At 42.2% G+C, this 72,089-nt stretch overlaps 1 protein-coding gene and 1 long non-coding RNA gene across 7 annotated transcripts; both read right to left on the bottom strand.

Moving 5' to 3' along the window:
- Nucleotides 1-39,021: 39,021 nt before the first annotated feature.
- SOCS2 (suppressor of cytokine signaling 2) lies at nt 39,022-44,173 on the bottom strand. Of its 6 annotated transcripts, none has more exons than XR_012420488.1 (3): nt 42,931-43,488; nt 42,167-42,518; nt 39,022-40,494 (listed from the first exon to the last, which is right to left on the bottom strand). XR_012420488.1 is itself a non-coding variant. In XM_074007516.1 (3 exons), exons 2-3 carry the CDS (start codon nt 42,303-42,305, stop codon nt 40,037-40,039), a joined length of 597 nt encoding a protein of 198 aa, XP_073863617.1. In that variant the 5' UTR covers nt 42,306-42,518; nt 43,291-44,173; the 3' UTR covers nt 39,022-40,036. The 6 variants fall into 6 exon arrangements, 5 of the variants coding, with proteins under 5 accessions (XP_073863617.1, XP_005571922.1, XP_005571920.1 ...); XM_074007516.1 differs by having other exon boundaries at nt 43,291-44,173; XM_005571865.5 differs by lacking the exon at nt 42,931-43,488 and adding an exon at nt 43,981-44,173.
- An 18,148-nt stretch (nt 44,174-62,321) lies between these two features.
- LOC135966305 (uncharacterized) lies at nt 62,322-70,453 on the bottom strand. Its single transcript, XR_010579532.2, has 3 exons — nt 70,018-70,453; nt 63,865-63,987; nt 62,322-62,927 (listed from the first exon to the last, which is right to left on the bottom strand). It is a non-coding gene; the product is annotated as an uncharacterized lncRNA (long non-coding RNA).
- Between the last annotated feature and the right edge of the window lie 1,636 nt (nt 70,454-72,089).

Raw genomic sequence — 72,089 nt, 5'->3', positions numbered from 1 at the left:
GGCCTGTAAAATTAAGTGGCAATGAAATTTCTCCCTAGGATCCTTTGCTGGCTGCTCAATGACGCTCGTCAGTCTGTCTTTTTTTTTTTTTTTTAAATAGAAAATTGCTATATACAAGGCGCTGGGCGCAGTGGCTCACGCCTGTAATCCCAGCTCTTTGGGAGGCTGAGGCGGGTAGACCACCTGAGGTCAGGAGTTCAAGATCAACCTAGCTAACGTGGTGAAACCCCGTGTCTACTAAAATACAAAAATTAGCCAGGCGTGGTGGCAGGCGCCTGTAATCCCAGCTACTCTGGGGCTGAGGCAGGAGAATCACTTGAACCCAGGAGGCAAATGTAGCAGTGGACTGATATCACACCACTGCACTCCAGCCTGGGCATCAGAGTCAGACTCCGTCACCAAAAAAAAAAAAAAAAAAAAAAAAAAAGACAGACAGAAAGAAAGAAAGAAGAAAGGAAAAGAAAAGAAAAAAGAAAAGAAAAGAAAATGCTATATGCAAAGGAAATCTCGAATCCCTATACACCCAGAGTTAAGGGTAGGAGATTATTCCTAATGGTGTAAATCCTCAGGGCATTGCGTGTTTGGAGGAAAAACAAGGATGCATTTGAACACCAGGGCTGCCTTAGGCAAACGAGAAATAAGAAGTATTCATTGAGCTGTGACCATAACATCTACTTGATCAACCCAAAACCCTGGTTGAGAGAGTGAGTGGCTTCCAGTCTGTCATGTATCAATGAATAAATGAAAAAAAAAAAAAAAAAAAAGGCTGCTTAACCTAAACATTTGACATTCTCAGTCCATTCCAAGTATAGTGGATTCCTAATCATGTGGGCTAACAAGGACCTTTGCCAAACATCATGCAAAATGAGGAATGAAAAAAAAAACTTTTACACTTGGCTTTGACGTGTGTTCTATTCTTTTTTGGGAGGGTACCAGCTTCAACTTTCTTTTTTTTTTTTATTGCATATTAACATGCTATAGTAGTATATGTTGATGGGGTACAAAGTGGTGTTATGATTTTTGAATACAGTGTGGAGTGATTAAATTAAGCTAATTAATATATCTATTGCCACAAATATTTAACATTTTTGTGATGAGAACATTAGAAAGTTACTTTCTTACCAATATTGAAAGTCAGAGTACTCAATTGTTAACTATATTCAGCATGCTGTTCCATTTCACTAAAATTTAAGTGGCAATGACAATTTCTCTTTAGAGCGTCACAATTCTCAAAGCTTGTTCACATCCACTGTTTCATTTGAGCTTCTCAGTAGCCCACCTCTGTGAGTTAGTTAACAAATGCCCATCTTCAGATAAAGAACTAAGGCTCAGAGACACTATGCAGCTACTAAAGTGGTAGAACTAGGTCTCAAACTCGTCTTCCAGTTTGAATCTGTTTTTTGTTTGTTTGTTTGTTTTTGTTTTTGTTTTCTGGGAGGGGCAGAAGGAGCAAAAAGAAAAAGAAAACAAAAGGACCGTAAAAACAAAAAACAGGGCTGCGGAAATAAAGCACTGACTGCAGTAGACTGTACCCGAGGATGAGAAATTAATAACAAAGAGGCCATTTTTCATATGGACTCAAAAATGTGAGTTCTCCCTTTTTTCTATTTATACAGAAGCTTTGTTATTTTAAAAGACTTTTTATTCTCATTCAAAAGGAGAAAATACCTCCTGACAGCCATGCAATTAGCAGAGCCTTTGGATATTGGCTTCCTCTGTTCCTTGGTATTGCCCTTTCTTGCAGGGCTCCACACAGGCTGTGATAGAAAGAAGTGCCAGAGTTCCTGAATTGGTCTCTAAACTAATTTAGCTGTTTTCCGTCTTTGTCTCTCAGCCACTTTCCTTGGGCTTCCTCCTCACTCCTTGGCTACAGCTAAGAGCTATTGCTAGGCAGAGATTTTAGAAAAGGGAGGGGTAGGAGAAAAAGGGGCTGGAAAAGGGAAAAGGGAAGGAAATGAAGAGGAATAAAATAGATACCTGGGAAGAAACCTAAGAAATTCCTGTGTAGGGGTTATATTCCCTTAAAAGAAAGGAGAAGGGTGGGGCATGAAACAAATTACCCAGATACTACCACCATCGATTCATTAATTCATTTGTTCATTCATTTCACAAGTATCTGCTGACATCCTCCTTGTGCCAGGGACTATGATAAACTGAGAATATACACAATTTGAGAAAAATGATACCATTCCTCCCTATATTGGGGGTACGATGGCAAGTTAGGTTCCCTAGGAAGACGATTCTGAGAGATTAGAACGCATAGCTTGCGTTAGGGAGCACACTTAGGATTAACACCATGAAAAGAACTGAAGGTAGCAGGATTGAGCAGGGGACAATGTCAAAACATGCAACAGGTTCAAAGAAAGCCTGGGCCAGCCTCACAAGGGGTTGTAAAGATGGGATGACCTTTCAGTATTGTCCCCAGTGTAGAGAAGGAAGACAGGCATGAAATAATCACAGAGAAAAATAAAAAAAGTACAGTGGCACTGTGATCGGTGCTCCAAAGAACAGGTGCATGATACCATGGAAAAGTACCATGGAGGAATGAACCTGGGCTGCAGGAGAGGTTGAATTTCAGTCAAGGGGAGTATTCATGGAAAGGCTCTGGGTTGGGAGGGAGTGTCAAGGGAAATGGACAGATCGGAGAGCTTTTTTTAGTGCAAAATGGGCAGATCTCATGTTTAGCAGTTTAGATACATCCCCTTATTATTATTATTATTATTTTTGAGACGGAGTCTGTCTCTGTCACCCAGGCTGGAGTGCAGTGGCCGGATCTCAGCTCACTGCAAGCTCTGCCTCCCGGGTTTACGCCATTCTCCTGCCTCAGCCTCCCAAGTAGCTGGGACTACAGGCGCCCGCCACCTCGCTCGGCTAGTTTTTTGTATTTTTTAGTAGAGACGGGGTTTCACCGTGTTAGCCAGGATGGTCTCGATCTCCTGACCTCGGGATCCGCCCGTCTCAGCCTCCCAAAGTGCTGGGATTACAGGCTTGAGCCACCGCGCCCGGCCGGGGGATACATCCTCTTATTTTGCTTCACAACCCCAAGAAGTAGGTGTTACTCACAGGGTCTTTCTAGCATCCCCTGGAATCAAAGAAAAACATTCCCTGGAGCTACTTGGAAAAGCTCCAATCCCAGAAATGACAAAGCCTGACTGCGCGTTGAGTCAAAAGCATAACCAGTAGACAGGGGCTGGTCAAACCAAATAAGCAGTTCTCTGAGCAGAGCGAGGAGCTGTAAAGAAAACAGAGAAGCAACCCAATGGAGGCCTCCTTTGTGATAGATGAAAAAAAAAATCAATACAAACTGAGTATCAAAGGAAGTCTTACCAAATTTACACATAGTAGTACTGATTATTGAAATAGAATACAATAAAATATGAGATTTGGTTTATTTCTACATTCATTTAGCAATTCTGCATTTTGGGGACTGCAGAAATTGGATAAATTGTGCTGAAGCATAAAATCAGAATAAAATATGACTCTTGGAGCCACCAATAATTACAGTGTAATGAAAGAGAATTTTTTAAAATACATTTTTGGTAAGCAATTAAGTGCTTTGGTTGCTATAGCTGATGGTGTGAAATTTGTTGCAATAATGCCGTCTGCAAAGTAAACATTGCTTCTTGGCCAGGCAAGGTGGCTCATGCACGTAATTCCAGCACTTTGGGAGGCCGAGGCAGGTGGATCACTTAAGGTCAGGAGTTAGAGACCAGCCTGGCTAACACGGTGAAACCCCGTCTCTACAAAAATACAAAAATTAGCTAGGCGTGGTGGCACACACCTGCAATCCCAGCTACTCAGGAGGCCAAGGCAGGAGAATTGCTTGAACCAAGGAGGTCGAGGTTGCAGTGAGTTGAGATCATACCACTGCACTCCAGCCTGGGTGACAAAGTGAGACTCTGTCTCCCATCTCAAAAAGAAAAAAAAAAAAAAACACTTTTGACAGTTCCTAATTAGAAAAGGGATATGTAAGCAAAATGCGCTCAGCAGAGGTCCGCACTTGAGTCTCTATGTGTCCACTGCAGATCTATGGTAATGACTGGCCAGAAGTTCATCTCCTGGCCAGTCTAGGCCAGGATACTAGGGAGACTGGGGGGGACTAGGGCACCTCCTGGAATATTTATAAAATGAGAGTTAAAACACCAGTCTCATAGGGATGTAAGGAACCCTGTGGAGTTCTAAAAATTGAGCAATTCTCAACTTTTAGAAATGAAACACCAAGTATGGGCATTAGTATGATATTGCGAAAGTGTGTCTTAGTCCATTCCTATTGCTATTTTTTAAAAAAACACCTTAGACTGGGTAATTTAGAAACAACAGAAATTCATTGCTCGTAGTTTCAGAGGCTGAGAAGTCCAAGATTAAGTCTCTAGGAAATTCAGTGTCTGGTGAGGGTCCGTTCTCTGCTTCAAAGATGGCACCTTATGGCCATGTTCTTACATGGTAGAAGGGCAGAAAAGGGATGAACACTGTGTCCTCACGTGGCAAAAGAGATGGCAGGGCAAAAACGGACTAGGGCACTCCCTTCTACCTCTTCTACAAGAGTACTGATCCCATTCATGAAGCAGAGTGCTCATGACTCAATCACTTTCCAAAAGGCCCTACTTCTTAATATTATCACATTGGGTATTAGGTTTCAACATACGGATTTTGGAGGAACACATGGATTCAAGTCATAGCACAATGTTACTCAAACTGTGGTCTCAGACACCCCTGCAGCACTTGAGAGCTTTGTCAGAAATACAAATTCCCAGGCTCCCCTCCAGATCAGACCTGATGAATCAGAATCTCTAAAGGTGGGGGTCCAGGAAGTTGTGTTTGAACAAATCCTCCAGGCAGAGTGACCAACCATCCAGGTTAGCCCAGGACTGAGGGGTGTCCCAGGATGAGGGGCTTTTAGTGTTAAAACTGGAAAGTCCAGGGCAATCTGAGATGACTTGGTTGCCCTAACTCCAGATGATTCTTGCGTGTGCTAAAGTCTGAGAACCACTGCTGTAACATATGTGTGGATATTTTTAAATTAATATAATATAGCAGGTGCTATAGTCTGAATGTGTCCCCTGAAGTTCATATGTTGAAAACTTAATCCTCAGTGCAACTGTATTGGGAGGTGGGACCTTTAAAAGGTGATTAGGTCACGAGGGCTCTGCTCTCTTGTATGAATCAATGTCATTATCATGTGAATAGACTTCTTCTAAAAGTAACTTCAGCCCCTTCTTGCTCTCTTGTTCTCTCTTGCCCTTCCACCTTCCACCACGGGATGACACAGCAAGAAGGCGCTCTCCAGATACCAGCACCTTGATATTGGACTTTCCAGCCTTCTAAACTGTGCGAAATAAATTTCTTTTCTTTATAAATTACCCTAATTTGTGGTATTCTGTTATAGCAACACAAAACAAACTAAGACAGTAGGCAACATGTTTGAAGATTCCACTAGAGATTTCCACAGATCCCTAGGGAACAGTCATAAATTACTGCTTTTAAGTAAACCAATATTTATTGAACATCCTTTATAGCTCAAGTGTTTGAATAGATGCTATTTTATCTCTGATCTTATTTATTCTCATAGTTATAAATTATTATTACCAAATAATAAAGGTAATAAAGTAAGCAACAAGGCAGTAAATTAAGATAAATAATTATTATTAAGGTAATATTTAGGTAAATCAATGTAATTAATTTATTATTAAGGTAATAAAAAATTAATAAGTTAATAAATAAAATACTTTAAATAAATCCTACAGTCTTTATTTATTTATTTACTTATTTATTTATTTTTGAGACAGAGTTTCACTCTTGTTGCCCAGGCTGGAGTGTAATGGCACAGTCTCGGCTCACCACAACCTCTGTCTCCCGGGTTCAAGCAATTCTCCTGCCTCAGCCTCCCGAGTAGCTGGGATTACAGGCACATGCCACCATGCCCACATAATGTTTGTATTTTTAGTAGAGACAGAGTTTCACCATGTTGGTCAGGCAAGTCTTGAACTCCTGACCTCGAGTGATCAGGCTGCCTCGGCCTCCCAAAGTGCTGGGATTACAGGCATGAGCCACCATACCTGGCCTATTTATTTTTAAATAGAGACAGGGTGTCACCATGTTGCCCAGGCTGTTCTTGAACTTCTGAGCTCAAGTTATCTGCCCGCCTCAGCCTCCCAAAGTGCTGAAATTACAGGCATGAGCCACCATGCTCAGTCTCTTACAGTGTTTGTTAAGGTAAATACTTACCTCTCGAAAGTAAGTGTTTTTATCCTCATCTAGAAAACTCAAATTTAGAGAACTTAGTGACCTGCTTAAAGGAACACCAATTAAGCTGAGTATTTTCGGGTTCAGGGATATAACTTTCCAGAGCCTGTGGTGGTTCCATTAAACTGATGTTGTATTGAGTGGGATGCATCCCACCCAGAAATGGGAGATGATTTAATGTGATACAGGAAGTGATCTTTAGAAGGTAGAAAGCACAGCGATAAATAAGACATCACATTGTGAGAAATAATACCGAAAATTGCTAATACTTACATAGTTCAGCATTGCTTATGTCATGTTTATATAGTGCTTATGTCATGTTCTATAGTGTTTCATGTATATGAAGTATATGTATATGAATTATGTAATATCATCCTCGGTTTTATAGATGAGGAAACTGAGGCCCCAAGGTCACACAGTTAGTAAGTGATGTTATCCTGAAATTAGAACCTAGATGAACCATGACTCATCTAGCATGAAGAACAGGCTTCATAGAGGTCCAGAACAGCACTCTATAGAGCCTCATTAGAACCAGGAGCAAAAGAAAAACGTGCCCTTCTATATACATTCATCACAATATCCTTCTGTATTTTCGGCCAAGTGAGAAAAATTAATAAAAGCTTAACATTGCCAAGCATGGTGGTTCATGCCTGTAATCCCAACAGTTTGAGGGGCCAAGGTGGGGGAATCACTTGAGGACAGGAGTTTGAGACCAGCCTGGCCAATATAACAAGACCCTGTCATTGCAAAAAACAAAAACAAAAAAACTCCAGGCTTGTACCGTGCCTGTAGTCCTAGCTACTCAGGAGTTTGAGGCAGGAGGATCACTTGCGCTCAGGAGTTCAAGGCTGCAGCGAGTTACAATTGCACCACTGCATTCTAGCCTGGGTGATAAAGTGACACCCTGTCTCCAAAAAAAAAAAAAAAAAAAAAAAAGATTTACAGTCAAAAGCCATAACTACTAAAAACAAAATTTAGTTGACAGACTATACTAATTTTCTTCCATAAACTTGAGAATAAATTTTTTTAGAAGCCATAACTATAATAAAGCCCCACATCATCCAGTCTGTTCTCTCAATTGTCAATCCTCATAAATCCACACAATGAGGGGTATTCCAGGGGGCCAGGAACCTCAGGCTGATTGGAAATGACTGTTCCCATCACACAACGATGCAGAATGGTAAAACGAACAAACGGCAGCCTATTTTCATTTAAAATGTTGATGTGTGTTCGTCATGAAGTTTCAACTATTGCATTAAAATAGTATTGATTTTTATTACAAAGGGCTTGGCGCCCCTATGAATTTTGCTTGGCACCCCTGTGAATTTTGCTGCCAGAAGTGAATGCCTCATTTGTCTCACCCTAATCCTTACTCCAGTATTGCACCATTCAAAGACTTCAATTTTAATGTTTCCAAAGGCAGAGGTCCACAGCAGGTATGCCTGTGTTCTTCCTCCTGGGGTGTATCCTTTTGATCTGGCATGACCTTGAAAAATGTCAAATGTGAACTCTTGGGAACCAGGTTCCCTCTTTAAGTTTTGTTTTCAGCACATGCCATCTCTTGGAGATTGTACCCTGGGTGGAAAAAAGGGATCACTCCCTTATCAAATTGTGTTTCATGGAAGATGCCAGTGGTTGGATGATGTAGAAAAGCAACAGCTGGTTTCAATGCTACTTTTTTCTCCTTCAAATAAAACGATTCCTAGAAAATCTGCCATCTTTTATTTAATATGTAGGAGACAGTCTACAGTCTCAAGATAGGGCTCAGAAAAAGGTGTTACAGAAAAAGAACACATATTTTATTAAAAGATTTCCTTATTGAAAAAAATTGGGGAGCACATATTCTAGCCTAACCAGAAGCCAGGTATAATCTGAATCAAACTACAGAATGACATTTTCCTGCTAGATCCCCAGTTCTGATTAGGCAGCACCCAAATGTACTACCCATTGCTAAATAAGTGTCACAGAATTCCTTGAACAAAATTAAATGGGTCGGTTGTAGTGGCTCACGCCTGTAATCTCAGCATTTTGGGAGGCCAAGGCATGTGGGTTACTTGGGGCCAGGAGTTGAAGACCAGCCTGGCTAACATGGCAAAGCCCCATCTCTACTAAAAATACAAAAATTAGCTGGGCCTCATGGTGGGAGCCTGTAGTCCCAACAGCTCAGGAGGCTGAGGCCAGAGGATCGCTTGAACCTGGGAGGCAGAGGTTGCAGTGAGCCAAGATTGCACCATTGCACTCCAGTCTGGATGACAGTGTGAGACCCTGTCTCAAAAACAAAAACAAAAAAAATTTAATGTGTGCTTGTTTTCAACTCTAAAGAACACACCACAAAGTGCCTTGCTGGATAACTGTTTTAAAAGGTGTGATGAAATCAAGCAAACAGTGATGAGGTGTGGCAATCCCAAGGAGGCCAAGAACTCTCAGCCCTGATTCTAGTATTAGAGCTTCTCAGCAAACTAGATGCAAAAGCAAAAAGGAACAAAAATAAAGTCACACCTCAGCAGTTCCACAAAGTACTAACTGTGTGACCTGAAGCATTCAACCTAGTCTTTTGCTCATGTGTTGAATGGGATAAGTTGGGCTTGACTCCTAGTGTCAGAAGGATTAACAGAAACTCTCCCCTTGTAGCACTTTTAGTGGCCCTCAGTATCCATCTCTTCTTCTACAAGAATAGAACCCCAATTTTTATGGCTGCCATCCATAGCTGTGCAGAACAAAGACGAAATTTCCCAGTTTTCCTTGCAGCCAAATGCACTCACATGATTAAATTCTGGCCAATGAAATATAAGTAACAACTAGATGTTGTAGCAGAGAGTCAACAGGCATTTTAGGTCGTGAGTAAAAGGGCAATACTCTAGGAAGAGCAAAACAACAAGATAGGAGGAGCTTGGATCCTTGACGCATGTGGAACCATCATATCAGTCGTGGACTACATATGTCCAGACTGTCATGTGAGTAAGAAATAAAATTCTCTCTTGTTTAAGCTGTTTACTTTGGGTCTCTGTTCAGGCAGATGAAACTATACCCTATCTAATACCTCAAGTAAAGTCCTTGGCAAGTGACAGACATATTAGAAAGCACTCAGTAAATATCTATGATGGTGATGGTGGGGGGTATGAATTCTGCCTCTACTGCCGTTCAGAAGAGTGTCAGACAGAATAAAATTAGGAAGGACACAATTTGAAGTACATTTCCTTTCCCCGCTCCCATTCTTTTACGTTTGCTTTTTCCCCATTACCTGACTCAAGTGATATTCATACCATAGAAATGCATGCAGGAGGCATCCACCTGTGGTCATTTCACATAATTCCTTTTTATTAATTACAAATGTGCCTGATTGGCGGAGGAGGTGCATTTCTAAGGGACCAGTTTCTGCCTGAAGAGCCAAACTGTCTTATCATATGCTCTACACTGAAAATCTCCAGGGATCAACAACTACTAACATTTCCCATATTCACCTCAGATGATTTTTTTAAAAAATAAGGCTTCACAGATATGGTTGAAGCCCCTGGCCTCATCCACCCAATTTCTGACAGGTAATGACCCTTCAGAAGTGGTTAAGTATTTTCCCCATTGTGTATTTATGTCTTAAGAAGCATAAGTATCCATAAGCAATACATAGCGGAGTTTGGGGTAATTTCTTATCCTATATACATTGGCTATATAGTGTATGTGACACTCAGCAACTTGCTCGTTTAAGAGAGTGAGAAAGACAAGCCGCAACAATTATCCTTGTTATATGTGGGCAGTGGTGGCACTGGTAATTACTGTGCTCTGTGCTTTTTGTATATTTGAAATACATTATAAACACAATTTTAAATTAAAAGTAAGAAAATGGAAAAGTACTGAGAGCTGCTTTGACATATTTACAAGACTACTGGGGCTGGAGTGGGGAATGGGCATGGCTATTTATTTCCTAAAAATTTTACCCTATACATGTAAGCAATCAACTTAAAAAAACAAACCCAGGCTGGAACAGTGGCTGACACCTGTAATCCCAGCACTTTGCAGGGCCAAGGCTGGAGGATTGCTTGAAACCAGGAGTTTGACCCCAGTCTGGGCAACATAATGGACCCTGTCTCTACAAAAATTAAAAAAATTAGCCAGGTGTGGTGCCGTGCACCTGTATCCCAGCTACTATGGGGGCTGAGGTGGGAGGATCAGTAGAGCCCAGGAGGCCAAGGCTACAGTGAGCTGTGATCGCAGCACTACACTCCTGCCTGGGCAACAAAACGAAACCCTGTCTCAAAAAAACATAAATAAAAGCAAAGAAAAAGAAAAAAATCCAACATGCAAAAATTCTGAACTTGCTCGTATGTTAATAGGTGACTAAACACTTTACAAATGTAAATCTAACTTTCTAAAATACCCACCACAGGTTTTTTTCATAAAACATTGAGTTTAGGTATATTTGGTAGGCATAAATGTGCCTATAATATAATTTGTCTGACAAAACTACATTTTTATTGCTGTTTTTGTTATTAATTTGAACAATAAAACTCTTTCAAGCATAAAAATATGAGATTAGGATAAAATGCATCATTTCTGCTTGGTCTAGGGAATAAAAGTACAGTTTATTGGGGTGTTAATTTTTTAAAATATGCATTGCCCAATATTTAATTTATATATGGCTTATTCATGTAAGAATGTCATCTGCTTTTCACATTCTTTTCACACATCAGAGGATTCATACTGAGAAAAACTCTTTTTTTTTTTTTGGAGAATCTATGAGTGCAGAAGAATAGGAACTAAGAATGCTTCAAAGCTTTTTTACACCCATATACCCAATGAGGACTCACCAGGAAGAAGCCAACACCACAACGTTTTCCCTCTGAGAGCTGTCAAATTAGAAACAAGCATGTTGCCTCCATGTGGGTGTTTCACGTACTTTTATTTGGCAACCAAACTATCATTTGTTGTTTTCCATATGCCATTTACATCAAGTCAATAGATTTAAGTCGGAAATTTTCCAGGTGCAGCTACTCTGATAATGTGTGCCAATCATCTCAGTAAACACGGGATCCTGAACTTGATTTTTCTGCTAAAGCAATCAGCCCAAGGAGCAGGCGGCCACATTTCTGGTTCCGCCCTGAAGCTTGCTCATACTCTGATGGTTTTATTGGTCATTTTCAGACTACATTCCACATAACTGCTGCGTGCCCTTTAAATTGTCAGGCATTACCCCAAATAATACTGCATTGGAAAAATATCGGGTTTCTCTGTAAAAAGGGAACATGATGAGGAAGACAAGGTAACTTGTAAACCCAATGACTTTTTAAAAAATAATAAAATAATCAGAAAGGTAATAATCTCTTGATTATTTAACTTGATTGAATCCAGTTTACCAACAAAAGTGCTTTGAGGAAACTGGACCAGATCCATGTAATAAACATCCCACCACGGATGGCATTATGGGATGTGGAAAGGTGGGAAAGAGAAGTGGTCAAAACCATGGGCTCTGGCCTTAGGCTGTACTAACTTGGACTCGGGCTTGGCTCTGCTTCTGAAGGGCTGTGTGACTTGAGGCAGAGGGCCTAACCTTTTTGAGTCTTCTTTATCCCATCTGAAAAAAATAGGGATAATAACAATGACCACCCAGCATGAGGATTAAACAAAACAATGCGTGTAGCACAACGCTCTGCACACAGTGACCCCAGGTAAGTGTTAATGGTTTTTTTTATTGTTGTTGTTAAGATTGTTGTTGCCGCAGGATGGTCTGTGAAGCTAAAGGCTGCTGAGACTTAAAGGTCTGGATTTCGAGCTATTTTTTGCAAGCAATTAACTACTAAAAATAGGAGGCAGTGTTTACTCTCATAGCTTCGGGGAACAGCTATGACTTGGTCTCGGACCAAGGTTAGGCAGTGGACTAAAAAGTCTGGTAACAGCCTCTTAGTTGAGCCCACATCTTGAATGGACCTCACTCCAGGAAAGTTTGGAGAACCCAATAAAGCAGCAGCGCTCTCCAGGTCAGGCCCTTTGTCAGCTACTTCATCTAGAAAACTACAAAGATGGAAAGGACCCAGATGACAACATGGCTGTGAGTTGTATGAGTTCACTGACTTCTGTGTTTTCCCTGTCACCACCCTCTCCTTCTCACAGTGTCAAGGTGAGTACCTTAGTGGATTACAGAATGCAGGGCTCTGAGGCAAAAAAGAGCCTCCTTCTTTCCTGGGAGCTGAGTAGTGAAGGGGAGATTTGTTACAAAGCACCCTGTGAACTGCCCTGACCATAATCCTAAGTGGTGAGTACTACTCAAATTTGAGCCACTCCTGGTCTGAAAGGCCTGTTGAAGAGGAGAGACTCAACCCTGAAATAATATCTCCCAAAGTCTCTTGTAGACCTGTCATATACCTTTGAATCTTAATTGGAAACTGGTTCCATTTCCTGGAGATTATTCATTCACAGGAAGCACGTTCACATGTTCTCATGTCAATATGTTGTACAGGTCACATGACTTTATACATACACATACATATGTGTGGTGTGCATGTGTATGTATATGCTACAAATACCGAGGACTGACAAGTGACAGTGGCTTATGCTTGTAATCCCAGTACCCTGAAAGGCCAAGGCAGGAGGATTGTTTGACCTTAGGAGTTCAACAACAGCCTGAGCAACATAGGGAGACTTCGTCTCTACTAAAAATAAAAATTAAAAAAAGAAATTAGCCAGGTAGAGTGGCACACGCCTGTAGTCTAGGATAAACTGAGGCAGAAGGATTGCTTGAGCCCTGGAGATGGAGGCTTCAGGGAGCTGTGATCGCACCACTGCACTCCAGCCTGGCCAACACAGCAAGCCCTTGTATTAAAACAAACAAACAAACAAATACTAAGGATTGACATAATTTTCTTTTTCTTGTTTTCTCTTGGCCACATCTTGCAATCTGTAATATGTCTAGTATGTGTCTGAGTCTATAATCACACTCTGTCAGTAACTGTACATGCTGATGGTCATCAGAAAGTGATAAAAGGTTGTTGAATCTCTTAAAGATTTTTATTTTTGCTATATATTTTTAAAATCTTAATCTAAATTTACGTGAAAATTTTCTAGTAAATTCAATAGAGATGGGAATAGGAGGCAGGAATAAAAAAAAAACAGTTGTATAATGCATCAAGATATTGTACAATGTATCAAGAATGAGTGCTGATGCTTAATTTTTACCCATACATAGATACAAAAGCACGGAATAGCATCATATATTCTAGAGTTTGGAAGAGAGACAAAGAGATCATCTAAATGCTGGTTCTTTGAGAAAACTAATAGCTACTTAAAAGCAATATGAACAACTATGTTTTAAAAATCCAGACTTGGGCCAGGCACTGTGGCTCTCATCTGTAATCCCAGCACTTGGGAGGCCAAGGCAGGCAGATCACTTGAATTCAGGAGTTCAAGACCAGCCTGGCCAACATGGTGAAATCCAGTCTCTACTAAAAATATAATAGCCTGGCCAACATGGTGAAACCTGGTCTCTACTAAAAGCCGGGCATGGTGGTGGGCACCTGTAATCCCAGCACTCGAGAGGCTGAGGATGGAAAATCCCTTGAACCCAGGAGGCGGAGGTTGCAGTGAGCCGAGATCACGCCACTGAACTCCAGCTTGGGTGATAGACCAAGACTCAGTCTTAAAAAAGTAATAATAATAAATAAATAAATATAAAAATTTTTTTTAAATCCAGACTCTTCAGACAAACTATTAGAATTAGTAAGAGTTCAGAAAGGTTGCTGGATATAAATGAATATCCAAAAATCAATAGTGATCCCAAATACCAGCACAAAACTAATAGAAGCTATATTTAAAAAAAAAAAAAAAAGAGAGAGAGAGAGAGATTCCAGCCAGGCAAGGTGGCTCACACCCATAATCTCAACACTTTTGGGGGTTCGAGACGAGAGAATAACTTGAGCTCAAGAATTCAAGAGCAGCTTGGGCAATTTAGCAAAACCCTGTCTCTACAAAAAAATTTTAAAAATTAGGTGTGGTGATGCACAATCGTAGTCCCAGCTACTTGGGAGGCTGAAGCAAAAGGACCCCTTGGACCCAGGAGGTTAAGTCTTCAGTGAGCCATGATCACATCACTGCACTCCCACCTGGGTGACAGATCAAGACCTCATCTCTAAAAAAAAAAAAATGAAAATAATAAATAATAAAAATTTTAAAAGATTCCATTAACAATAGTAAAAAAAAAATTTATGTAACTTATAAACAGATTTGACAAAGGAAATACAAGATCATTATGAAGTGAAGCTTGATTGAGGTACATAAAAAATCTCAATAAATGAAAGGATATTCATGTTCATGTATGGGATGGAAAAGCTCAAAGATGACAGTTGTTTTCAGATTAATCTATAAATTCATTGCAATTACAATTAAAATCTATACAATTTCCCATCAGAGCATTTGACAAGTTGATCCTTAAGTTAATATCAAAGAGTAAAGAATCAAAAATGGCCAAGATAACACAGAAGAATAAAGAAAATCACCCACCACACTAGATAGCAAGGTTATTATAAAGCTATAGTAATTACAAAAGAGTGGCATTGGTGTGGAGACAGACAAATAGAAGAGCAGAACAGAATAGTGAGCTCGTAAACAGACCCATGCTTATGGAAAACTTGATATATTACAAAGATAACATTAAAAATCAGTAAGGAAAGGAAAAGACTATCCAATAAATAGTACTGGGTTAGTCCATTTTCCATAAAGAAAAGAAAAGAAAAATACTTTTTAATCTATACCTTCATCTCCGTTCATGAAATTGTTTTTCAGGTGAATTCAACAACTAAAGTGAAAAGCACAACTTGAATATATTTATGACCTCAGGGTAGGAAAACACAAAACATAAAGAATAAGGTTGATAAATCTGACTACAGTAAAATTTTAAATGTAAAGCATTACTCTAAACAGTGAAAAGACAAGCTAAAAACTGGAAGAAAAAAATTCAGTGCATGTCTTAGTCCATTTTGCATTGCTATAATACAGTACCTGAGGCAGGGTAGCATATGAAGAATTTTATTTCTCACAGCTCTAGAGGCTGGGAAATCTAATATCTAGGTGCCAGCATCTGGCAAGGGCCTTCTTGCTGTGTCATCTTATGGTAGAAGACAAAAGAGCAAGACAGCATGCATGTGCAAGACAGCAAGAGAAAGCCAAACTTGCTTTTATAACAAACCCACTCTTGAAATAATAAACTCACTCTCATGATAACTACATTAATCCATTTGAGAAGGCAGAGCCCTCATGACCTAATCATCTATTAAAGGTCCCACCTCTCCTCAACACTGTTGCACTAGGGATTAACTCTGGGGGATACGTTCAAACCACAGCAGTGCATAAAAGCCAACAAAGGTTTTTTTCAATGCATATCTCAATGCTTAAAATCCAACAAAGCATTGTTTACCTGGAATATGTAAAGAAGTCCTATAAATCAAAAAGAAAAAACAGCCTGGGCACAGTGGCTCATGCCCATAATCCCAGCACTTTGGGAGGCCAAAGTGGGAGGATCACTTGAGGCCAGGAATTCAAGACCAACCTAGGCAACATAGCAAGACCCCATCTATACAAATAAAAATTAAAATTGAAAACTAGCCAGGAGTGGTAGTGCACGCCTGTAGTTCCAGCTACTTGAAAGGCTGAGGCAGGAGGATAGCTTGACCCTGAATTTGAAGTTACAGTGAGCACTTCACCCTGGGCCACAAAGTGAGACCCGGTCTCAAAAAAAAAAAAAAAAAGACAAACAGCACAACAGAAATCTGGACATAGGATAGGAATAGGAATTAGAAAAGAAATCTAAATCTAAAGGGTCAAAAAGCATACTGACTAGTAAGCGGGAAATGCAAATTATAACAATGACATATGATTTTAAATCCATCAGATTAGCAATGGTTAAAAGCCTAACACTAACTGTTGAGGATGTGAGGAAATGGAAATTCTCATATACAGCTAGGGACTAGGGACAATAATTGGTATAACCTCTTTGGAGAGCAATTTTGAACTATCTGACAAAGTTGACAATGAGTATATCAAAAAGACCCCAGCAATTCTGTTGCTAGATATACACTCCAGAGAAACTCTAGTATCCTATCCACAAACCTCTCTCTATAAGGATGCTTTGGCAGAATTGTATCCAGGAGTAAAAAAGTTAGATATTTCTTTAACATCTACTAATAAGTAAATTAATAGATAAAGAAAATTTGTTATACTGTACTCATAGATTGGAATATACATAGCAATGAAAATGAGTTAACTTTATCTAAAAGTATCAACATAAGTAAATTTTGAAACACAACGTTGAATCTTTCAGGTAAATCCAGAAAGATAAATCAGTATCAAGCATTTCCATCTTAATAGAAGACATCACCATCCCTCTGGTTGAGTTCTTCCCTGGAAAACGGAAATGGCGTCCTAACTCTTCCCACTTGAACGCCTTTTATGCCATCCCCTACATGATAACTATGTCATGACCCTGCTTATATCTTTCAATGGCTTCCCATTGCAGCCTTAATAAAACCCAGACTTCTCAGTGCCATCTCTTTGGCCCTGCCTAATCTCCCCCTCTCCTCCCACCTTCACCTTCTACCCCTCTGAGCTCATCTCCTACTTCCTCCCTGGCGTCTGCGCTGTTCCAGCCACATTGTGCTTGTGGCCCTTCCTTGTACAAACCAAACTCATTCCTACATTAGGGCATCAACACTTGCTCTTCCTTCTCATCATTCAGGTTTTAATCTAAAACACAGTATCGTCACCAACACCTTTCCTCAGTGCCCTGCCAATCCCATCACTTCCCCACCTCCCCTGCCAGTCTGAACCACAGTATCATTTTCTTAAAATTGTATTAAAATACAGTATATTATCATTTTCACACAGTTACAGATGCCTGCAATTATCTCATGTATTCAAATATTTACATATTTAGAACAAAAGGTTTGCCTTGTTCACTACCATATTCCTGAGGTCTAGCACACAGTTGGCACTCAATATATATTTGTTGACTTATGTGAATTTTTAAAACCTACAAAGCTAAACTACGTAGTGTTTGTAGACACCTAGTTATGCAGTAAAAGAGAAAAAACATGGACAGGAAGGATATACAATAACTTTTGGGTAGAGTTTATCTCTAGGGAGGGTAGGAGGTCAGTAGGGTCAAAAAGTAGGACAAAGATGCCTTAAAATAAATCAGCAAAGGAAGTACAACAATATTTATTAAATCTGGCTATCTGTTATGGCTAAGTGGTGATTACATAAGTATTGTTACAATATTCCCTGTACTTTTCTGATTGAGCTATTTCATAATACAAAAAAATTATTTTTTAAAAGAGAGATTTGAGTTTGGGCATGGCAGCTCACGCCTGGAATCTCAGCACTTTGGGAGTCTGAGGTGGGTAGATCGCTTGAGGTCACGAGTTCGAGACTAGCCTGGCCAAAATGGCAAAGCCCCATCTTTACTGAAAATACAAAAATGAGGCGGGTGTGGTGGTGCACAACTGTAGTCCAAGCTACTCAGGAGGCTGAGGCAGGAGAATTGCTTGAACCCGGGAGACGGAGGTTTTGCAGTAAGCCAAGATCATGCCTGGGCAACAGAGCAAGACTCTGTCTTAAAAAAAAAAAAAAAAAAAAAAAAAAAAAAAAAAGAAGGCATTTGAAATGATAAAAATTATAGCGATAGGTAACAAATCAGCAGCTGCAAAGGATTAGGAATGTGGGGGTCACTATAAATGGGTAGCATAAAGGAGATCTTTGTGATGATAGTTCTGTATCCTGATTTCAGTGGTGGTTACGCCAATCTACAGGCAATAAAATGGCACAGAACTACACAGACCCTTTATAGCAAGATCAGTTTTCTGGTTTACTTGTGCTATAGTTACAAAAGATGTAACCAACCACTGGGGGGAAAACTGGGTGACAGGTACACAGGCCTTCTCTGTACTATCCCCACAACTTCCTTTGAGATCTATAATTATTTAAAAATTTTTAAAAATATGTTCTTTTTAAAGGAGAGATATAGTCCACATGAAATAATACTTCTATTTTACAGACGAGACAAGTGAGGCCCCCAAGAAGAAAGGTAATTTGTAGTAGGTGGTGGAGGGTGGAGGGAAGAAAGGCCTGCAGAACCTGCAGCTGTTGTTGTTGTTGTTGTTGTTTTTTGTTTGAGACAGGGTCTCACTCTGTCTCCCAGGCTAGAGTGCAGTGGTGTAATCTCAGCTCACTGCAACCTCCGGCTCCCAGATTCAAGCAATTCTCATGCCTCAGCCTCTCAAGTAGCTGGGGTTACAGGCGCAGGCCAACATGCCCAGCTAATTTTTGTATTTTTAGTAGAGATGGAGTTTGGCCATACTAGCCAGGCTGGTCTTGAACTCCTGGCCTCATGTGATCTGCCCGCCTCAGCCTCCCAAAGTGCTGGGATTACAAGTGTGTGTCACTGTGCCCAGCCCCTGCAGTTTTCTTTGAACATTCAAGAGATCAAATGCCTGGGCCTGGGTGTCTTGGTAGTCTTATCTTAGGAATCTGATATAACAATGACTTCCCAGTTAGTAACTCAGGCTGCATGGCGTAACTTAAGATCCCAAATATTAACTATTGAATCAGGTATTAAAATCAGATAAGCTGGGTTTAAATCCCAGCTCTGCCACTTAGTAAAGGGATGCCTTTCTACTTTAACCTCATTTGAGCCTCAGTTTCTTCATCTGCAAAATGTAAAGAGACTATGTGGTTTCATACCAAGCATGGTGTTACGGGAATTAAGTCAAATAATGTATGTAAAGTGCATGGAATAAAATTTGGCAAGAGTAAGCGCTCAACTAAAAGTCAAGAAACACAGCCTAATACCTGTGAAATAAATCCAAATATGTCATTATTGATCCCAAGGACTCTCCTTCACACAGTACTATCCAACCATTTAACAATCAGGTTTCCGTGCTAGGTGAAATGTGAAAGTTCTGAGAAGTATTAAATTGTGAGTAAATAGAAGCAGGGGCAAATACAGGGGTGAGGCAAATTCAATAAAATTATGACTGTTTCTGCCCTCTATTTGCTACTGGAAAGTAGCTGGAAGAATCACATCCCTACTAAAAAATAAATTAAAAAACAAAAAGACCAGAAAAGGAAGTAAAGTAAAATAAAATAAAATTGCTTATTTTGTTGATGTGACTCTGTAGACTGCAATAAGGGATAATCACAAATTAAATGCCCCCTAAAAATGTAGACTCTATTAGATTAACCAAACACAGAGTCAAACATAGTTATATAACTCGAAGCTCTCAAAGACTACAGGAAGACTGTAGATGGTGGTTGTTTAAAATTAAAAAGAAAAAGGAGAGCACTTCTTTTCTTTTGGTCATGAACTAACTGAATTTAACACGAATGAAAGCAGATTTAATCTGTGAGAGGAGAAGGAGCAGGCTCTACTTTCAGTTGGCCGAAGAAAAGCATTCCAGCTCTAGGGGCACAAACACATGCAAGAAATGAGAGACTCAATTTATTTCTCAAAAGGTACATTAAAGTTGACAACAAACCGGCCTGGAGTTCTGAAATCAGAACAACAAAGAAGGGTAGAACGATCGGTCTTTCAACTGAATTTATAGTGACTGGATCTGCAATTTATCTTCAGAAACACGTAAGTCAGGTATATAAAAGGGGGAAAAAAATTCTAAAATGTACCTCCTTTTTAAAAATTAAATCATAAAATTAGTTAAAATATGTGAAGCATTTCCTAAAGTTAACTATCAGCTTGGAACTCAGTAAAATAAATGTCTACTGGAAAAAGAAAAAGCTGAGCATATTTTATTTTCAGTAACGAGTAAGATTCCAAAAGCAAAATCACCCCCCATCCCTTCACAAATGCTTTTAAATCAGCAATACTGATGACAAAAAGAGCTTGTTTCATTTTGGCAAGATGTTAAGTACCCTAATAAATCTAAGTGTAATGCACATCACATAGTTTACAAACCTAAGGAAGTCAAGGCAATAAAAGAACTCTCAATAAATCCCTACTTTCAAAGTATTGCTGACAAGAGGAATTGGTACCCTATGTTTTGGATTGGATTATTCAATTCGATGTATTAACAAAATGCAGTAAAACCTAATTCATGTACTGATTACATAATCATAAAATTCTTGGTTAATTCTTATTTAAAACATAAAGATCAGTGACCTACAAATTCATTTCTTTCCCTGAACTCCCAGTGTTCGAGAGCTGCTATTCCCCAACAAACTCCCTTACATAACATTCTTTCTAGTAATGTGGGTCAAACATATATTTATATTATCAGCTGTCAGAACAGAGTTCTCGACAATAAATAAATTCTATACTAATTATCCAGGAGAAAAAAGAATTATATTTAAAGAAATAAAATGAGAATAGTAAAAGGAACCTGGAGATTTCTTGATTTGGAAAATAAAAATGGAAAAATCCTATCAATGCCATTAGCAAATTGTTAATTAAATGACAGATTTGAGAAAGAATATCTTCTAAAGTCTTAATGGACTCCAAAAATTAAAAGAGTTAGGCAATAGAAATTTTAATAGTTAAGAAACATCTTCATTTCACTTTTTAAAAGCTTTTTTACAGAATATGTAAAGAGCTGTAAAAATGAAAGTACTATAATATTGAAGGTCAACTTGAGTCAAAATACGAAAAGGAGACTCAGAGTTCGGCTCAACTGTTCTATTGCAGTTTCCTATTTTGGCATTCCCTGCATTATCCTTAAATTTAAATCCATGATTAACTTGAATTCATTGTCTTCTAAATTGGGATTATAAAAATTGATGTATGTGAAATGTTAAAAACAACCTGAACTGAGAAACCAATTTGTTTTTCCCTTCTTATTTCAAAAAACAATTTATTTTTGAATTTCTAAAGCAAATAATCATAATCCCCCAGGTGCTTCCTGTCAGTTGTGAACATTCTATTTGGGGACATCATGGAACTGTACATTTCGCCTCCCCTCTCTTCCTGCTGGCTTGTAATGTGTTATGGAAACACTGATTTGAAATTAAGAGTTTTGATTAAACAGGTTTTCTATGCTCTTGGTTTATTTCCTTTATTTTAAGGCAGAAGCCTCTGTATGGTAACAGTAGCTTACAAAGCCAAAGAGATTCAGACCTTAAATGGGAAATTTATTTTATTTTATTTTAGTGTGGTTTGGTTTGATTTTTTGTTTGTTTTCCTTTTTGCTGACACCCAGATCCTATTCTGACTTGACTTGGCTTTGTTTAAGATGAGTTTTCAGGATGAGTGGGCTTGGTCTTACTAGGGTTATTTTCCAGATAAGCAGGTAATTTAAAAAATAAAATACTTGTAAAAGTCCTGTAATTCCCAAAAAGTTGGCTATAATCTAAAAGGTAATTGGGATGCTACTACGATCACTTATAAAACAATTTAATATCAATGTGAAACACATGTTTTTTGAAACATATTTAGTATCTGGTTTCATCTGTAATAGGTCTTACCTATACAAATCTAAATTAAAATTTGATTTTAATTTAATTTTGACATCTAATTTATTTCTGTTCCTTGTATATGTAAATCAAGGTCGAGTCACTTCTAGTATCTCGGGCTGAGCCCTGTTTGTTTTTTTAAAACCTCCTTCTCTAACCATAAAAGCTCTCTCTTCTGGTGCTTTAAAGAAGATGCAGTGTTTCTGTGTAGGTGGAGTGCTTTCGGCATTTTGGAGTCATAGCAGATCAAGTATCCCTTGGGAAGCAGGATCTAGATATAGAGTCGGGTCAGCGTGATAATAACCTTAGGCAAAGCTAATTCCCTCTCCAGAACCACCTTCCAGTTGTAGGAAATCAGTTTTACTATTCCTAGAACTGGCCACTCAATCTGGTATCAGGAGTGGGTGCAGAGGATAACTGCTATGAAAAGAAACAAACACAAAAGGGGAGAGAGAAGATGAGAAACAAGGATAAGGGGACAGAGAGTAGGGAACTGGAGAAATTTTTACCATAGTTGTGCTTAATCAATGTCTTCTGAACAGAACTAATTGAAGATATTATTACACATACCGAAAAAAAAAAAAAGCTTTCTCAATCCTACCCTAGGGTTTTTAAAGACAGCTGTCTTTGAAGCCACAGTCAAGGAATACAGCCATGTGCCTGTCCGATAGCTGTGAATGTCTCTGATCAAGGCTGGGACGAAGTTGTTGAGGCCTTTCCATTAGGTTTCTGAGACATCTTTTCTAGAATAGAGATTTAACTTCAAGGGCAATTAATTAGCAAATAAACAAGTTTATTTGATCTCAATGGAAAATATGCTGTTTAAAAATGAACAGTATTTTAAGGAAAACCCTCAGCTATGTGTACAACTTGAAAGACAGAATTTATTTCCATCTGAAATATGCATGGGTACAACCTTTTGGGAATGTGATTTGGAAATAAATATCTATTAAAATGTTTAGTGCCATGTATCCTTGGACCCCAAAGTTCCACTGCTAAGAATGTACTCATCATATATGTTCCCATAAGCACACAGCAACATTAGTACACAGATTTGTACCACACCATTGTTTGTAACAGCAGGAAACTGGGAACAACCTGAATATCCACTAGTAGGAGATTGATTCAATCAGCAATGGTACATTCATATCATGGAATATTGTGCAGCTGTTGAAAAGAATGAGGCAAAGTCTTATGTTGCCATGAAGATATGAATAGATATAGATATAGGTAGATATAGAGAGTCCAAATATTAAATTTTAAAGCAAATTGCAAAGCAGAAAATATAGTACAATAATATTTGTGTGTGCTTTTAAAAAATGATTTAAATAGAGGCTTCGATTGCATTAAAAAAATTCTGGAACAATAAAAAGGAAACTTTTAATAAAAGTTACCTCTGGGGAGTGGGACGGGAGTTGGGCAATTTTTTCATTTTGTGCACTTCTGAACTGACTAGATTTTGAAACATGAGCATGTTATCACTTTTAGAATAATTGAAAAACTAGCTCCTAAGAAGAGGTTGTATTTACCCTGCATTAACACAAACAAAAGGGATGCTCTTATCTGGGACAATCTATGGAAGCCACATCCCTGGCCACATTCTCATATACTATCGAGTGAGACTCTTAAGGCTACGTGAAAAGACAAAATAACCCATGAGATATGCTGCAAAAACGTTGCACCCAGCCGTCTGCTCTCAATACCACACTCAACTGGTGCGCTTCCAAAGTGAAACGCCTTGACGTGGGTCAGCCTGTGACCGGCTCCTTGCTGCCGACGCTGGGTTACATAAGGTCCTGGGAGACCCTAGCGGCGCCCCGGACGCGTCTGGGAGGAACTGCCACGCCACAGCTCCATGGGGCTCCGCACTCGAGCCTGGCCACAGACAAAAAGAACTTTTGCTGCATCACCCCGTGGCGCCAGGATCACTTCCCTCTCGAGAGACAGTGTATGCACATCGTAGACGCTAGAGCCAGCCCTGCAGGAACTCCGTTTGAAAATTCTTCAAGAAGAAATAACCGAAACTCTCAGATTCCTCTTTCCGCAGACAGACAGACAGACAGACAGCCACACACGAACGCACACACGCTTTCTTCTCGCTCCCATCTTGTTCATTCTCCCTTAACTAGTTCCTAGAAATATCTAGCAGGGCTAATTCATTTCTTTTCCTTGTATATGTAAATCAAGGTCAAGTCGCTTCCAGTATCTCAGGCTGAGACTTTTTTTTTTTTTTTTTTTTTTTTTTTTTTAAAAAACCTCCTTTTCTAACCATAAAAGCTCTCTCTTTTGGCGCTTCATTAACCTGGTGATTAAATGTCAAGTCTCAGGGAAAAAAGCTGGATTTGAAGGTCTGTAACCTAAATACTTCTTCCAAATCGAAAATGTTTACTCTCCTAAAGTTTATATTTCAATAAAGCGTTAAAAAAAATTAGTCATTTTGTTCCAAGAGTATTCGGAGGCTACACTGCACTGCCAACAAGTAAAAACTTGTTATCCAGCGCATTAGTGTTTAGGGAAACGCCAGTAAGTTTAAAGAAAAAGTAACTCATCATATTACCAGGTAATCACTCTCATTTCTTCACTAACAATATCTAATTTGCTCTTCAAATAATTATAATATAAATGAAGAAAAGGAATGTAATTTTCATGTGTACCTTGGGAAGCTAACTTTTTTTTTTTTTTTTTTTTAGGTGGAGTCTTCCTCTGTTGCCCAGGCTGGAGTGCAGTGGCGCGATCTCGGCTCACTGCAGCCTCTGCCTCCTGGGTTCAAGCGATTCTTCTGCCTCAGCCTCCCGAGTAGCTGGGACGTGCCACCACGCCCAGCTAATTTTTGTATTTTTAGTAGAGATGGGGTTTCACCATGTTGGCCAGGATGGTCTCGATCTCCTGACCTCATGATCTGCCCGCTTCGGCCTCCCAAAGTGCTGAGATTACAGGTGTGAGCCACCACGCCCGTACGGGAAGCTAACTTTTAATAGTTCATTTCTCCCAAACTCTGCTCTCCTCTCCAAAAAACAAGAACAGTAAACAGCAATCAAACCTCAAGTTAACCCCAGAGTAGTCTCCCTGGTTACCAGATTGAGAAATGTTATTGGAAAATAAAAGGGAAAAAGTGCCTTTTTCTAAAATCTTGGGTGCTAGTCTTGCGTCAGTAGCTAAAACTGTATTTTACTGTATCAGTAATGCTTAAAAGTCCAAATACAGTACTTGCTTATTATTATTATTATATTTTATTTTATTTTATTTTTTTGAGACTGAGTCTCGCTCTGTCACCCAGGCTGGAGTGCAGTGGTGCAATCTCGGCTTACTACAACCTCTGCCTACCGGGTTCAAGCAATTCTCCTGCCTCAGCCTCCTGAGTAGCTGGGATTATAGGTGCATGCTACCACGCCCGGCCAATTTTTGTATTTTTAGTAGAGGTGGGGTTTCACCATGTTGGTCAGGCTGGTCTCGAACTCCTGACCTCATGATCTGCCCACCTTGGCCTCCCAAAGTGCTGGGATTACAGGCGTGAGCCACTGCACCTGGCCTAGAAAGTCCATCTTAACAATCCAGTACTTTGTCAACTTTCTCAGCTTTGGCACTAAAGGGAGTGCTGTTAACAGCCCTCAAAACTGAAGTTCCTTTATTTCTTCTGCCACTTAGAAAAAGTTTTGCCACAAAGTGCTAATAACACTAAATTCCTACAAATCAACTTGGAAATGTCTACATGTGTTTCTCCTAGAAAAAGTGCCAGACATCAGTTTTATCTGACAATCATCAAAATACATCAGACCGCAAATCTATACATTCCTGGACCTCACAAGAAGCATAGCTAGGAATTTCAGCAAGCGAACCAAAGTACTCAGCTACACTGCAACATCTGCAGTCTACAACATGGGCAACAATACTGACATCAACCACTGCTGCCAAGAACATGCAACACCAAAAACAAAACAAAACAAAAACAAAAACAAAAACAGGTAATGGGGACATTTCAAATCCATATTCTCAATTTCTGGCTTAAGATTACAGTATTATTTAACCCACCATCACTAAACTCACTTAAGAAAAACAATCAGGAAGCCCAAGGATTTGCACATTTTGTATTATTTTATGAGAAGACAAATGATAGAACCCATGGGAATTTAGGTTAAAAAAAAAAAATTTCCCAGAATGTCAAGGTTGGTATAACTTCTCTAACTAGAATAGGGTGTACATGGTGACCTCAAAACAGGAAGTGCATTTGAAATCTGTCAGTCATATATTCACCACCTACTGTGAAAAATATATGATGGGGGTTGCAGACTGCAAGGCACTGCCTGCCCAGAATCTGCAGTCTAACTAGAGAAGATAACACTAAAAGAGTTGAGAAAGGTATAGGACGGGCAGGCACAGAGGAGGGAAGCAAAGGATGGATGTTTTCCATGTTTTAAACCATGCTGCACGGTAAATAATGATAGCATTGGGAAGAAAGGAACACATATGACAAGCATAAGAATTCTGCTCCAGCCAGAAACCTGCTGGAGGAAATGCGGTCTATGCATACCCCTACCCCTGCTTTATGTCCCTGATCTATCAACAAATTCACTCTGTCAGGCCAGGCGCAGTGGCTCATGCCTGTAATCTCAGCACTTTGGGAGGCCGAGGCGGGTGGATCACCTGAGGTCAGGAGTTCAAGGCCAGCCTGGCCAACATGGCAAAACTCCTTCTCCACTAAAAATAAAAAAAAATAGCTGGGCTTGGTGGTGCTGCCTGTAGTCCCAGATACTTAGGAGGCTGAGACAGAAGAGTCACTTGAACCCGGGAGCTGGAGATTGCAGTGAGCCGAGAACATGCCATTGCACTCCAGCCTAGGCAACGAAGCGAGACTCTGGCTCAAAAACAAGAAAAAAAAAAAAAGAGAATCACTCTGTCTCCAGAATTTCTCACAAATTCCTCCAACTCCTCTTCTTCCTTCTCCCCATTGCTGCCTTAGGCTGCATTGACCTCCTCAACGATCACTTTCCTTTGGTGATGTTGAGTGTTGACTCACATCCTCTGGTGTGTGAGTTTTGACTTTTTTTTATGGACCCCCTCTCAGAATACTGTGCTTAAATCATAAAATAAAATACAATAGATAAATTATATTAAAATGTAAATATCAATTTTTTTTTAAAGTTGTCACAGTATATATGTGCTCCTTTATTAATTCATTAACAATTAATGGCAGTGAGTCTAATATCTACAATAATTTCAGTTTAGTGATAAGTGTAAAAGATATTTTGAGATACCTACAACAGCTGTAATATGCTATCAGAACATTTCTACTGGTGATAAACTCATATCTTCTGTTAATTCTACTGTGATCCATTGCCTAGATTCAGATTTAAAGGAAAGGCTAAATTTCAGTTTAGAGGATAGTGACAATGGCCAGTATAACTTTTTTCCAGTCCAAGTTCACAGATCCCAGACATCTTATCCATGGGTCCCTTGGAAGTCTAGGGATAAAGTTCAGAAGCCTTGACCTCAGGTCATGTCCCTCCAGAGCAGCCTCCACATTGCCACCAAATCTGATGCAGTTACTCTGTTGTTCAAAAGCCTTCGATAGCTCCTTCACTTCCCAGGTAAAATACTAACTCTTTTGAAAGGCAGGCAAAGCCCTAAGTGCTCAGTTCCCTGCCCACCAACTCCGGGTTATCTCCTGGTTGGTTTCCCCTTTTGTGTTTGGAGTTCCACCCACAGTGGTAGAACTTATGGGAACAAACTGTGTTCTCTCACACCTTCGTGTGGTCTGCTCTACTTGGAACTGCCTTGCCTGGCTTTTTGGCCACGCCAACTTTTTTTTTTTGGACAGAGTCTCGCTCTGTCACCCAAGTTGGAGTGCAGTGGCACAATCTCAGCTCACTGCAACCTCTGCCTCCCAGGTTCAAGCGATTCTCCTGCCTCTGCCTCCTGAGTAGCTGCGACTACAGGCACCCGCCACCATGCCCAGCTACTTTTTTGTATTTTTAGTAGAGATGGGGTTTCACCGTGTTAGCCAGGATGGTCTTGATCTCACGACCTCGTGATCTGCCTGCCTCGACCTCCCAAAGTGCTGGGATTACAGGCGTGAGCCACTGCGCCCAGCTGCCAACTGATTTTTTAAGTCTCAGGTGAAAAGCTGCCTCCTTTCTGATGTCTTTCTTGACTCCCTCAAACAGATCCAGATAGGTCTTCTCTGCTCCGCTGCTCTTTGCAGAGACCTCCATTGCAGGCATTATCTTACTGTACCATGCATCATGGCACTGCTGGCTTGTGTGTTTCTCTGCTACACAGAATCTCCTTGAGGTCAGGGACTGTGGTTTTTATTTTTGTTTTTTGTTTTCTCTTTGAGACAGTCTCACTCTGTCACCCAGGCAGGAGTGCAGTGGTGTCATCTCAGCCCACTGCAACCTCTGCCTCCCGGGTTCAAGTAATTCTCGTGCCTCAGCCTCCAAAGTAGCTGAGACTACAGGCGCACGCCATCACACCTGGCGAATTTTTGTAATTTTAGTAGAGATGGGGTTTTGCCATGTTGGCCAGGCTGGTCTTGAACTCCTGGCCTCAAGTGATCCACCCGTGTCGGCCTCCCAAAGTGTTGGGATTACAGGTGTGAGCCACTGCACCCGGCCAGGGACTGTGTTTTTTAACATTCCCCAGAACCTGCCTCATGACTACAACAAGTAGATGCTCAGTATATATTTATTGAATGAGTGAGTGAATGAATGATCGAATAAATGAATAACTAAATAAATGAAAGAAATAAATATAAAGAGGGAGAAGTTAAAGATAATGCAAACTTTCAATCTGGGTTAGTGTAGAAAAACTGAAATGAAGAAAACATTGAACAAGGGAAAAAAAATGTGTTCAGTAGAGTGTTGTAAATTAAGTACATTTTTCATATTCTAATTTTTTCAGAGATAGTGACCCATGAATGTAGTAGTGCATAATTGTCCATTAAAACACAGCATTTATTCTGGTATTTTCGTTATACAGAAATTTGCTACAGCAAGAGGCCCCATCCTAGAAAGAAGTTGCATTCTAAAGCAGGGTTTGCAAACCAGTTGTCTGGAATTTACAATACAATTTTCCTCAGAAGCAAATTAAAATTGGTGATTAGGTACCCAAGTTATCACACAAAAGTCCATTTACCCTCTAATGTGCCTGAAAAGCTTCAAGTCTGATTAAAAACTGGTAGAAAATAATACTATTTAATATTATTGAAATATAGCCAATTAAGCAAAACAGTAAACAATAGAAGTGAATGTGAATATAATTTATTTATCTCGAATATTGACACTGGAGAAAAGACAGGGTTAATTTTAGCAAGTGAGGAAGCCCAAGAGATGTTTGTGAAGATCAGAAGAACTTCCGGTCATTCAGAAACTTTTTGAGGTTAGTAGCCCTAGCTCTTTAATACGGTTAGTCCTTTGTATCCATAGGTTCCCATCCACGGATCCAACCAACCAACAGAATGAAAATATTTGGCAGGAGGAAAAAGCAATAAAAAATAATAATACAACACTAATAAATAATACAAATCTTTAAAATACAGTATAACAACTATTTATATAGCATTTACATTGTATTAGGTATTATTAGAGATGATTTAAGGTATATGGGAGGATGTATGCAGATTATATGCAAATACTATACCATTTCATATAAGAGACTTAAGCATCTTCAGATTTTGGTATCCTTGGCAGGGCTTGCGGGGGTGGGAGGGCGTGGGCAGGAGTCCTGGGATCAATCCCCAAAGATACAGAGGGATGAATTACATGTAATTTCATTTCAAGGCTTGAGATCTTTCCTTTGGCTTACACAAAGGACAGACACTGTTTTGCAGTACCTGAAAAACTTTTGGAAGACAAAGGCAAAAGAGAGATGGAATTAAAGAGGCTATGTGTGTCCTATAGAGTTTACATGAAGTCAGATTTGCCAAGCTAGGCAGAAAAAAAGAAGGAAGCAGAATATATATGGCATGGTATATGTGGTGGTTACACCATGCTGCTCACCAAATATTTCTGTTTCTCTCCTCGGCACAGGGGAGAACTGTGCTTCCTGGCCCCCTTATGGTTGGGTGGCATTATTTTACAGAGTTCTGACCAAACATTCAGGAGCAGAAGTGACAGGGCATTTAAACACCAATAAGAGATCCTCTGATTCTCCTCGCCCATTGGCTCAGCACCTCAGCCCAGTTTTTTGGGGAGATGCTGCAGCTGCTTCATCAACCTTGTTCTGAGTGACTAAAAGAGCCTCCCTGGTGATTATGACAGACATGTATAGATGTAGAAACCTTTACTGTCTTAAGCCACTGAGAGTTTGGGGTTGTTTGTTCTGCAACATAAAATGGCTGTTATGATGGACACATCATTTATAAAATTTACCTCCATAGAAAGGAAAGGAGTAACAGGGAAGAGTTTGTGGGCTATGGTTGCCCCAGATAGTCACCTAAAGGAGATTAAAAGAAGGGAGGAATGGCCAGGCGTGGTGGCTTACGCCTGTAATCCCAGCACTTTGGGAGGCCAAGGCAGGTGAATCACCTGAGGTCAGGAATTTGAGACTAGTCTGGCCAACATGGTGAAACCCCGTCTCTACAAAAAATACAAAAATTAGTTGGGCATGGTGGCAGGCACCTGTAATCCCAGCTACTCGGAAGGCTGAGGCGGGAGAATCGCTTGAATCTGGGAGGTGGAGGTTCCCTTGAACCTGGGAGGTGGAGGTTTCTGTGAGCTGAGATCACGCCATTGCACTCCAGCCTAGGTAACAAAAGCGAAACTCCGTCTCAAAAAAAAAAAAAAGGGAAGAAACGGTGTAAACTCAGATGTCAGGGACTCTTCCAAGCTGGATGATCAGGATTTGGGTAGATCTTGGATGATCAGGATTTGGGTAGATCTTATATTACTTCTGAAACCAAAGTCCCAATAATAGCATCATTATTAAGATGCATCATTGTTAAGAGGTCATAACCCTCTTAATGTTAACCACATGTTGATATATTAACTACATGTGACTAGCGGACAATATTGAGGTACATGCTGGTTGCAGGCATCAGAGGTTAAAAGCATTTGCAAGCTTATTGAGAAAATGAACAGAAGAGTGAGAAAACCATGGTTTTTGAGTCAGAGTGGCTTGAATTCAAATCTCAAGTTTCCCTCCTGTTAAATAAAAATTATAGAAAGTCATTGTTTTGGACTAAGGTCTTACACTAGATCCCAAAATCTAATCTAATCAAAATGGAGTCACTTAAGCTGAGGTTTTTACCAAACTGAAACTAAGTTGTTATCTGACCTTCTGAGAAGAAATCGGGAGAGAGATAACAGCCTAATTTCCCAAGCAGGCTAGTTTCAATCAGCATGATAATGAATTTCCCTCTACTGTAATCCTTACAAAAAAGTAACCTGGAGTAACCTGATGTTAACCAATCAGCTTCTTTTCTATTTTTCTGTCTCCCTGTCCCCACCTTACAAGGACCTTAACTCTGGAAAGGACTAAACCACTCTGGGTTCTGTTTTTGCTTTCTTCGGCTCCTCTCTGGCTGTAAAACCAACCTCTCCTGCTCAGCTCATTGGAACACTTACTCTATTTTACGGAATTAAGTGCTACCCAATTCTAGAATTGCAAATAAAGGTAATTAAGGTCTTTAAGATAAATTATTGTGATTTTGTCTTTTGACACTGTTAAATCATTTAATCTGTGTACGTGTCAATCTCCTTGTCTCTGAAGTGGTGATAAAAGCAGAATCTACTTCAGAGGTTTGTTGGGAGCTTTCAGTGAGGTCATACTTGTAAAGTGTCAAATGTAATGCCTGGCATTAGTAAATGTTCTAGCTTTTTTCAGTCGTCTGGAAGCCCAAGAGTTGGTTTGTTATAGAGTGGTTGCCTGTCATGCCTCGGATATAATAAATCCCATGGCCTACCCAATGCAGCTTCAAACTGGATCTCTGGGGGGCCTTCAGCCATTACCAGGCCCAATGATGTACCTCTCCTTGAGACATCTGATTACCCCAACCTTCCTCCTTGCCTATCAAGACCAGAGATATGCCCCACTTTAACAAAGATCCAGGAAAAACCAAATATGCAAGATGGATAGATTGGGGCAGGATGATTCATGCACCAAGATTCTTTTAATTTTACCAAAGAATCTAAGAATTTCCTTAGTATATTATAGCTTTTTTGTTTCTTTTACTTTTTTCTTAATTGCTTGACAGATGAAAATAAAGCTCAATGGCACTCTTATCTATTGAGGATCAATTGGAAATAAGAATTATCTATGTAAATGGGAAAAATGACTTGCAAAAACACACCCTATGCTCATCATCTTCTGGGAACACCTCTGTACGTTAGCTGGGGCGCAGAGCGAAGACAGCCCTCCAGGTCCCTTGATAATGAAAATTCATCCAAAGGGTTATGATGATGATGATGATGACTGGCACACACCAGATTCCTGTGTCTCCATCACAACCAAGATCTAAAAACCCAAGTCAAAACTCGTCGATGATAGGGTGGTGCTCAAAGATCCATAGCTAAAAGAAAACACAAAATTCTTCTAACCAGGATAAAAAAAAGCTGGCTGTGAAAAAAAAACCCAGAGTTAAGAAGGAAGTATATTTTCAAAATAAATGAGAATATATTATGGCATGGAGGTAAAATCTATACTACAATCTACGTAGAAACTGAGATTCCACAGTTATGTGGAGCCCGCCTCTCCTCTGAGCACTCCCACCCCAGTGTGCTATCACATCTGGGCAGATGGGGACCTCCTTGGAAGGGACCAAAAATCATGAAGGCTCCAGGTTCTTCAATTTACAGATAACAGAGATTCAATGTTTGGCCCAAGGTCAGAGAACCAGAGTGGACTCCAAGTTTTCCAATTCCTAGTTCAGGGTTGTGCCCACTGCACCATGACCTCTTGCTTTCCTGAGAATAGAATCTGTGCCAGTTACCCCAACTTGCCCAAAGTGGAAGCCAGTCCTCAAAGGGAAGCATGCAATCTGTGTGACTCAAAGCCCTAAACTCCAGGGCAAATCTGAGCCTGCAGCCAAGGAAGGAGAGTCAACATGTGACCCTCTCCCCAATCTTCTCACAAGGACCACCTCCCTCCTACCCACCTCACACCTAACCGGTCTCCCTCACTCCGCCCTTGCTTTGCTCCATTTTTCCGAAGGACCTCCAAAGGGATGATATAAAACACAAACCTAGTTCTGCTGTTTCCCCCTCCATTTGAAAAGCTGACATCTGCTCCCTACTGCCCTCAGGATAAATTCCAAGATTTTCAGCCAGGCCTGCAAGATCTGCCCCAAGTCACCCTCAGACAGCACCTCCCACAAGCCTCATCTCTACCCTCTTCTTCAACCTTTCAGCCAAAATATCTTCCCCACTCAGCAGGTCTGAGGACTCCCTCCAGCCTATTAATACTCAGACACAAGATACCTTCCTCTGGGGGCTTGTCTTCTACAAACCCTCAAAGCAGGTCAATGGCACCCGGTCCGCAAAGTAACTACACTGCCTTTAACAATGCATTTTACAATAAGTTATTCATGTAGTTACATCTCCTGTACAATATGGTATCCTGAGATGCAGAACCTGGGTTTGATTCATGACTTCCCTACTTAACTGGGCAGGATATTTTTACCTGAGTTTCTGTTTCATTTGGAATAAATGAGGGTCATACATACCGCTTCAGGTTGTTGTGATGATTAAATGCAATGGCTAAGCAGGGTATGGGATATATTAGACTGTTTAATAAATGTTAGTCCTCCTCCTCTCCATCCCTTCTCACAGTCTGTAAGAGCTCCCTCCATGAAAGAACACTTCCTACTTGCCTTTGTATTCCTGTTGAGTAATACAGTATACATTCAATAAACGTTGGCAGAAAAGAAAGAAGGAGGGAGAAAGCAGGTGAGAAGGGAGGGAAGAAGAAAAAGATTAGAAAACTAATGAGATAAATGAACAAAGCTAGAAGGAAAAAAGAGGCCCTGATCTGTAAGAGCTGAGTTGTTATAAACAATGATCACATGATTTTGAGATTGCCCAACATCTTCCTACTAAGAAATTTAAAAGGTAGCTACAGATACCACAGAGTAACTAGAAAAAGACACAGAATCAGGAGATGGCCCGATCCACAGTAGAAGACAATGTAGCCCAATATAATATTGACACACATTAAAATAATAATAATAATTCCTTGAATTGTTCACTCCTACTCTGCTCTAAGCACTGGACTTGGTATAAAAGAGGCTACAAATAAACTGATCTTACTCTAATGAGGTCTAAATTATTGAGGAGGACATAATACCTAGATTAGTGCTATGTTGTTAAATCAGCTATCTGGTGGGAGGAGTCTTAATTTATAGCATCCACCAATTTCTGTGGTGTAACACTCCCACCATGGCTGATTTTAATCTATCAATAATTTATGTATAATGATTTAGCTCACAAAATCTCTCAGTATTTAATAATTGGCTCTCAGGAGCCTCCACACACTACTGATGCTCCCTCTCCCTTGTTTTTCTCTCTTGATATTTTTTTTAGCCAGTTTGTTGCATATTAACATCCCTATCACATGATGGACAAGGAAAATAAAATGACAGAACGAAGAAGCAGCTGATTTTTCTGTCAGTGGTTCTAGCAAAGGAGATAGAATGGGGAGGAAATTGAAACTATTGGCTAGATGTGTTTATGGGCTTCTATTATTCCCCATTCTCTCTGCCTCTTCTTCCAAGAGATAATTATGAGCAGATGCTCTAATCCAATACGTAAAATACAAAGACGCTTTCTGACCAAATACAGAATTGATGGCCACAACCTAGAAATAAAAATGAAGAGAAACAAGCTATGCTGGAAACCTAAGATGGGTCAAGTTCATCAAGATGGCAGGGGGGATGTTAAAATGGGAAGTCAAACAACTTTCTCTGGGTAGAAATAACATGGCCTCTTTTTCTTTTCGTTTTCTTTTTTTTTGTCGGAAACATAGTCTCACTCTGTTGCCCAGGCTGGAGTGCAGCAGCGAGATCGCCACTCACAGCAACTTCCGCATCCCGGGTTCAAGCAATTCTCCTGCCTCAGCCTCCCCAGTAGCTGGGACTATAGGTGCGCGCCACCACACCTGGCTAAATTTTTGTATTTTTAGTAGAGACGTGGTTTCGCCATGCTGGCCAGGCTGGCTTGAACTCTTCCGTCCACCTGGGCCTCCCAAAGTGCTGGGATTACAGGCATGAGCCACTGCGCCCGGCCAACATGGACTTTTTCTGAATATTGAAGATCACAGCGGCATTCTGGACCAAATACTAAACAGGAAAAAGGATATCAAACTAACAGAAGGGAAAAAATGCTTAGCAAAAAAACAAACAAACAAACAAACAAAAAACAGAAATGTTTATCTTTAACACTGTAGGAAACTGGGGAGATGTAGGAAAATTTTATGAAGTTCTGTGATGGTTTAACTGGCGAAAAAGCCTCACCCCACCATGACAAGGGGGCTCCTTGGGTGGCATTTATGCTGAGACAGGAGGAGAAGGCAGCTGGCGATATTTCCTTTTCTCTCACTGGGACTCTGGCAAGCCTTTCTCTAAGAGAAGCAAAGCCATGTGAATAATACATCACAAAATGCACTCCTGATCTAAGGCAAGTCAGAATGCCTGTAAGTTAAGGATGTGGGTCAAAGTGAGAGTTGTCTGTAAAAGCAGTTCGTTTCATCTTTATAGATACATGTTTACTGACGTAAGTCCTATTCTCTGTGGCACACTTAGCTGATCCAGCCTCCTTTGCTGACAAAGCTCAGGAAGGTGTAGATAGGAATAGCCAGCTCTGCTCCATGACTTCAGACACTGGGGACTCCAGGACTTTTAGAGGCTACTCTAACAACGGTTGTTAACTTTATTACCTTAGTAATAAAGTCACCTGAACTCAAGCCACGCAGAGGACAAGTTAGAAAAATCAAAATATGTGAAGATGAGAATACAAGAACCATGCATATGAAGAAATGAAGCAAAACTCTCACAGAATCATTCTTACATATAGACGTATAGCAGAAGCAAAGGAATGGAGGGCATTTTTATTCCGTGCAAATGAAGGTTAACTTAACACTGAAAAAGGGGCCTGCTATACTTAAAAAATAAGTGGATTTAAAAAAAAAAAATGCCCATAACAAAAGTGTGGCATCTGGGGCTGGCTACTTGCTTCACAACCTGAATGGAACCAAAAAGAAATACAAAGAGATTTAATCTTAAGGTAGTCCAAATCATTCAATTACCTAACTCAAGGAGAGTATAATTATCCTCTTTCACTGGAGTATCATGCGGCCAGAAGGGCTGTGTTAGATGAGTCAAGAGGGCAACTCTATGATAGGAAAGGGAGAAAGTAAGGCAGGAATTAACTATGCCCTTATGCCCATGAGCAGGCAAAAGCAAGAATGGGTCCTGCTGGTAAGGAAGGGAGGGTGGGCAGTGGCCCGGGCATTGTGGCTGGGTGTGAGTCACATCTGGCGGAGGTAGAAATGAGATCATCAAACAACATGGATGGGAGGTTTTGGATTTCAAAACAGCAAACAGATTAGAAATGTTAAAGAGTTAAAATTAACAAAAAACTAATGTGGATCAAGACATGAAACCCAGCAGAGGCAGATTTTTCAGAATCGGGTAGAGGAGGCCGAGAACTGGAATTATCCCACAGGGTATTCCGCAGGCCTGGTTTCTGAATCCCAGCAGAAGAAATATATGATGTTAAGAGAATGTAGGGCTTGCAGGAGAGCAAAGAAGAGTCTCGGCAATCTTAACAAAGGGTAGGAGCGTGCAACTTTTAAAAATAGTAATCCTAAGACTAAAATATCTGTGTTTGAATCCTGACTCTGTCATTGATTGGCTGGGTTGTGTGCATGTGTGCGTGTGTGTGCGTGCAAATCTCCCAGCCCCTCTGGATTCGAAAGTCTTCCATAAAATCCATAATATGTGATCTAAAAAGTGGTTTCAAGCTTTAAAATTCTAAGAAGTTAAAAAAACTGGAAAAGGAGAATACAGAAGACCTCTTAAGTAAATGAAAGGCATACGACAATATTGTTTTGCTCTAAAGGATAGGAAGGACCACTTAGAGACAGAAACTTCAGCCCAGCTGTTGGACGTAACCACAGCCACTCAAACCCCACCTACCCTGTGCCTAAACTCACAACTGAGAAGGGCACGGCCTGGTCTCAGGACATTCCATCCCTTGGATTATTTGACGAAGATGACGTCTCTGTCTCCTACGATCCTAACAGGGTACAATTTTCTAAAAGCAGAGAAAATCCTCCCCAAGAAAATAAACACTCCCAAACAACTGTCCCATTCTGTTACCTATTTGGATTACATAATTATTATGAAGTCAAGACTTTCTTACCGACACACCAAAAAAGACCTCTCATCTCATAAGCTGCACTGCCTTTTTCTCCACTATCCAAAGTTCCGAAAAATCTCCAAGTCCTTAAAAAGCAATCACCACTGCTCACTGTAATGGTCATGAAAAACTGCACTGCCTCATCTCTGCCCAGAACAGAAACTGAGGTCAAAATATTTTCAGAGTTTGGGGATATATAAATCCTGTATACCATATTCTTCAACAACAACAATAATAAATGTCCTCATAAAAGCCCTAAATTGCCATGCATTGGGAGAAAACACTGGATATTTTTCCAGGCTTTGCTGAGGATAATTCAGACAAGTGTACTTTTTGTTCCACCATGTATAAAATGGGGCAACCAATAATTGGTAACTGGCATTGATCAGCCACTGAGTGAAATAGGAAGTCCCCTCCCCACCCACCTGCACAGCAGTCATTATGAGCTCCCCTTTCAGGCGTGTTCGAGGGGAAAAAAAACCACTGGGCCAGGCTGACTAGAATCCCACAGAGCACAGTGCTAATTAAGGTATCTATACTTTTCCAGTTGATCTGGTTGAAGCAGCAGTAGAAACACCAAGGGTTCCTTTTCAGCCTGCTCTAACTTGTTTGTCTGGATCAATGTAGACATTTTCGGCAGCAATTTGCTCTTCCCAATTCCTCTCCCGGAAAAAAAAAAAAAAAAAAAAAAAGAGCTAGGATATTTCTAGAAGGCCTCTTGACTCACCAATTGGGAGGGGAACCTCCTATCATCATTGTACTTTGCTCATTTTGTTCTTGGGAAAATTAAATGAGATAATACAAGTGCTGAGTAAGAACCTGGTTCACAATCAACTCAGTCAATAAATGATGTCAGTCATCGTAAAAAATAAAAATAAAAAAAATAATTGCCTCCTGATGTTTATCAACTTACTTGCAATACGGAAGATTAAAATATAAGGCAATAGGTTTCACGGCACACTCCAGAGATGTTTGTGCTGTCCTCCAGCCTTCTCATAATTAGTCACTTGTGAGCAGTAACTCAGAACTTTTTCCAATTTCACGGGTACGCATGCCCTACAACTGCCTCCCCGCTCCCAGTAACTGAGAAATACAGTGTTCGAAACAGTGACAACAGAAACGCAAAAGACCTTTAAAGAAATTCCACAAAGCCCCTTGGCACTGATCATATAGAAGTTGTGCCAGAAAAATCAAACATCCAACACTAAACAGATGTTGTCAGTGGGATAAAAAGGGTGAATGAAGCACAGATTCTGAGCATCCTAATGAAACGGCTATGGCCCCATCATAGATCCGACCCTAAATGTCTAGCTTGTCTTGAAGTTTTAGGCCACAAATAAACTCTTCCTAAGGTACACCTAGTATTTGGCTCTGCTGTTTGGATATACATAGTATGTTTCCTGCCAGGCACAAAACCGTTTTCAACTTCTTCATGAAAATAAGGTAAGATATGCAGTAAGCAGGTTTTATTATAATTTAGAACTGAATTTTCTCATTCACACAGGGTCCACCTTTATGGTGACACACCACAGTATTGTAGCTATGCAGGAAAATTTTAAAGGCCATAAAATGAATAATGTCTGGACTCTAGAAAAGATGGTACATTTATAACAGTTATGTAGACTAACATAGCAAAAAATAAGTGGCCATAAAACTTTGTATTTTTCTTTAGTATTATGCCTACTCAACTTGTAAAAGACTGGCCATGTCATAATGTTTGTAGCTTCTAAACCATGTTTTTGGAAACACAGAGGACATCAGTGTTATGCCTATTCAAATTGTAAAAGACCAGGCCACCTGGCAATTCCTGTAGTTTCTAAACCATGCTTTCCAAATTGCAAAGGGGGCAGGTACAGCCCATAACTTTACAGAAGGGCAAGTAATGTTCTACCTCTTGTTGAATATTTGGCTTATTTCACTTGACATAAGTTTTTATGGCAATCCTCTATTACCATGAAAGTGTACATTCTCTAGAACTCAATAAGTGCAACTTGTAGAAATCAGGTTTTTTTTTATTTAATACATTCTAATCAAATAGTAACAGCAGTAAATAAACACTTTGAAAAACAGGCAGGTATCCCCCTGTATCTGGAAGAAAATTAAGTCAAAGTATTCTACACAGTAGAAGGGAGACAACGGTTTATGTCCATGGTTAGACAATTCAAGGACAACTTGGACATTTCTAAAGCCATTTCCAAAAAATCAATGGCAACAGGTTGGGACACAGCTATTTTAAAGGGTAAAATGTCTATACCTACATTGGTTTTTATTAACACGGATTGAGTTGCACCTGTATAGCATGACATTCTTGTCTTTAGCCTTAAAGGAAAAGAGAAAGTCTTTTCCATTTGCACCAGTTTGAAATATTTCTGAAATAAGGCTCCCTTAAAATGGATTACTACAGTACTCATTCACATGAGAGTTCATACATGTAGTAAAAAGACAAATACAGGACTTCATGGTCACTTTTTTTTGGTTGATTTGGTTAATTGCATAAAATGGGAAACTCACACACATAATCTGTTTAACAAAACTCCTAGGTACATCAGAATGCAAAATATAAAATGCCCAAAAGAGACTCTGATCAGCAGGCATATCAAATTGCAGTGAGGCCTGTGTCAGCTTGGTTCCTCCCACTTCTTCAGTATTCCTATGAGGAGTTCTTTCTCTCCTACTGGAGCCTGGACCTTTGACATAATGGAAAGGAACCTAAGAAGGCAAGCCATTCTGATAAAACGTGCCTTCAGCCTTTACATGCGACATTTTATTTTTAATCTAAAAGGATCAACTGGTCTTGGTCAGCCTTAAGAAGGGAAGCATCACTCAGGTAAAAGTATGAGGAGGAACTTTAAACACCTAGCAACCTCTTCAAGCATTTAAATTAGATTAGCTTCAGCTGTTCTTAGAAAGTATTCCGTATAGTTATCCAGAGCACTCAAGTTTTGGTTCTCTTTTACATAGCTGCATTCGGAGATACTCTATGTGAGACATGTTTAAAAAAAGAGAAACATTTATACCTGGAATTTATATTCTTCCAAGTAATCTTTTAGTCTTGTTGGTAAAGGCAGTCCCCAGATGGCACCAGTACATTTGTTAATGGTGAGCCTACAGAGATGCTGCAGAGATGGTGCTGACATGTAGAGCGGGTTGGTCAGATAAAGGTGAACGGTGCCGTTCCGGGGGGCTTCTGGACCTGTCCGCTTATCCTTGCACATCTGAACATAGTAGTCGATCAGATGAACCACACTGTCAAATTGTTTCAGCTTGGATTTGACACATATGATAGAGTCCAATCTGAATTTTCCATCTTGGTATTCGATTCGAAGATTAGTTGGTCCAGCTGACGTTTTAACAGATATTGTTAGTAGGTAGTCTGAATGCGAGCTATCTCTAATCAAGAAAGTTCCTTCTGGTGCCTCTTTTAATTTCTCTTTGGCTTCATTAACAGTCATACTTCCCCAGTACCATCCTGGGGTTTTTGTTCAAAAAGAAAAAGAAAAGAGGGTAAAACAGTTATTATAAGAATTTTTAGAACAGAGCAAGTAATTGGCAATAATTTTTTTAGCTCTTATAAAAAGGTGGTGTGTGAGTGAAAGTTTACCAGGGGCCACCACAAATACTTTCAGTAGGAATTTAATAAAAATTTGGGTACATTTTATGAACACAAACAGTGAGCCAGTTTTCTTTCTTTTTTAAAAAATTAACTTTCTGAAGCTCTTAAGATTTTCTTCTAATGAACCAAAAGAACATTTTCAGCATGACACACTGGCTGATGAAGCATGATACTTTGAACATTATTTAAGTAAAATAAAGATTTAAGTAAATTAGAAAAAAATCAGAAGTTAGAAATGAAAGCCATGCCCTTTAAAAAGTGGAAAACCCTACTCCTGTAATTGAACTACAGTAAAAACAGAAGCAACTGTTTTGGATGGTTGGTGTCCCCCCAACCACAAAAAAAAAAAAAAAAAAAAAGGCTGCAAAGCCTGCTAATGAACAGCTTTCTATGTAGAAAGCACTGCTATGTACTGGTTGTAAAAGCACAGCTCTAGTACAATAGCTTCTGTTCGCTGCTTTATGACTACCTTACTAGTCACTAAGAAATGGGAAGTCCCCAGTGATAATTACTATTTCAGGTTTACAATCTTCCCTAAACTCTTTTGAACTTTGCCCTAATCCAAATCCAATCACAACCATCGGCCTCCCCTGCATTCTCGATTTCATCTGCCTGCACCATCTCCCCGGCCCACCCTGCTTTCTAAGGAGGCTCAAAGACCGTCCATATTTAAGAAGTCTGAACATTTGTGCTCCCCCCAACCCCACAATTACCAGGATACTTGCATTCTGCCGGTGCCTCCCCTGGAGGGAAAGCCCATGGCCCACACGTAAAGCCCGGAATCGCAAGCGAGAGAACTTTTCCCTCTCCCTCCCCCTGTTGCTACCAAAAATTTTAACTGTGCCACAACTGTAAGCTTTTAGGATACGGACTTGGAAAGCCAGAATGATTTGCCAGATACTTTACTTTTTTTTTTTTTTTCTTTTTTCAGATGCCTAGAGATAGCGTGCCGCGCAAATTGCCTGACTGTACTTGAAAGCGTCAGTCTCCTGGGCACGCCGACCCTGGAAGCCGCGCTCGGCGGGGGCTTCGCAGCCTACTCTCGACGCCCGGGCAGCCGCCCTCGCGGCAGTGTCAGTCCCTGAACTTGGCCGCCAGGATCCTGGGCTGCGGCCGCAGCTCCGCCCGGGAGCCAGATGCTGCTGGGCCTGCGGGGCCCGCGGCACCCACTTGCTGACTGCACCCCGCGCAAAGGGAGGCGCCCGACGCTTTCCCCGGCCGGGGTTCGAGCCGGAACGCCCAACTCTGAGCAGCTGCGTAAAACAGTAAAGCTTCCATCGTGCTAAGAAGCTACTTCCAAGAAGCCCTTCCCGCGCTCTGCCAGGCCTGAGTCTCTGGAGAACCACTTTCCTTACGCATTCCCCAGGACCCAGGACCCAGGACCCTGCGAGCGTGCTCTCCGCGGTCCCTTGGAAGCAAGGGACGTATTTCCAGCTTATTCTTTGCTTCCCACCTCGGCCCCTCTTCCTAGCTGCGTCTTTGGGGAGGCGCCCCCTCCCGCACGCGTCGCGGCCGGTCGGCTCCCTACCTGTCTGACCCAGCTCCCGCAGGGCCTTTGCCAGACGCGCCGCCTCCGGGGATGGCTCCTCCGCCGACCCCGCGGTCCCCCACTGGCTCCGCGTCCCTTCTCCGCCATTCCCGGAGGGCTCGAGGCACCGCAGGGTCATGGGAGAAAGGTCACCGCGGCAAAGACAGGTGGCCGCCCGAGCTGGGGTCAGAGAAGGGCTCGTGTCCTTCCTTGAAGTCAGTGCGAATCCCAAAACGAGTCCCTGCGGGGTGTCCGAAATGGTGGCAGAGAGGGAAGGGATGGGGCTTTTTCTCCCCACGTACTGGAGGGTGGATGACAAAGTCCCTCGCAGACGCGGTCACCCACTGATCGCCTACAAAGAGAAAGCGGGAGGTTGGGTCAGTCCAAACTGGACCCCTGCGGCTGGGGTGGGGGTGGGGAAATGGACGTGGAAAATCCCAGGGACTCCTCCGCCTCTACGTTCCAGCACCATTTAACCCCAAGCTTCCAGTTAGCGCCCTGGCCCAGCTCTAGAGAAAGAATAAAGAGAGCAGAGATCCAAGACACAAAGTTGGCTGAAGAGGTAGGGGGCGGAGGTCAGGATGAGGGTGAACAGGGTGTCTTCCCGCCCAGGGTCACTAGCTGAAATCAAAGACTGGCGACCTCGGAAGAGCAAATAGTCACCTGCAGATCCAGTGGGAATAGGCCCTTATCAAGGACAAGTATAAAAAATTAAAAAGGAAAGAACAGGAGAGATTCCCCAAATTGGCATTCCGGTCTCACACCTGGCGCAGCCCGAGGGCCTCCAGGAAGAAGCACCCACACAAACTTGGTTCTCCACCCTAAAGCGCTGCGGGGCCCTGAGGCACCAAACCCGGGTGCGGAGGTGCGGGAGCTGCCGCATCCCCACCCGGGAGGTTCCTCGCTCCCCTCCCCCCGCTTCCCGGTGCCCGCTCTGGAGGGGTTGGGGGCGCCGCGGCGGTCGCTCCCGGACCAGGATGGCTGCGGTAGCTCTCGCCGCCGCGGGCGCTGTCGAGGAATCGGCCCCAGCGCGCAGCCCTCGCGGGGCTCCGAGCCGAGGCCGGGGCCGAGCGGGCGGTCGCGAGCGCTGCGGGAAGTGCAAACCTCCAACGCCGCGCTCTTACCTCGACCTCGGCTGCCGCCGCCTCCGCACCAGGCAGCCTCCTCAGCGGACATGGGGCGGGGGGGGGGGGGGGGGGGGGGGGGAGGGCGGGAGGGGCCCAGGAGAGGAGGGGCGTCTGCCCTTGTTTCCCCCGTTTACGTTTAATTTGGGAACGAGATGCCCGGGGATGCGACCAGCCCAGCGCTCGGAGGCGGCGGCCGGAGTTCCGTGCGCAGAGGGCACACAAAAGCCTCGAGGATCATTGCCTCGACCCCCTCCCCCACCGCGCGGCGACGCCCCCTCCGGGCTGGGACACCCCACCCTCGGACTGCTGCCGGGTTTCCCTCCGGCTGCGACCCTGGAGGTGGGGAAGGAGAGAGGGAGGGAGGAAGGAGCGAGGGCAGGAGGCAGGCCGGTGGGGAGGAGCGGGAGATCAGGTTATTAGGAGGATTATTAATTTGAATGGCAGTTTAGGTTAAATAAAAAAAAGAAACTCCAGACACTTCCCGACGCCGAGAAGGGACCGGAGAAAGCAGGCAGCAACGCCAGGCCGCGGGGCAGAGCCGCGGCTCGGACTCTCTCTTCGCCGGTGCTCCGAGCGGCGGAAGCCCAGGCCGTCCGCCGCTCCCCGGCGCACGCTGCCGCGCCTCGCCGCCCTCCCCTGCAACTCTCCTTGGGGCGGAGCCTTCGGGCTTCTCCCTGCTACCGGTACCTGCCGCGGGCGCCCGAGCTGCGGGCACTGGGGATCCTGAGGCTGTGCGCCCGGGGCCCCGGCGCGCACTGTCCGCGGGCCACGCGGTGAGGGCGGCTGCGGGCGAGAGTGCTCATGCTTCAGGGGAAACCCAAGGCCCGCCAGCCGCGGCGGCGGCGGCGACGAGACTTGGCAAGAGTTAAACGTCGGTCCCAGGAGCAGGGAGTGCGCGCGACTTTCCAGCCCGACGCGCCTCCCTTGCTCCCCGCCTCCCTCCCAGTAAGCGCTCCGCTCGCGCCCCGCCCGGCTGCTGCGGAGGCCGCTTTCCAGGAACTTTCCAGGAATCGGCCTCACGTGACCGCGGGCCCCGCTACAGCTTTAAAGAGGCTCGGTCGCAATACACAGGCTTCAGAGAAGACCGGGTGAGAGCGCTCGAGTGCAAGGCGGACGGTGTGCACGCTGGGGTCGGCCTGCTTCTGGCCCCACACCCTGGGGTGCTCGGGCGCAAGCTGGAGATGTCCCCCGCCACCGGCCACAGCCAACCCCGTTTCAGCTGCCGGAGCCTGCCCCCTACCCGGGCCAGCTGAGCGCCCGGGTTCAGGGAAGGATGGCGGTCCTCGGCCCTGGGCCCGCCACGGGGGTGGGTTCCTGTAAACATCCCGGCGGCGTCCCCTCGACGCGACCCTCCTGGCCGCACATTTGCGGGGGGTAGGGGTGCAGGAGCGACTGTGGGTCCTCGGAAACGGGCCTCTCCGGCTCTAAGACACATTGATGGCGTGGGGACGCCGTGCTCGGCCCGGTGCCCACGGCCGGGGACCGGAGGCGGTCCCCTTGATCAGGTCCTGGAAGGCAGCGGGCGGGAGAGCAGCGCCTCCTTAAGCGGTGCCGGCCGTCCTTAGTCCCCTCCCCCTGGCGCTCCGGCTCCTTGTCACCAGCATCCACCCGACTCCTCCCTTCCTCCTCCTCTCTGCTCCAACGTCTCCGGCAGACCTGGCGGCCAGCCCCGCTCACCTGCGCCGGCTGCTAAGGGGGCGGCCTTACCTGCGCGCACGGAAGGGGCTGGGTGACTGGCCTCGGTTCCCGCAGTCCGGCAGTCCGGAGAGTGCCTCTGCCATTCCCGGCAGGGCTGACGCCCCCGGGCCGGGAATTCGGAAGGATCCCGGCGCCTCTACCTTACCTGGGATTCTCACCTCCAACCCCGTTGGAAGCCACCCCGCCTTAGTGGAAACTCATCTCCTTATCTGCTCACCCGCCCCAGAAATATGACCTACTTGAAATGTGACCTACTTTTTAAAAGAAACCCTTAACAATCACGGGAAAACCGGATCCAAAATTTCGATAAGCATTTTTCTTTGAAATACTATTCTATTGCATCACTGCTCAAAAGCTTGAAAGGTCAATGGCCACTTTTAGTTGAGGCCGTGGCTATGGGAAGTTGGGCGAGGAAGGGGGAGGGGTGGGAGGGAGGCGCGTCTTGCAAACCTTGCCTGGTGCCCCCCCTGCCGGCTCTGGGAGGAAACGTGAACCAGCTGCCAACCTTGGGGTCTGGAGCCGGGGACCAATGGTTTTCTCAATAATTTTCCTGCTTTTGAGTACATAACTCTATGCAGATGATAAGCAGATGAGTCGGGGAGGGGGGCATTTCCCAGCTAGCACAGAGCTTTGTTAATGCTGGAGCCTTGTGCCCGTAATCATGTTTCGTTTTTTAGAAAGAGCCTTTTATAGTGTGGGCGGAGCTAAATGAACCCTAGTTAAAATCCTCTACAAAGTAGTTGAATCATTTTGCACAAGGCACTTACCCTCTTTGGACCTCTGGCCCTTTCTGTAACATGAAGGGCTAGATTCGGGTTCTGGGTGAAGGAGCGGGATAAAGGAACAAATCAGATTCCATGTGAAGCCTGTGTACAGTCTGAGGCCCCAAGCCTTTAAGAACCACTATGTCTACTAGGGTTAACTGCCCTCTAAATTATCCTAATATGGCTTCTTCTTCCTTAATGGAAAATCCTAGAGGAAGGGTATACCCACACTTTAGCTTAAATAAAAAGGTATTTATTCCTAAAATTGGCGGGGGCAGGGGAGGGAACGTGACCAAGTCGCCCAGGCTGGGGTGCAGGGGCTCGATCTCAGCTCACCACAACCTCCGCCTCCCGGGTTCAAGCAATTCTCCTGCCCCAGCTTCCCGAGAAGCTGGGATTACAGTCGCCTGCCACCACGCCCGGCTAGTTTTTGTTTGTTTGTTTGTTTGTTTGTTTGTTTTTATTATACTTTAAGTTCTAGGGTACATGTGCATAACGTGCAGGTTTGTTATGTATGTATACTTGTGCCATGTTGGTGTGCTGCACCCATCAACTCGCCAGTACCCATCAACTCGTCATTTACATCAGGTATAACTCCCAATGCAATCCTTCCCCCCTCCCCCCTCCCCATGATAGGCTCCGGTGTGTGATGTTCCCCTTCCCGAGTCCAAGTGATCTCATTGTTAAGTTCCCACCTATGAGTGAGAACATGCGGTGTTTGGTTTTCTGTTCTTGCGATAGTTTGCTGAGAATGATGGTTTCCAGCTGCATCCATGTCCCTACAAAGGACACAAACTCATCCTTTTTTATGGCTGCATAGTATTCCATGATGTATATGTGCCACATTTTCTTAATCCAGTCTGTCACTGATGGACATTTGGGTTGATTCTAAGTCTTTGCTATTGTGAATAGTGCCACAATAAACGTACGTGTGCATGTGTCTTTATAGCAGCATGATTTATAATCCTTTGGGTATATACACAGTAATGGGATGGCTGGGTCATATGGTACTTCTAGTTCTAGATCCTTGAGGAATCGCCATACTGTTTTCTATAATGGTTGAACTAATTTACGATCCCACCATGCCCGGCTAATTTTTGTATTTTTGGTAGAGACAGGGTTTCACCATGTTGGCCAGGCTGGTCTCGAACTCCTGACCTCAAGTGATCCACCCGCCTCGGCCTCCCAAAGTGCTGGGATTACAGGCGTGAGCCACTGCTCCCGGCCAGGATTCTTTTAATCAAGAGGCCAAGCGGGAGGATCGGTTGAACCCAGGAGTTCGAGACCAGCCTGACCAAAGGGCGAAACCCCATCTCTACTAAAAATACAAAAACTAACAGGCCTCTCAAGGTGCCAGGTTTACAGGCGTGAGCCACCGCTCCTAGCCCTAACATTTTTATAACGTAAATTTAATATCTACTTGGTTGTGGGTTGAAATGAATCTTCCAGCAACTCCTTTTTATGTGCTTTCCTGTTGCCTTGGCAGATGCTGTTCCCTCTTCCTAGAATGCTCCAACCCCGATGGCTGCATCACACTTGATTAAAAGAATCCTGGCCGGGAGCAGTGGCTCATGCCTGTAATCCCAGCACTTTGGGAGGCCGAGGCGGGTGGATCACTTGAGGTCAGGAGTTCGAGACCAGCCTGGCCAACATGGTGAAACCCTGTCTCTACTAAAAATACAAAAATTAGCCGGGCATGGTGGCATGTGCCTGTAATCCCAGCTACTAGGGAGACTGAGGCAGGAGAATCCCTTGAACCCGGGAGACGGAGGTTGCAGTGAGCCGAGACCATGCCACTGCACTCCAGCCTGTTTACCTCTCTGACCTCATTTCCTCCTGTTCTGTTCTTTGATCACTCTGTTCAAGTTACACTGGACTCCTTGCTAATTCTAGAACTCATTAGCCTTGCTCCTGCTTCAGGATCTTTGTACCAGGTCGGGTAGAGAGCTGTCTCCTCTACCTCTCATGCTCTTCTTTTAGATAGCTGCAAGGTTTGCTCCCTCACTTCCTCAAATCTTTATTTAATGCCACGTTCTTAGTGAGACCTTGCCTGTTGTCTCACTCAGAATTGACCCTCCCCCTGCACATTTCTCTCTCCTCCCTGCTCTAGTTTTTTCCTTAATCATGATCACCATCTAACCTAGTTTATATCTTTTTTCTCCAACTTACTTTCTCCCCAACTCTGCTTCATAGATTTGTACTTGCGTTGTTCACAGCTGTACTTCAGCACCTTGAATATAGTTCTTAGTATGTAGTAGGCATCCAATATAATCACTGAATGAATGGATGGATGGATGGATGGATGCATTAGCACCATGGCTTTAAAGTTAAGCTGCCCAGGTATGAATCCTCACTCTGCCACTAGTTGCTACATATGTGATATTTGGCAATTGATTTAGCCTCTTCTGGAGATGATCGTTGCACCTACCTTACAGGGCTGTTGTGATAATTAATTGAAATAATCTATGAAAAGTGCTTTGGAACTTAGCAAATAATAACAATTAGCTGTTATTTCAACTATCATCCTTTTACTCTCAGTGAGTTTGGATTTTTCTCTCTATGGATAAGACTGTCTTACATTTACCTACGTAAAATCTACGGTCACCTCCACTCCCACCAAACCTCCCATCCTGTGGCTTCCAGAGAACTTCATGTAGTAGGTTCCCTGGAGCGCCCTTTTGGCTTTAAAATTTGCAGGTTTCCAAAGTTATTCCATTTGTCCCTAGATTTTCAGACCATATGTGTTCAGTGTGGCAGGTTCATGGCTGCAGTGATGAACACTTATTCTCCATGAGGAGGGAAGGGAGAAGATTTTCACAAAGCTTGAGCATTTCCTCCACTGCCTGCACTGAGGAGTTGCCAAGGCTTGAAAATCTCTTCCGTGTGCCAAACCAGGACTGGACGTTTCTGGTTTTGCAATGCAGACATTCTAATACTGGAATTGACAAATGCTCCACACTGAGCTACTGCCAAATTGCCAGGAGGGTTTTTCATTGTTTGTTTGGGGGATAGGGGAACAATAGGATGGCCTTTGAAGATTGTGTCTGACACACCTGTGGACAGAAGGTAGGCTTTAAGTATCCACCATCCCTTCCTTTTAGAGTTTGCCGTCTCCCTACCACCCTACCACACACAGCGCCCTCAAGACTCCCTGTGATCCTGGGATGCACTCACTGAAGAGTGTGTGACCTGGGTGAGCCAATGGGAGTGCCTCGAGCTCTTGGACATAGAGGTTTGTCCAGTATCACAAGTCCAGTACAACTAACCAGATTATTTTTCTTTTCAGGATTTGATGGAAATGCTACAAGAGAAGTAGGCTCTCCCCTTCTGAAATGATGAGTGATAAAGACCATGCAGGTCAACTTTTCCACCACATGGAGGGAGCCTGTCGAAGAACAAAGGCAACAGAGAAAAGAGCAGAGCTGAAGTTCAGTGAGAGGGAGAAATTTCTGAGTGTTTGAATCCCACATGCCAGAAGCTGCACCACACTTGGGCTTCTCACTACAGGAACCAGTGAGTTTATTTTTTCCTGACCTGGTTGGATTTGGGCATTCTCAAGAGTTTGGGGGTTGGGTGTGGGGGCGTTTAGGGGAGAGAGAAGAATGCAGAATGGAGAAGGGGAAGAAGAGAGCTGCCTTCCACTTTAATGAGCATCTCCTACTTTTCCTCTGGTGCTTCTCAGCACTAAGTCCCTTTTACAATATACTACTTGCTCCATCCCCATAAGGGAGGACACTCACTGGTAGACAAAGGGAGAAGGAGAGGAACAGAGCAGATGCCACTGGCATTAGTGCTCTGGGCCCAGGATGGGGCAGGGAGCAGTGAGGCAGATGGCTTTCCCCTAGACTTCTGGGACCCAGGAACATGGTAAATGTCCATGCCCTCTGTCTTTCCGCCACAGAATGGAGGGCAGTCATATTCTAAGACAGTGGTTATCAAACTTATGTAAGACACGAATCAATCTGAAATTCTGGGAGAATCTAGAGACCAGAGGTCACAAACCACCTGCCTACGGGGACCATATTTGACTCACTTAGAGTGTTCTGGTTGGTATGCCAGGATTCTCTAAAGAAAATGTGAACTAAATTGAGATTTCATCCCCAAAGAGAACCAGATTTCTGCTTTCTCTTAACCAGCCATAAGGTCTGTCAATACTGGGTCCCATTTCCTCAAGGCAACGATCAACTAAAGCAGAGGAGTGATTGCCCGCCTCAGAAGGCATGTGCCCTCCCATTTGCCCAATCCTCACCAGCCCCAAGGTCTCCCCAACACTGAGCATTGCTTGCCTTTTGTCATCACCCTTGCATTACTGTTTTTCTTATAGTGGAGAGATATTTATCTGGACCCAAGTCTCTACCAGAAGTGAGGAAATAAAAGATAGACCCAAAAGACTGAATATGTCAGAACAAAAGGGAGAAGGTATATTCCTCTGTGGCAGAAAATAATATTCCTCTGTGTTTAAGAGACTGGGTTCTCACACCTGATGTATTTCATTCTTCCATATTCCCACCTGACTCTGCAGGCATTTATTGGCAGGCCACATCTAAGACTTTCTCTGCAGAAAAAATGTTCTAGATGCACAGATTTGAGGGCTTAATTGACAACCTGAAGCCTCACTCTAAATCTGCAGGGGTCTGTTGACCTCAGGTGAGAACACTTGTTCTAAGGGAGTGGAAGATCTTTATTAAGATACTCCTGAGAGATAAGTCTGCCTTCAGCATTGTATGAGACTCATTTATTTGTTTATTGTCTTTCTTGCCACTGTGACATAAGCAGGGACTTTGTTATACTCACCACTATATCTTCAGTGCCTACAACAGCTTCTGGCCCAATATAAAGTTACTGAATGAATGAATAAATGAATCCAATGCGTCTGTAAGTGAGGGAACCGAAACACTTTTACCACCTTTTTCTGCCCTGGATCCACTTTTTTTGTCTTCCCCTACTTGGATGTGCTTCCCCGCTTACACTTTGGCTTACCCTTCAGGCTCTGGTCTGCTACCAAGAGGAGTTTGGCTTTCTTCAAGTTTCTGCTTAATCTCCATGAGGCTGGCCCCAAAACAATAGTACCTAGCAGACAGCATGAGAGAGATTCACCAAGTCAACAAACATGCATGAGTACTTACTAGGCTCCAGGCCTAGTAGAACCCACTAGGGGGACTCAGCCTTCCTCTCAAAGAGGTCTAGTTCTAGTAAGAGAGAAACCATCAACAGATCATTCTAACAAAGGGTGAGAAGTCATGGGGGAGTGCACAGAATGGTTTTGCAAACAGCCAGAAGCACCACTGCAATCACCTTGGGATGTCCAGAAAGACATCACAGTAGAGGGGACCTGGATGGAGTCCTCTAACATCTCTGGACTTTTGTTTTCCTATCCGTGTCATGAGAAATTTGGACTGGATGAGCTGTTAAGTTTCCTTCTCATTTAAATCATCTCCAACCTCTTTTCCATGACCTTGCAAAGGGCAGTTGATGGTGTTATTAGACCTAAGCCTGGTCAGGCTCTAGGCATGTTTGACTTTCCAGAGAGGTTCACAAAGGTCAAGGCCTGGTGTGATGATGTGGTAAGCAGAGCAGGCAGAAGAAATACCTATCAGTAAAGAACAAACACCACTCTCGGCTTAGTCATGGAATTCTGAGAAGCAGCAGCACCCAGTGAACCAACCTGCAGCCTGGCAATCACGGGTGAGGCTACCTTTAGCCAAGGCTTGTGGCAGAGCCACATGAGGGAGGCTCAGCAAACAGTAGCTGCTTCCTCAAACCACAGGACAACTTCTATATACATTCCACATGGGAAGACCAGCTGATCACACATATAGGCCTTTTCTGCTATCCTATCGCATTAAATTTACAATCATAATGATCATGTGCCACCATAAAGGAATGTAATATAATATCAGTTTGCCTTTATCACTTTGCCTTTACTTATGGTTTTAATCTCTCTTCACCAACATATTATAGCATATGCCTGATTTTATTCTTCGATGATGGTAGAAAAAAATACCTCAAATGTAAGTAAATTAAACCAAAGTACATTAAGTAGGTTATTCTGTACTTGTAAACAAATTGTCCTTAAGAAAACAGTATAGGGTTTAGTATAAATGAAAGTAACATTTTAAGTGAAAAAGCAGCTTGGCAAGTAAGTTGCTTTTAAAATAGGTGATTCAAATCACTGAGTACTATTCCAACAAATGTAACTATAATATTCTCAAATGTGATTTATAATATTTAAACATAGGACAGGGATAAAGAATTGAGGAAAATTGTTTTTTTTTTTCTGTTTTGTTATCAAAAACTCCCAATCAAAAAATCTGTTACATTTCAGTATGTGCCAACAATTCTAAAATAAATACTAAAGTCAAGTCTTGTTTCTTATAAAATGCCAAAAAAATAAATAAATAAATAAATAAATAAATAAATAAGAGAGAGAGAAAGCATCATGCTGGTAAGTCCTGCCAATTTATCTGGCTTTTCTCTGGCTTTTCCAATGCTTGCAGGAAAGGAGTATTTTTTTTTATTACAAGTTTCTCTGAGCCAGTTATTCTTTTCTAAATTTTCTCCCGTTTTTAAAATCCATACTAATTAAAAGAGGCAAATTTGTCTGACAAAGCCATCAGGCAAATCTTTGTCTTTCTTATATTTTTAGCCCAAGGTCTACAATGCCTTCTACTTTGCCACAACCACAAAGTTCCCCCTGCCACATCTTCACTGACAACAGATTATACTGTGATCTATTGATTCCAGCCATTGAATGGACAAAAATGATAGCATAAGATGATATGAATAAATACATAGATGATCACTGTAGCAACTGGGAAGTCAGAAGATAGTTATATGCCAACATCCCACACAGAGACCACCACAAAATAAAACACAAACTAACAAAGCTTATTCAAGAAGAAGTAGATTGCTGATGTACCTTCAGAATAAAACTAAATAAATAAACAATTAAAAAGTGGATAACTTTATAGCCCTATTTATATTAACGAAATAAACTCTCCAGGTTCAGAAGCCTTCATTGATGAATTATACCAAACATTTAATGGAAAAATAATATCCACCCTACATAAACTTTAAAAAAAAATAAATCAGAGATGTGAGAACATTTAACAACTTGTATTAGGAGACCAACATTATGTAGTCTGTCATACCAAAGACAGGCAAGACAGAAGAGAAAAGTATAGGCCAACATGTCTCATTTTTAATTTTTTTTAATTTTAAGTTCTGGGATACATGTGCAGGACGTGCAGGTTTGTTACATAGGTAAATGTGTGCCATGGTGGCTTGCTGCATCTGTCAACCCATCACCTAGGTATTAAGCCCCGCATGCATTAGCTACTTTTCCTGATGCTCTCACTCCCACCACCCCCATCTACAGGCCCCAGTGTGTGTTTTTCCCCTCCCTGTGTTCATGTGTTCTCATTGTTCACCTCCCACTTATAAGTGAGAACATGCGGTGTTTGATGTTCTGTTCCTGCAGTAGTTTGCTGAGGATAATGGTTTCCAGCTCCATCCATGTCCCTGCAAAGGTCATGATCTCTTTCCTTTCTATGGCTGCATAGTATTCCATGGTGTATATGTACCACATTTTGTTTATCCAGTCTGTCATTGATGGGCATTTGGGTTGGTTCCATGACTTTGCTATTGTGAATAATGCTGCAGTGAACATATGCATGCATGTATCTTTATAATAGAATGATTTATATTCCTTTGGGATCCAGTAATGGGATTGCTGGGTCAAATGGTATTTCTGGTTCTGTGTCTCTGAGGAATTGCCATACTGTCTTCCACAATGGTTGAACTAATTTACATTCCCACCAACAGTGTAAAAGCATTCCTATTTCTCCACAGCCTCGCCAGCATCTGTTGTTTCTTGACTTTTTAATAATCACCATTCTGACTGGCATGATATGGTATCTCATTGTGGTTTTGATTTGCATATCTCTAATGATCAGTGATGTTAAGTTTTTTTCCATATGTTTGTTGGCTGCATAAATGTCTTCTTTTGAGAAGCATCTGTTCATGTCCTTTCTTCACTTTTTAATGGAGTTGTTTGGTTTTTTTTTTTTCTTGTAAATTTGTTTAAGTTCCTTGTAGATTCTAGATATTAGGACTTTGTCAGATGGATAGATTGCAAAAATTTTATCCCATTCTGTAGGTTTTTCTCTTCACTCTGATGATAGTTTCTTTTGCTGTGCAGAAACTCTTTAGTTTAATTAGATCCTGTTTGTCATTTTTTGCTTTTGTTGTAATTGCTTTTGATATTTTTGTCATAAAATCCTTGCCCATGCCTGTGTCCTGAATGGTATTGTCTAAATTTTCTTCTAGAGTTCTTATAGTTTTGAGTTTTACATTTAAGTTTTTAATCCATCTTGAGTTAATTTTGTATAAGGTGTAAGGAAGGGGTTCAGTTTCCGTTTTCTGCATATGGCTAGCCAGTTCTCCCAGCATCATTTATTAATTAGGGAGTCCTTTCCCCCATTGCTTGTTTTGGTCAGGTTTGGAGAAGATCAGGTGCTTGTAGATGTGCAGTCTTATTTCTGAGTTCTCTGTTCCATTCCATTGGTCTATGTGTCTGGTTTTGTGCCAGTACCATGCTGTTTTGGTTACTGTAGCCTTGTAGTATAGTTTGAAGTTGGGTAGCATTATGCTTCCAGCTTTGCTCTTTTTGCTTAGGATTATCTTGGCTGCAGGGGCTCTTTTTTTGGTTCCATATTAATTTTAAAGTAGTTTTTTCTAACTCTGTGAAGATTGTCAATGGCAGTTAAATGGGAATAGCATTGAATCTATAAATTACTTTGGGCATTATGGCCGTTTTCATGATATTGGTTCTTCCTATCCATGAGTATGGAGTGTTTTTGCATTTGTTTGTGTCCTCCCTGATTTCCTCAAGCAGTGGTTTGTAGTTCTCCTTGAAGAGGTCCTTCATTTTGCTTGTTAGCTGTATTCTTAGGTATTTGATTCTCTTTGTAGCAGTCGTGAATGGGAGTTCATTCATGATTTGGCTCTCTGCTTGTCTATTTTTTGTGTCTAGGAATGCTAGTGATTTTTGCACATTAATTTTGTGTCCTGAGACTGCTGAAGTTGCTTATTACCTTAAGAAGCTTTGGGGCTGAGATGATGGGGTTTTCTAGATATAGGATCATGTGATCTGCCAAAAGAGATAGTTTGACTTCCTCTCTTTCAATTTGAATACCTTTTATTTCTTTCTCTTGCTTGACTGCCTTGGCCAGAACTTCCAATACGATGTTGAATAGGAATGGTGAGAGAGAACATCTTTGTCTTGTGCAGGTTTTCAAGAGGAATGCTTCCAGCTTTTGTACATTCAGTATGATATTGGCTGTGAGTGTGTCATAAATGGCCCTTATTATTTTGAGGTATGTTTCATCAATACCTAGTTTATTGAGAGTTTTTAACATGAAGGATGTTGAATTTTATCAAAAGCCTTTTCTGTGTCTATTGAGATAATCATGTGGTTTTTGCCTTTAGTGCTGTTTATGTGATGAATTATGTTTATTGATTTGCATATGTTGAACCAGCCTTGCATCCTGGGATGAAGCCAACTTGATCGTGGTGGATAAGCTTTTTGATATGCTGCTGGATTTGATTTGCCAGTATTTTACTGAGGATTTTTGCATCAGTGTTCATCAGGGATATTGGCCTGAAGTTTTCTTTATTTGTTGTATCTCTGCCAGGTTTTGGTATCAGAATGATGCTGGCTTCATAAAATGAGTTAAGGATTAGTCCCTCCTTTTCAATTGTTTGGAATAGTTTCAGAAGAAATGCTACCAGCTCCTCTTTGTACATCTGGTAGAATTCAGCTGTAAATCCATCTGGTCCTGGGCTTTTTTTGGTTGGTAGGTTATTTAATACTGCCTCAATTTCAGAACTTATTAGTCTATTCATGTATTCAACTTCTTCCTGGTTAGTCTTGGGAGGGTGTATGTGTCCAGGAATTTATCTATTTCTTCTAGATTTTCTAGTTTATTTGCATAGAGGTGTTTATAATATTCTCTGATGGTTGTTTGTATTTCTGTGAGGTCAGTGGTAATATCCCCTTTATCATTTTTTATTGTGTCTAATTGACTCCTCTCTCTTTTCTTCTTTATTAGTCTAGGTGGCCGTCTATCTATTTTATTCATTTTTTCAAAAATGCAGCTCCTGGATTCGTTGCGTTATTGAAGGGTTTTTCGTGTCTCAGTCTCCTTCAGTTCTGCTCCAATCTTGGTTATTTCTTGTCTTCTGCTAGCTTTCGACTTTCTTTGCTCTTAGTTCTCTAGTTCTTTTAGTTGTGATGTTAGGATGTCAATTTCAGATCTGTGGGCATTTAGTGGTATGAATTTCCCTCTTAACACTGCTTTGGTTGCATCCCAGAGATTCTGGGGTGTATGTTGACTCTTTGTTCACATTGGTTTCAAATAACTTCTTGATTTCTGCCTTAATTTCATTATTTATCCAGGAGTCATTCAGGAACAGGTTGTTCAATTTCCATATAGTTGTGTAGTTTTGAATGGGTTTCTTAATCTTGAGTTCTCATTTGATTGCACTGTGGTCTGAGAGACTGTTTGTTATTATTTCAGTTCTTTTGCATTTGCTGAGAAGTATTTTACTTCCAATTATGTGATCAGTTTTAGAGTAAGCACCATGTGGCACTGAGAAGAATATGTATTTGTTGCTTTTTTGGGTGGAGAGTTCTGTAGATATCTATCAGGTCCACTTGGTACAGAGCTAAATTCAAGTCCTGAATATCTTTTTAAGTTTTCCATCTTGATGACCTGTCTAATATTGACAGTGGAGTGTTAAAGTCTCCCACTATTATTGTGTGGGAGTCTAAGTCTCTTTGTAGGTCTCTAAGAACTTGTTTTATGAATCTGGTTGCTCCTGTATTAGGTGTATGTATATTTAGGATGGTTAGTTCTTCTTATTGAATTGAGCACTTTACCATTATATAATGCCCTTCTTTGTCTTTTTTGATCTTTGTTGGTTTAAAGTCTGTTTTGTCAGAAACTAGGATTGCAACCCCTGCTTTTTCTGCTTTCCATTTACTTGGTAAATTTTCCTCTGTTCCTTTATTTTGAGCCTAAGTGTGTCTTTGCACATGAGATGGGTCTCTTGAATATAGCACACTGATGGGTCTTGACTCTTTATCCAGCTTGCCATTCTATATCTTTTAATTGGGACATTTAGCCAATTTTACATTTAAGGTTAATATTGTTATGTGTGAATTTGATCCTGTCATCATGATGCTAGCGACCAATATCTCTCATGAACATAGTCACAAAAGATTAGCAAACAGAATCCAGACATATTTAAAAAGCACGTACTTGGGCATATTCTAGGAAGGCAAGGTTAGTTCAACATTCAAAGTCAGTCAGTAAAACTCTTGCTCTCAATGGACTAAAATAGTACAATTATATAATTATCTCAATACATGCAAAAAAAAGTGTTTGTAAAATTCAACATAGATTCATCATAAAAAATTTCAGCAAACTGGGAATAGAAAGAAACTTCCTCAATCCAATAAATCTTATTTATAAACAACCTACAGTTAGCATCATTTTTAATGGTAAAAAATCAAATGCTTCCCCCTAAGGTTCTAGCCAGTGCTAGAAAAATAAAATATGTAAATTTAGTTAGGATTCAAGATACGAAGTCAATAGAAAAAAATAGTTTTTCTGTTTACTAGCAGGAAACAATTGGAAATGTAAAATGTTAAAAATACAGTTTACAATAATTTTTAAAACATGAAATACTTAGTGATGTAAGACCGCTACACTGAAATAATGTTTTTAAATACTGAGAGAAACTATGGTAGAACAAATAAAGAGACAGAGTATGCTCATGGCTTGGAAGAGTCAATATTGCTAAAATGTCAGTTCTCCCCAAATTAGTCTGTAGATTCAACATAACCTAAACAAAACCTCAACAGCCTTTTTGGGGGGTAAAAATTAACAAATTATATAAAAATGCAAAGGACCTAAAGATGATTCTGAAAAAGAATAACAAAGTTGGAAGAGTCATGTTATTTGATTTTAAGATTTATTCTAAAGCTACAGGAATCAAGACAGTGCAATACTGGTGTGAGAATAGACATATAGACCAAAGGAACAGACAAGGGAGTCCAGAAATAGACCACAAATATAGAGTCAATTGATTTTCAACAAAAGTGCCAAGGTAATTCAATGGAGAAAGGATAGCTCTTCAACAAATGGTACTACAACAATTGGACATTCACACATCAAAACAAATGAACGTTGACCATTACTTCATACTATATACAAAAATTAACTTGAAATGGATTACAGACCTACACGTAAGTCAAAATTATAAAACTTCTGAGAAAACAGGATAAAATTATATGATCTTGAATTAGGCAAAGCTTTCTCAGAAAGGACACAAACATCTCAAACCATATAAGAAAAATTTGATACATTGGACCTTATCAAAATTAAAATGTTCTGCTCTTCAAAAGATGTCATATGAATGTAGCTCAATAAAGCTGCTATAAAAAAATAAACTTTTTTTCTTTTCTTTTCTTTCTTTCTTTTTTTTTTAAAGACACGGTCTTACTATGTTGACCAAGCTGGAATGCAATGTCACGATATCCACTCACTGCAACCTCCATCTCCCAAGTTCAAGCGATTCTCCTGCCTCAGCCTCCAGAGTAGCTGAGATTACAGGCATGTGCCACCATACCCAGCTAATTTTTTATTTTTAGTAGAGAAGGGGTTTCGCCAAGTTGGCCAGGCTGGTCTCAAACTCCTGACTTCAAGTGATCCACCCACCTCAACCTCCCAAAGTGCTGGGATTACCATGCCTGGGCAAAAAGATAATATTGAGAAAAAAATTTAAAGCCACAGACAGAAAAATTTTATAAAATTTTATGTCTATAACTTGTATCCAGAATATATAAAGAACTTTGACAGCTCAAACATAAAAATATTTTTTGAATCGAACTAAAAAATGATCAAAATATTTGAACAGACACTTTCACCAACAAATATACATATTAATGGAAAATTTGTTCATTAAAAGATGCTAATTTGAATTTTGGGGAATGTAAATTAAGATATGACAAAGTACCATTGCATACCCACTAGAATGTCTAAAATTACAAGGAGGGACATTATCAAACATTTGACAAGTGTATGGAGCAACTGAAACTCTCTTACATCGATGGTGGGAATGAAAAATAATAAAACCACTTTAAAACAGTTTGGCAGTTTTTATAAAATTAAATACACATTTACTGTATGATCCAGCAATACCACTCTCAGGGATTTATGCAAGAGAAATGAATTCATATGTCTATATAGAGACCTGTATTCACGTTACAATTACAACTTTATTCATAATAGCTGAAGACTGGAAACAGCCCAAATGTCCATTGACAGAGAAATGCATAAACAAATTCCACTACATTCAGACCATGGAATAATAGTCAGCAATGAAAAAAAGCAAACTACTGATTCATGCAACAATATGAATTATTCTCAAAACTGATATACTATTAGCAACCAGAAACAAAAGGCTATATTTTATTTGATTCCATTAATATTACATTCTGGAAAACAGATCAGCTATTGCCAGGAAGTGGGGGTGGGTGAGGAGATCAACTGCAAAGATGCATGAGAGGATTTCTGGAGTTGATGGACGTATTCTGTATCTTGACAAGGCAGTTACATGACTGCAGGAAATCAACAATACTTACTGAATTATGTACAGTACAGGGGTAAATTTTGTTAAAATTAGTCCCTAATAAACCTGACTCTTAAAAGCAAAAGCAAAAGTAGAAAAGAACCACCTTAGAGAAGAACAAAGAAGGGGGAAAATGCTGAAATCTTACATTATTCAGGCTAAGAGGTCAGTGTGTATGGAGGACTCCATGACGGAATAACCTTTCTTCCCATTAACCAATAATTTAGCATTTATATGGTGCTCACCCTGGGAAAACAAATAAGGAAGTTAAGAATTTATATTTATATATTTGCATTTTTTAATCCCTACCACTGGAAGGTCTAGATACACCTTCCAACCTTAATTCAGGTTGTTCAAGAAAGAATAGTTCAAGTTTAGTGAAATTACACATAGGAAAAGATATTGACATATCTTTAACACTAAAAATAGAATTTAAAAGGGTCTTTTACAGTTCCCCAAAGGAGGTAAAGATATTTTACACACATTCATTCTTAGCTCTTGATAGATCTATGGATGCATAGAAATTCAGACCCAGCAAGATGTTGTGGAACTAAATAGTTTTGCCCAAGAGAGAAACATGACTGGATTGACATGTTGGAAGTGCTAGAAGACACTCTGGCAGTCACAGTGTGGAAAGGGAATTTGATCAGGGCAAATCCAGATAGATAGACCTGGTTGCTGAAAGTATCCCTTGAACAGATGCTGAAGCCCTTGCCTAGGGAAATTGGGAGTGACAGAGTTAGAGGAAACAACTCAGTGAGACTCGGCCATTGGTCGAATGTGAGGGAGGGATGAGGGAGAAAGTAGCATGGGGGATCTCATTAAGGTTTCTGACGTGGTGGAGGATGATGTTACACCAAGACTCTGGGAAGAGGGTCAAGATAGCATGCTTGGGAAGAGGAAGTGTTCCCTTGTGACACCTATCCAGGTTGATCTGGGCATTTCATCTTGGCTTTTTCTAGAACCCCTTCTCTGCCATAGTCAGGGTTTGGGGTCTCTCCTCTGTCTTCTCACATTATATTAAACTATGACATAATTAATAAATGATCTGTTAGGCCAGGCGCGGTGGCTCAAGCCTGTAATCCCAGCACTTTGGGAGGCCGAGGCGGGCGGATCACAAGGTCAGGAGATCGAGACCACAGTGAAACCCCGTCTCTACTAAAAATACAAAAAATTAGCCGGGCGCGGTGGCGGGCGCCTGTAGTCCTAGCTACTCAGGAGGCTGAGGCAGGAGAATGGCGTGAACCCAGGAGGCGGAGCTTGCAGTGAGCCGAGATCGCGCCACTGCACTCCAGCCTGGGCAACAGCGTGAGACTCCGTCTCAAAAAAAATAAATAAATAAATAAATAAATAAATGATCTGTTTTATGTCCACCTCTCCTGTTTAACTTGAAGCTACTCAAGGGCAGGATCTGTGACTTCTCCATCTTTAGATCAAGTCCAAACTCCTTATCATGGCTTAAAAGGTCTAGATGACCTTACTGTGGTATCCCTTCTTTCCTCTCAGCACCCCACAACTTCTCCACCAAGCCGTTCCTCTCTTACCTGCAGACTGTACATTGCTAGACCCTCTGCCTGGAATGTTCTTCCTCCTCACAGTCTGATATGGTTTGACTGTGTCCCCAACCAAATCTCATCTTGAAATGTAGCTCGCATAATTTCCATGTGTTGTGGGAGGGACCTGGTGGGAGATAATTGAATTATGGGGGCTGTTTCCCCCATACTGTTCTCATGGTAGTGAGTAAGTCTCATGAGATATGATGGTTTTATGAGGGGAAACCCTTTTACTTGACTCTCGCTCTCTCTCTTGCCTGCCGTCATATAAGACATGACTTTCGCCTTCTGCCATGATTGTGAGGCCTCCCCAGGCAGGTGGAGATGTGAGTCCATTAAGCCTCTTTTACTTTGTAATTTACTCAGTCTTGGGTATGTCTTTAACATCAGCATGAAAATGGGCTAATACACAGTCCCTCCTATACCTGGAAATGTCTTGATCACTTCTTGTTCTCAGCTAAGCCACTGTTTTCTTTAGGAAACCTTCAATAACCCCCAATCCTGTATAGGGGCCCTTCCAGAATATTCCCATGACACCTCTGCTTCCAGGTATATTAGTACCTACCACTCTGTTATAATTGCTTGTTTTCCCCATTACCCTCTAAGTTCCATCTCACCGTGGTAGCAGTTGTCATAATGTCTTAGTCCATTCAGGCTGCTATAACAAAATACCTTAGACTGGGCAATTTATAAACAACAGAAATGTATTCCTCATAGTTCTGGAGGCTGGGAAGTCCAAGATCAAAGTGCCAGCAGAGTCATTGGCTGGTGAGGGCTGCACTCCGCTTCAAAGATAGGGTCTTCTGGCTGCCTACTCATACGACAGTGGGGATGAACAAGCTCCCTCAGGCCTCTTTCCTAACAGCACTAATCCCACAGATGAGGGCTCTGCCTCATGACCTAATAAGCTCCAAAAGGTTCCACCTCTTAATCATAGTGCACTGGAGGCCGGGTGCAGTGGCTCACACCTGTAATCCCAGCACTTCGGGAGGCAGAGGCGGGCAGATCAATTGAAGTCGGGAGTTCGAGACCAGCCTGGCCAACATATTAAAACTCCGTCTTTACTAATAACACACAAAAAATTAGCCAGGCGTGGTGGCACTCGCCTGTAATCCCAGCTACTCAGGAGGCTGAGGCATGAGAATCGCCTGAACCCGGGAGGCAGAAGTTGGAGTGGGCTGAGATTGTGCCACTGAACTCCAGACTGAGGAACAGAGTGAAACTGTGTCTCAAAATGTGTGTGTATATACACACACACACACACACACAAATTTGGTGGGGACACAAACATTCAGGCTATAACAAATAATAAGAATTTTTAAAATAATGACAATATTGGCTAATATTTATTAGGTACGTAATATATGCCAGACATCCTACTGAGTATTTTGATGTATTAACTCACTTTGACTTTACTACAACCCTTCAGAGTGGGTCCTTTCACAGTCACATTTTACAGATCAGGAAACTGAAATATCGAGAAGCAAGTAACTTGCTCGAGGTCAACATTCTACAAAGAATATTAATAAACAACAGCTATTTATTTCATTCTCCCTGGTTCCTAGCATGATCCTGTCAGGGAATAGATGTTCAGTAAATGTTTGTGGACTTGATCTGACGTGAGCAGGTTGTACCTGAGCTGGCAGTGCTGCCTGGCACAGAAGAGAGGGCAGACCGGGCCAAATGCTCATAAACACAAGGCACCTATACCAGGCTTTGATGAACACTCTCTAGCACTGCTGCTTGGAGCCAGAAGAAGGCTTCTATATCTGACAGTTTGTATCCAGAACATATAAAGAACTTTTGGTCTGGACATGGTGGCTCACACCTGCAATCCTAGCACTTTGGGAGGTCAAGGTGGGAGAATTGCTTGAACCCAGGAGTTTGAGGACAGCCTGGTCAATATGGTGAGACTCCAACTCTACAAAAAAAAAAAAAAAAGTTTTTTTAATTTTAAAAAGAACTTTTACAGCACTTCATTTTATATATATATATATATATATATATATATATTTTTTTTTTTTTTTTTTTTTTTTTTTTTTTGAGACGGGGTCTCACTCTGTGACTCTGTCACCCAGGCTGGAGTGCAGTGGCGCAATCTTGGCTCACTGCAACCTCCACCTTCCCAGGTTCAAGTGATTCTCCTCCCTCAGTCTCCCGAGTAGCTGGGATTACAGGCGCCCGCCACCATGCCCAGCTAATTTTAGCATTTTTAGTAGAGGTGGGGTTTCACCATGTTGGCCAGGCTAGTCTCGAACTCCTGACCTCAGATCCACCCACCTTGGCCTCCCAAAGTGCTGGGATTACAGGTGTGAGCCACCACACCCAGCCAATAAAAAATATTTTCCAAAAATTGAACTAATTGGGCACAGTGGCTCACACCTGTAATCCCAGCACTCTGGGAAACTGAGGGGGGCAGATCACCTGAGGTCAGGAGTTTGAGACCAGCCTGGCTAACATGGTGAAACCCCGTCTGTCTCTACTAAAAATTGCAAAATTAGCCAGGCGTGGTGGCGGGCGTCTGAAATCCCAGCTACTCGGGAGGCTGAGGCAGGAGAATCACTTGAACCTGGGAGATGGAGGTTGCAGTGAGCCAAGATTGTGCCACTGCACTACAACCTGGGTGACAGAGCGAGACTCCGTCTCAAAAAAAAAAAAAAATTAAACTAAAAGATGGTCAAAATATTTGAACAGACAGTTTCACCAAAGAATACACATTAATAGCAAATTAGTTCATTAAAAAAATGCTAATAGGAATTTAGCATGGTCGAAAGCTGCTCTCAGTACAGCTCCAAGAAGCTTTTGTATTTCCAGGGAACATGCCCTAGACACAGGCATACAATCAACCCTGTGCTGACCTGGTGATCCTCCTTCTTCCCAAAATGATTCCACGTGCGCAGGCCGTCCTCCCCTCGCCTGCAGTGGCTGGTTCTCTCTTGCGGTCATGCAGTGGGGTTCCTGAAGACCTTCCTGGATAGCTACTAAGGCAAGTTCATGCATCTGATTAATGGAGGTGCCTCTGAGGCAGTTGTTCACCCTGCCTGTCAGCCATTCAGAGAAGGATCCTCAGAGAATATCCCAGAACAGAGTGGGTGGGACAGCAGTGGCTCCCAGCCTCAAGTGCACAGTAGTAACCCCTGCTGAGTTTTCAAAACACTGATACATAGAATGCACCCTAAATTAATTAAATCAGAATTCCTGGGGGTGGGACCCAGGCATCAGTATTTTTTAAGCACCCTGGAACATTCCACAGTCCAGACCCACTGCAGAGGCACTCAGTCTTGTTCTCTCTCTCTGGCCTCGGTCCCCTGGCCCAGAGTTTGAGAACAGTGGATGTCTGCCGTGTGAGATGGGATGGGTGAACCCTGGAGAGCAAGCGAGACCACGTAATCTCGAATGTGGTGAAGCCCTGCGGGGAGAAGCCAGCCTCTGTGCAGGGTTCTTGTGCTCTGAACGTCATAACCTGGTCTAAATGTTGAAAGGAAAGTGATACCTCCCCACTCACTCCTGAAGGGGCAGGAGCGGGTGGCTGTGGGAGTTGGATCTTTATCTCCAGGACTTGCTCTGTCCTCCTCTGAAGAACATCTGGAGCTTTCTACCCCTTAGAGATATTTATGTGTCTTTTACAGACTGGACACACAATCTCCAGGGAACAGTGGGGTGAAATGGTTTGCCTACATTCTCCTCACACTCAGATTTCTCCCTCCAGGGCCAATTTCAGAGGATCTGAGTTTTTAGTTTGTTCTGGCAAACCTCAGCATCTTTACATATCTCCTCATGATTTGGCTTTTGGCAATAACTGGCTGTGACCTGAGGTGTCCCTCCCTAGCCCTGCCCTGCCCCTGTACTTCTCTAGTTTCTTTTCTGAAGACAGCAGAGGGGAAATAGGGGGCACTAGAAAAAGGCATCAGACACAACAGCCTGAACAAAAGTGAAGGTGGTGGCAGCAATAATAATTATGACTATTACTATTAGTGCCGCTGCTAACATTTCCCGAGTATGTGCTTTGTTCCAACCACTGTGCCGGGCACTTTCAGGCATCCTTCTCTTTGTCCTCTCACCAAAGCGTATGAGGCAGGAAATGCAGGAAATAGCATCACCATTTTACCGAGGAAAAGAGGAAAGTCACACTGTGGAGCAATGCTTTGCGCCTTTTTAAAAGAAAGGACTGGCTGGGCGCTATGACTCATGCCTGTAATCCCAGCATTTTGGAAGGCCAAAGTGGGTGGATCACCTGAGGTCAGGAGTTCAAGACCAGCCTGGTCAACATAGTGAAACCCGTCTCTACTAAAAATACAAAAATTAGCCGGGTGTGGTGGCGGGCGCCTGTAATCCCAGCTACTCAGGAGGCTAAGGCAGGAGAATCGCTTGAACCCAGGAGGCGGAGGTTGCGGTGAGCTGAGATTGCGCCATTGCACTCCAGCCTGGGCAACAAGAGCAAAACTCCGTCTCAAAGCAAAAAAAAAAAAAAAAAAAAAGAAAAGAAAAGAAAAAAGAAAAAAAAAGAAAAGAAAAGAAAGAAGAAAGAAAGGAAAGATCAACTGCTTCTCAGGGTCACCTGGGAACTTGCTAGAAATGTAAATATTCTCTGGCCAGAGTTGAATTCATGGGTGTGCAACTAGTGTCGCCACACAGAACGTCAAAGCTGAAGTTTGATTTTACCTTCGAATTTGTGTTTACTAAGTCCAATTGGACAATGGAGCAAGCATGGGGGTTTGGAGACTTGGCTCACAGCTTGCCTCCCCTTTCCACCCTGGGTTCTCAGCACCTGCACCCCATCCTCCACACCCCACTTAGTCTTCCCACCCTGCCCAATGACCACTGCCACCCTCCACTCGAGGTGGCAGCTGGCTTGTGTTGATGAGAGGAGGCTTGTGTTTGCCATTGCCCTCTGTCCCTGGCGGGGGCCTGGGCACAAACACGGAGAGGATCGGGGTTGCATGCACACTGCGTGGTGCTCAGGCCAGGGCCAGGCAGCAGCTGTCCCCACTCTAGGGTGGCAGCACCAGTTCAATCCGTGGGCTACTTATCAGGGGCTTCTTCCCATCCCTGATCCAGGTACTAAGCGTGTCCTGGTGTGAGGCTGCAATTAGCATTGGTGGGCATGGTGGCCTGTCTGCTATGGACTAGGGCACTGAGCCAGTGGGAAGGGGAAATTGACTTCCCCACCCTAGGATGAGACCTCTACATATTCTTTTTCTTTTTTCCTGAGATGAAGCCTTGCTCTGTTGCCCAGGCTGGAGTGCAGTGGCATGATCTCAGCTCACTGCAACCCTTGGGCTAAAGTGATTCTCCTGCCCTAGCCTCCCGAGGAGCTAGGATTACAGGTGTGCACCACCACACTCAGCTAATTTTTGTATTTTTAGTAGAGATGGAGTTTCACCAGGTTGGCCAGGCTGGTCTCGAACTCTTCACCTTAGGTGATCCACCTGCCTTGGCCTCCCAAAGTGCTGGGTTTACAGGCATGAGCCATCCCGCCCGGCCTGCATTTTCCTTTTGCACGAGGCTTTGCAAATAATGTAGCCGGCCATAGCTCTGGCTGGCACAGACCAACTGAATCAAAGCTGTCATGGTGGGGCCCAGAAATCTACTTGAAGAAGCACTCCAGTGATTCTGCTGCATACTAGAGTTTGAGAACTGCTGAGTGACAGGGAAGCTGGGGAGAAAACCTGAAGGTGGCCAGACCATGTGGCCATGGAGAGCGGCAGCTTGGGGGTCCAACAGACCACGACTGAAATCCTAGTGTTTGCTGAATGACCATAAGCAAGACCCACAGCTCACTGTTGAACAATCATAGATGGGTATATATAATTCAGACACACTGGAAGCTATTCCTGAGAGAATGACCAGCCTGGTAAACTGGATAAAAGCCACTGTAAGATCTGTTTACCCTGAGAAGTGGGCTGCCCAACTCCACTTATCAATGCCAAGTGGAACACCCCAGAGGAAGCAACCAATAATATGCTTCATATGCAAGCCATTGGGAACTGGCTTTATAATGACGGGAATATTAACCTGGTGTTTTAAAAATATATTAACTAGTCTTTCCGAGCTTGCTTCCAATAGGCTCCAGTGTCCTACAGATGTGCCTCTTTTCTCTTTGAAGCTGAGAAACCAAGTCATGCTGAAGACCTGGAAATCCCAGCAGGCTGCAAACCAGCTGCAACCACCATGGGTCAGTCCTTTTGAGATGCTGCTGATTACCCACTCATCCGCCAAGTTAGCCAGTGTTAAGCCATGGATTCACCACACTCAGATAAAACCTGTTCCTCTGGCATCCCTCCAGAAAAAAACAGGCATGCTCTTGTGAACCCTAAGATGGCCTTAAGTTAATATTCAATGCCCAGCCAAAGACCCTAAATCAGAAATCATAAATGGAACATGTGCTTTTCAGGTTGGCATTATTCTCCCCAAAACCCTTCTTGCATGCAGAATATAATGAACCAAAAACAATTTTTAGTAATTTTTTTTTGAGACAGAGTCTCACTCTGTCACCCAGGCTGGAGTAGAGTGGCGCAATCTCAGCTCACTGCAACCTTCACTTCTCAAGTTCAAGCAATTCTCATTCTTCAGCCTCCCAAGTGGCTAGGACTACAGGCGTGCACCATCACGCCCAGCTAATTTTTGTATTTTTAGTAGAGACAGGGTTTCATCACTTTGCTCAGGCTGGTCTTGAACTCCTGACCTCAAGTGAGCCACATCTGCCTCGGCCTCCCAGAGTGCTAGGATTACAGGCGTGAGCCACTGCACCCAGCTATGAATCAGAAATACTTTTTAATAGGCTTAGGATTGTTCTCTTGGATTCGTTAAGGGATTCACTTTAATACTTGGGCATTTTTTTTTTTTAATCATGGTGCTCCAACAAGCAGGATGCCAATCAGGTGCTCCTGAGCCCTTCAGATTCAGGGGTGATGTTTTCATTTCCCATCATTATCCCACAATGCACCCCTTAGCATTAAGTAGCCAAAAAGGTAGACAACCATATTCCCCATGATTGAAAAATTAATGAATAGAAAAAGGGGATTAAAACCAGCCCAATTGTCCCATAGAAATGTTATTACAGTTTTTAAAAGAAACATAAAAACCCTTCCTGTTTTTAAAATGTAAAACTTACATTTATCTCATCTGAATTCCTTCCTCAAAAAACAGACAGGCAAAAACAAAAACCTAAAACTCATCAGATCACTGTATCCAGACGGAGATGCCAGACCCCTCATCCATCATGATTACTTCCACACTCCTCCTTAATTCCTGTTTTCCCACCTTTCCTGCTATATAAAACCCTCAATTTTAGTCTGTCAAACACACTTGAGACTTTATCTCCTATTCTCCTTGGCTGCAACACCCCATTAAAGCTTTCTTCCCCGGCAATACTTATTGTCTCAGTGATTGGCATTCTGTGTAACAAGCAGCAGGACCTAGACTGGATCTCTGGTGTTTCAGTAGCATTACCTTTTAGTAAATGCTGTTGTGTTGTGCCCAGATTCCCTTTATGAAACCCAGCTCCCACAGGTTAAAGGGCTCAGCTCCACAAGACTTCAGACACAAGCCACAAATGGGGTCCCCAGGTGACCCACACTTCTGCCCAGTGGACTATGAATTCAGGGGTTCTGTGACTTTCCCCACCCAGCTTTGATAATTCACTAGAATCCTCACAGAACTCAGGAAAATGCCATACCTACTATTACGCTTTATTATGATGGACACACACGAGCAGCCAGATGGAGGGGTATTGAGGAAGGGTCTGAATGCAGGAGCCTCTGTCCCTGGGGAGGTGGGATGAGCCACTCTCCTGGATATGTTCACCAACTCAGAAGCTCTCCAAGCCCCATTGTGTAGGAATTTTTTTATGGCAGTTTCAGTAAGTACACATGATTGATTAAATCATTGGCCATTGGTGATTGAACTCCATCTCTAGCCTCTCTCCAGCTCTCAGAGGTGGGAGAGCAAGGCTGGAAGTTCTAACCTTCTCAGTACATGGTTGGTTTTTCCTGTGTCCAGGCCCCATCCTAAAGCTACCTAGGCCCCCTCTCCCCAGCAAAAATCATCTCATTTGCAAAAGAGTAATTTCCAAGGGGGTTAGGAGCTCTATGCTGGGAACCACAGACCAAGATTAATATATATTTTGTATTATACCACAGGTACCAGTCACCCTCCAGATTTAAGAATGGCTTCAGGCTGGGGCTATGGTCACCTCTTTACCCAGCTTCTCCCCTGCCCTATTCTGCTTCACTTGCATCCTTAAAGGTTTCACCCAAGAGCTCTTCTTCAAGATAGCATCTATAAAGCCAGACACCCTGGCATATGCCTATAATCCTAGCACTTTGGGAGGCCAAGGTAGGAGGATGGTTTGAGCCCAGGAGTTCAAGACCAGCCTGGACAACATAGTGAGGCCCCATCTCTACAAAAAAAATAATAAATTACCCAGGTGTGGTGCTGCATGCCTCTAGTCTCAGCTATTCAGGAGGCTGTGGCAGGAAGATGGCTTGAGCCCAGGAGGTCGAGGCTGCAGTGAGCTAAGATCATGCCACCGCACCCATCTTGGGCAACAAAGGGAGACCCTGTCTCTAAAAAAAATAAAAACAATTTACAACAGTAAGCACCTGTACACAAACCCCATCTCCAGCCCTGTTTCTAGGGCTTCCAATTTAACACACCGAGAGGCTGGGCATAGTGGCTCACGCCTATAATCCCAACACTTTGGGAGGCTGAGGTGAGTGGATCACTTGAGGTCAGGAGTTTGAGACCAGCCTGGCCAACATGGCAAAACCCCATCTCTACTGAAAATGCAAAAATTAGCTGGGCATGGTGGCACACGCCTGTACTCCCAGCTACTCAGGAGGCTGAGATAGGAGAATCAGTTGAACCCAGGAGGTGGAGGTTGCAGTGAGCCAAGATCACACCACTGTACCCCAGCCTGGGCAATGAAGGAAGACTCTGTCTCAATAAATAAATAAATAAATAAATAAATAAATAAATAAATAAATAAAATAAAATAAAATAAAACATACCTGGAGCTTTCTACATCCCATAGGTATCTGTGTGTCTTTCTCATGCCCTATTTGACGAAGAAATTGTTGAGCTCAAATCTATGTCTACTTTATCTTTGCCTTCTTGTAACACCTGTCTCAGTGTCTTGCACATATAGAATGCTCAGTAAAGTTTTTGGAATAAGTATTTCATATTTTGGAATCATTTACAGAGCAGGGGTTACCTTTCTGACTTGTTTTCTCTAGTTCTTATTCTGCACCCCCTGCCCTGCAAACCTGCCACATAAGCAGGTCATTTCTCCACCCCTCAAGATGAGGGCAAAGAACTTCAGAAACTGCTCACAAACAGGCCCCTGTGGAAATACCTCCAGGCCACTGGCATTCCTGCCTGCTGCCAGAGACCTGGGAGGCTGTTCACTGCCTTGAGTATTTTTGTTCTTTCCAACTTCTCTGCCCCATCAAGTTAAACAGTCCTTAAGAGTAAATAAATGTGGCAAAGATAAAACAAATATTTTTTTCCAATTGGATTGGTTCATTCCTTATGTGGGTTCAGATGAGGGAGAACCAGAATGTTTTGATTAAATCAGCCTTTGCCATTAGCTGATTTGCTCGTTTACTAAAGGGCTGTCGTATTTCTTGTCATTATCTACCAAAGTGCGAATTCTTGGTATTGTTGAAAGGACTGCTCTGAAAAGGGAAATGGCAAGCTTCCTTAACCTAATGTTCTCACATAGTGTAAAAACACTAAATCAAAAGCATCAGGCAAATGCAACCCTGTAGAATTGCAGAGCAGAGAAATAGGAGGCGTAAGTGGGTTCTCTCTACATCCCTTTCAAGAGTCTTACAGTGTGTTTCTGCTGACAAATGTTTCCACTTTCTTTTCTTTTCATATATTATATAGCCATCTCACCGGGGTGCTTCCATGGTTTGAGTTTCTGATAGGAAGATAGATAAGGTTGCTCCCAGAGGTCCCTACAGTTTGGGAACCATGGTTCTTCCCAACTTAAAAGGTTTTCACGATCACATAAGATGCCATTGCATCATCACGGTGGTGGTGCTTTAGTTATTAGTCCTCCAAAGTGATGGTGACCTCATACTAGTACTAACGATGATGACGCTAGATAACAAGTATCGTGTATATCAGGCGTTGTTCTAGTACTTTACATAAATTAATGTATTCATTCTCATCACAACTCTATGAGGTAAGTACTTTAATATCCCCATTTTACACATGAAAAAACCTGGGGCTCACAGATGCTAAGTAACTCGCCCAAGCATAGAAGTTCTAAGTGGCAGAGCTGGGCTTTGAACCCAGGTAGTCTGACTCCAGAGCTAGGTTACAGTATGAGTCATATTAGCAACCATTAACATTTATTGAGCCTTAAGCATATGCCAGAAGTGATTCTTAATTCTTTTTTTTAATAGTTGATCCTCCATATCCATGGGCTTTGCATCCACAGATTTTTTTTTATTAATTCCTTATGTGTATAATTGTCATTGATCCCCATGAAAAATCCTATCAGATATTTATCATCCTCATTTTACTGAAGCATAGACAGTCTAAGTAACTTGCCCAGAGTTACGCAGCTGGTGCATGAGGGAACCAGGTTTCCAGTCTCTGTGGAGTGCCTTCAGAGGCCACACTCCTAACTCCAGGTCTTCTGGTCTTGCTGACAGGTGCTATGAGCTTAGCTTTTGCTTTGTGGAACAGGTCCATACCACTATTGATACTTTGAAAGTATATTCTCTCTCCCTTGGGAAATATCCATCCAGGGAGCTATAGAACAAGCGCTCCCATGATCTCATCTGCAGTACACATCTGTTCTGATCTTTTTGTTGGCCTGCCCAGCATCTTCCTTCTCATTTTGGTAAGAGCACCCTAATTTCCTGTTGGGGAATGTATTTATTTTATATTGTTGCCACAACAAATGACGATAAACTTAGTGGCTTAAAACAACACAAATTTATTATCTTATAATTCTGGAGATCAGAAGTCCAAAATAGATCTCTCTGGGCTAAAATCAAAGTGTTAACTGGGCTGTGTTCTTTCCGGAGGCCCTAGGCAGAATCTGTCTCATTGCGTTTTTCAGCTT

Source organism: Macaca fascicularis, chromosome 11, assembly GCF_037993035.2.
Source record: "Macaca fascicularis isolate 582-1 chromosome 11, T2T-MFA8v1.1".
In the NCBI taxonomy this organism is placed as follows: Eukaryota; Metazoa; Chordata; class Mammalia; order Primates; family Cercopithecidae; genus Macaca; species Macaca fascicularis.
The sequence above is the reverse complement of the archived record's forward strand: the minus strand, read 5'-3'. Positions and strand labels throughout refer to the sequence as shown.

Bases quoted from the DNA above. Each gene is read 5' to 3' on its own strand.
- SOCS2 (XM_074007516.1), bottom strand. From the start codon at position 42,305: ATGACCCTGCGGTGCCTCGAGCCCTCCGGGAATGGCGGAGAAGGGACG. The intron at 40,495-42,166 runs GTAGGGAGCCGA...CAAAAACCCCAG, and splicing joins GCGGGAGCTGGGTCAGACAG to GATGGTACTGGGGAAGTATG.